The sequence below is a fragment of the Fundulus heteroclitus genome, chromosome 8 (genome assembly GCF_011125445.2).
Source record: "Fundulus heteroclitus isolate FHET01 chromosome 8, MU-UCD_Fhet_4.1, whole genome shotgun sequence".
NCBI classification, from domain to species: Eukaryota; Metazoa; Chordata; class Actinopteri; order Cyprinodontiformes; family Fundulidae; genus Fundulus; species Fundulus heteroclitus.
In genome coordinates, this window is record NC_046368.1 from 3162177 (window position 1) to 3234265 (window position 72089).

General features: G+C 44.7%; 1 protein-coding gene across 1 annotated transcript; it reads right to left on the minus strand.

The window, feature by feature from the left end:
* Positions 1 to 20958: 20958 nt before the first annotated feature.
* On the minus strand, positions 20959 to 55196 carry LOC105925670. Its single transcript, XM_036140693.1, has 6 exons — positions 55138 to 55196; positions 54556 to 54622; positions 47322 to 47434; positions 41046 to 41074; positions 33700 to 35250; positions 20959 to 22561 (listed from the first exon to the last, which is right to left on the minus strand). The coding sequence occupies exons 4-6, from the start codon at positions 41051 to 41053 to the stop codon at positions 20959 to 20961; spliced, it is 3162 nt and encodes a 1053-aa protein (XP_035996586.1). The 5' UTR covers positions 41054 to 41074; positions 47322 to 47434; positions 54556 to 54622; positions 55138 to 55196.
* Between the last annotated feature and the right edge of the window lie 16893 nt (positions 55197 to 72089).

The following is a 72089-nucleotide window of genomic DNA, read 5'->3' on the forward strand; positions in this document are numbered from 1 at the left end:
AGACAAAAACAGAACCCACAGTATCCATTTTTGAATAAAATAATCCAATTTACCAACTTACAAAACTAGTCAGAAAATACCAAACACTGTAACCAAACATTGTCAGGAAGTGCATGAGTGGTACAAACAAATGGCAAGTCTCCATTTTCCTGCAGCTAACTGAGTGATTTGGGGTCTGTTCTTCGTACGTTGCTTAAAACATCCAAGATCAAATGACACATCCAAGATGATTTCATCCGGCTAATCATGATCCGGCTAATTGGGTTCTTCCAACACACCTGTTGTTTATGATTAGTATGGCTGGATTGAGTTATCTGAGACAACTGCGCGTTCATGCGTTTGTTTAAAAGGGGAAATGTATCGACAGTAGAAACATTGATCAGCAGCGCTGCTATTGGCTGTTCAGCATGGACAAAGAACGCCCACAGTTTTTCTCCCAAGCAGAACAAGAGCTTGGAAGGTTATGCCGAATTTGAGTCATTAATTAAAACGACAGGGAACACCTCAAAGTCTGTTAAAGCCAGGAGAGAGGGCTGGCAAAAAGAAGCAGACAAATTAATGCGTAAATACTGTCCATGGTAGATGATTCTATCACTTTCTACAGTATAAATTTTTGCATTTTAATAATTTCATATTTACTTTGTTCTTTTATATCAGAGCCTCCACGGGAGCCACTAGAACATGTGGACAAGTAAAAGTGAAATACAAGAATATTCTACAAAATGGTAGCCTTTAATTATTATACTTAATTTTATAATTAATTTTTTGTCAAGAGATCCAAATTTCAGTGTCATTCCTTAGACACGGGAAGTAAAGGACGCATGCAAACTGGGAATTGAACTGGGAAACAAACAAAAAAAAAATCTTTATCCATAAAAAATGAAAATTTTCCTTTTCCAAGTCATCCACAGTTTACACGGTAAAACTGTATTGCTCCGTGTCTAGATAATCCATCCATAGTTTTTTCTAATACAATGTACGGCTCGACAGGAAGCAAGCCTTTCAAAGTAAACTAAACTTCACAATAAAATGGCCTGAACAAATCTTCTTACTGAATATGATAAAAATAAAAAGCAAACTATCATACAAATAACTTAAATATTTTAGATTTATGGCTCTAACACCACTTTTTCCTCTTTAAAGCCAATGTTAAATGATGTTTGTCTGTTTATAACAGCCACAAAGAAAAATCTCTCTACAATCACACTGTCGCGCTGCGCTAAAGGATCCTGTCTATTGCGCAATACGCGATTAATTCGAAAAACTCTGCAAATTATTCTTGCACCTTCCGCAACAGGTTGCAGTCGTAAAAATGGACATGGCTACGGCAGACTTCCCATCTCCTCCGTTTATAAAGCTGCGATCTAATCCTGTTTACATGAAATAAGCCTGCTCTGGAGCAGGTTTAAACTGGCGCAAATGTTGCTATGACAACAAGTGCAGGATGTCTTTCGAAGAACCAAACGATCCAAGATCATGCCAAATCGTCAACAATGAAATCCTGCTAACTGAGTTAGCAACGTACGAAGAACGGACCCCAGAACCCTGCCTAACCTTAGCCTAGTCTTCAGGCCTTCCACCAAGAGCCAAGGCACTTGAAGCACCAAGATACCGCTGGCAGCAAATCCTTCCAGGTCAAAAACCTCTCAGGCAGCAAACCACGGCGGTGCCCTCAGCCCAGAGTCCAGCCCAAAAATAACAAACTAAAATAATAAACAGGGTCGTCTAAAATGGAGTTGCCAAAACAACCAACACCACACAGCACTTACTTAACAAAACAAAGAGACTTCTCTCTCCCCCCTCCAAAAAAGTGACAGAATCCTCATGGACCTCCAACCACATACAAATGGAACAATGAAAATGTCCAAACTGTAGTAAGGTTCCAAACACCTTAAACTAGCCCAAATATCTACCAGCAACCTGTAAACAGGACAAACAGAGTCAGGGCATGTAACTGCAACCTGAACACAAAGATTAGCCCAATTAAGCCTTATTAGTCCACATAAATTTGGACGAGCCCCCACAAATGTTACGTCCACCAGGCTCGTTTGGTGGGACAACATTAAGGGAGACCACACAAGGATTTTCTGGTAACAATTAAAATTGAATTGGTTAAATTATACTAAAGAAATAAAACCTGAAGAGGGAATACCTGAAATAAGAAACCAAAATGGATTAATGCAAAACCCATAACTAACCAAAAATAAGCAAATGCAAAACAAACCTAACAAAACCTAACCATAAGATAAACTACAAACCAAACCAAATGGGGTTCTGAGGAGGGAGAGCAGGAAGAGAGCCTCCCCTCTGCTGCATGCATAGCAGCTTTAAAGCAACAGAGCACCAATCAGGGAAATGCATACCACCTGCAGAAGGCCTGTCTCTCGAACCGACAAGGAAAATAAGGTAGAGACCCACTGCAGCCATAACAGCCGCACTTTGGACATGCCTGCTGTAGCGACTATTAAACACCTTTTTGTCACTTCTGGGTGCGGGGAATCTGGAATTTAACGCGCTTACAGAATGATGTTGAAACCAGGATATAAGGTATGGGCGTTCCCATTTATTGAAGTAAGTTTGTATATGAACAAAACTTTCCAAACAATCCAAGTGGCGGTCTTTACAACAAGTGAGATGGACAGGTAATTATGGAGAGTGTGGCTATAACAGAATTTAACCAGTGGAAGCAGGCTATTATGTGCCAAAGAAAGCGATAAAACCCGTATGACCTCCCATCACCCAAAACCAGGGCTTTGAACCGCTTCAAGGAACGAAAACGAAAACCGGGAACTTTTTGTATTTTACAGGGAACAGAAACAAAACCGGAAACGTTATTTTTTATGTTCTGGAACTGGAACACATTTAAAAATAATGGTTACCGGTTAATACCGGTTTTATTTCGTTCCTCAAAGTTTTCGTTGCCTAATTAACTAAAAAAAAAAAAAAAAAAAAAAAGTCATTGTTTTCCTGCGCATGTTTAACCTGACTCCGCCAGCTGTATGTCGCTCCGCTTAGCTTCACTCACATCTGGGACATCGCCCATAGAGAGTGATTTCTCCAACCAATTTTATTGTCTGGCCAATCAGGACGCAGGGCTGGAACTTCATAGATGTGACGTAGTGGAGAAGCGACCGTGACGTGAGACTGTTTTGATAGCAATGGCGGCTCGTCGAGGAAGCAAGCGTTAACATTGATGCTGCTATTTCTTCCGTGTTGTCCAATCTACCTAATATTTTTTCATCAAAAGAACATCAGAGAACGCCTCTGAAGGCTTTTGTTGGTGGAAACCATGTTTTCACCCTTCTCCCGACCGGATTTGGCAAGTTTTGTTTTCCGGGGCGCTTCCGCAGCAGACATCTTGTCGGTTAGCGGTTAGCACGAACCATATTAGGAGGCCTTTAGTCCTCAACGCGGTCGGCCCGGGATCGACTCCGACCTGCGGCGCTTTGCTGCCTGTCTCCCCCCCCCCCCTTCCTGTCAGCTCACTGTCAATAAAACGCCACTACAGCCGCAAACACATAAAAAAAAGTTTTTTTCCCTGCGTCGCTCTCATCAGCGTCACGGGTTAGCTTCGGTGTGAGTGGTTGAAATAGCACGTCGATAAAGATGACAGACAAGTGGCTTATCCAATCATATGCAAGGAGTTTTGATAAGGCCCAGCCTTCAATAAAGGCAATTCCTATGGAGACGTCCCAGATGTATGTGAGTGGAGCTAGGCGGAGCGAAATACAGCTGGCGGAGTCAGGTTAGCGCACGTTACCATGACGGCTGAGGTTCACTTCCTGTGTGACATCACATCACACATTCGCTGACTGAATGGAGAGAGAGCGGTGTCTCCACTGGAGCTACACATCTTAAATAAGAGGTAATTCAATCTGAAAAACTCACACAGAAAGAAAAGGCAATTAGAAGAATTTTATTGATACAATATTCCCCCGCCTCCCACGTCCCGAGGGAGGCTGGGGACATTGAGTCTGAATGGACCATGTTCCACGCCTCTATTGCTGAGGCTGCTAGTCGGAGCTGTGGCCGCAAGGTTGTCGGTGCATGTCGCAGCGCCAACCCTCGAACCCGCTGGTGGACACCAGCAGTGAGGGAAGCCGTCAAGCTGAAGAAGGAGTCCTATCGGGCTTTATTGGCCTGTGGGACTCCGGAAGCAGCTGATGTGTACCGGCAGTCGAAGCGGCAGGCGGCTCGGCTGGTCGCCGAGGCAAAAACTCGGGCGTGGGAAGAGTTCGGAGAGGCCATGGAGAAAGACTTCCGTACGGCTTCGAAGCGATTCTGGTCCACTATCCGGCGTCTCAGGAGGGGGAAGCAGTGCAATACCAACACTGTTTACAGTGGGGGTGGTGTGCTGCTGACCTCGACTTGGGACGTTGTGTTTCGGTGGGCGGAATACTTCGAAGACCTCCTTAATCCCACCAACACGTCTTCCATTGAGGAAGCAGAGCCTGATGACGCTGGGTCGGGTTCTCCCATCTCTGGTGCTGAGGTCACCGAGGTTGTTAAAAAGCTCCTCGGTGGCAAGGCTCCGGGGGTGGATGAGATTCGCCCGGAGTACCTTAAGGCTCTGGATGTTGTGGGGCTGTGTTGGTTAACGCGGCTCTGCAACATTGCGTGGACATCGGGGGCAGTTCCCCTGGACTGGCAGACTGGGGTGGTGGTCCCCCTATTTAAAAAGGGGGACCGGAGGGTGTGTTCCAACTACAGAGGAATCACACTCTTAAGCCTCCCTGGTAAGGTCTATTCAGGGGTTCTGGAAAGGAGGGTCTGTCGGATAGTCGAATCTGGGATTCAGGAAGAGCAGTGTGGTTTTGGTCCTGGCCGTGGAACACTGGACCAGCTCTATACCCTCAGCAGGATTCTGGAGGGGGCATGGGAGTTTGCCCAACCAGTCTACATGTGTTTTGTGGATCTGGAGAAGGCATTCGACCGTGTCCCCCGAGGGATCCTGTGGGGTGTACTCCGGGAGTATGGAGTACCGGGCCCTTTAATAAGGGCTGTCAGGTCTCTGTACGACCGGTGTCAGAGTCTGGTCCGCATTGCCGGCAGTAAGTCGGACTCGTTTCCGGTGAGAGTTGGACTCCGCCAAGGCTGCCCTTTGTCACCGATTCTGTTCATAACTTTTATGGACAGAATTTCTAGGCGCAGCCAAGGTGTTGAGGGGATCCGTTTTGGTGGCCTTAGGATTGCGTCTCTGCTATTCGCGGATGACGTGGTCCTATTGGCTTCATCAGGGCGTGATCTACAGCTCTCACTGGAGCGGTTCGCAGCCGAGTGCGAAGCGGCCGGGATGAGAATCAGTGCCTCCAAATCCGAGACCATGGTCTTGAACCGGAAAAGGGTAGAGTGCCTTCTCCGGGTTGGGGAGGATGTCCTGCCCCTAGTGGAGGAGTTCAAGTATCTTGGGGTCTTGTTCATGAATGAGGGGAAGATGGAGCGGGAGATCGACAGGCGGATTGGTGCAGCGTCTGCTGTGAAGCGGGCGCTGTACCGATCCGTTGTGGTGAAGAGAGAGCTGAGCCAAAAGGCCAAGCTCTCGATTTACCGGTCGAGGGGAAGACCCAGGACACGCTGGAGGGACTATGTCTCTCTGCTGGGAACGCCTTGGGATTCCTCCTGAGGAGCTGGCCCAAGTGGCTGGGGAGAGGGACGTCTGGGCCTCCCTACTGAAGCTGCTACCCCCGCGACCCGACCCCGGATAAGCGGAAGAAGACGGACGGACAATATTTCAATAGTTTGGCGCTCAGACCTCGGCACGAAAAATTCACGCTGAATTATACTTCAATATGCATAAGCAGGCGTATGAGAATATGGAAATTTCTCCCCAGGCCTGAAACTGGTGGTGGAGTGGAGATACATAAAGTTTGTTCAGTCCATATGATGATCTGTTTGAGCTAGATGTCCAACTTGATAAACACAGGTTTGCATGAACTGTCCATGATGAGCAAGCATGAAGCGACTGTGGAGAGGAAAAACTCCCCTTTGGGAAGAAACCTCTGGCAGAACCAGGCTCAGCATGGCGGTCTTCTGCCGGACCGTTTTAAGGAGTGACTGGGAATTCCATGAGAGTCCAGGAGGAATTACACTCTGATAGGGACGAGGTTGAAGGAGGACCGTAGGAAAGCCAGGCGAAGCTTGGTACGATGGTGGAGAAGGGGATGGAGGTGGAGAAGGGATGGAGGTGGAGAAGGGATGGAGGTGGAGAAGGGATGGAGGTGGAGAAGGGGATGGAGGTGGGTTGAAACCGGTCAACAGAGTCCAAACCGGACACGGCGCAGCCACTGCTTGCTCGCTGAGGAGAAGGCCGAGACGAGGATGTGGAGTTCTTTTTAAGATGAACCCAGGATGCTGATTGGCTTCGAGGAGGAGCAGTTCAAAGCTGATTGGCTTGCGTCGGAGGCGGATGAGTCTCTGATTGATGGAGGTAGGCAATACAGTGTCTTCAGTCTGAATTTTCGCTTAAGCTGCATTTCAATCTGAAAAACTCACACAGAAAGAAAAGGCAATTAGAAGAATTTTATTGATACAATATTTTAAGAGTTTGGCGCTCAGACCTCGGCAGGAAAAATTCACGCTGAATTATACTTCAATATGCATAAGCAGGCGTATGAGAATAGGGATATTTCCCCCCAAAAATTACCGAGGTCGAGGCCGGTGCGTCAAACAGGGCCGGTTGCCGTGAAGGCCTACCAAAGTTGAGTGAGATGAATGGGGAGATGAGGTGAGTTGTATGGTAAGGTGCATGAATAGAGATGGTCGGTCTCAGGATGATACTTGGAACTGAAAGGCTTGCAAAGGGGAATGTCTGAAGCGAAATACGACATTAGTGCAATGGTTCTTGCGCTTGCCAAAAAGCAGGCCGAGAGATGATTTGGAGTTGCTGTTTAAGGTGAACACTGGATGATGATTGGGCTTCGAGGAGGTGTGGCTTTTAGCGATTGCTCCATCGGAGGCAGACAAGCCTCTGATTGAATGGAAGTAAGCAAGAGTTCTTCGGTTGTATTTCCGCCTTTAGCATTATTCAAACTAAAGACTCACAAAGAGAAAAGCGATTAGACAAATGTATTGATACAATAGTTTAAACTTTGGCGCTCGGACCTCGGCAGGAACATAAACAGTGATTTTTACTTTAACGTAGATAAGCAGATGTATGAGAATAGGGAAATTACCCCCCAAAAATGCCGAGGTCCAGGCCAGAGCGTCAGCAAGTTCAGAAGGCAGAGAGAGGGAGAAGGATGAGCAATGAAGGAGAAAAGATGTGAAAGCTCAGCAAAGAGGGCCATTGCCGCAAAGGCTTACCAAAATTTAAACAAGATGAATGGAAAGATGAGGTGAGGTTGATAGAGAGGTGTAAGGTGAGGTGAAAGGTCAGTTTCGGGCTGATGCACGTGATGAATGAATGATCATGGCAGGGAGCAAGGCGGGCAGCATGCAGGGGACATGGCAGGGAACCACAGGGAGCATGGCAGAGAACGCAGGGAACCACAGGGAGCATGGCAGAGAACGCAGGGAACCACAGGGAGCATGGCAGAGAACGCAGGGAGCATGGCAAGGAGCATAGAAGGAAACACATGGCAGGGCAGGCCGCATGGCAGGGAGGAGGGCGTTGCAGGGAGCGTAGAAGGAAACACGGCAAGGAGCATAGAAGGAAACATGGCAAGGAGTATGGCAGGGAAGGCCGCATGGCAGGGAGCATGGCAGGGAACACACTGGGAGCATGCAGGAAGCATGCAAGGAGTATGCAGGGAACGTAGTGGGGAACATGGCAGGGAACATGAATAAATGAATGACCATGAAAGAATGAACAGAATAACAGGACAACTGCATGGCGGGACGCCTGGATGACAGGATAAATAACAGAGGATGCTTAGGGATGATGCACATAAATGAATGAGTGACCAAGAGGGAATGAACAGGACAGGACGCGGGCTTAATGAAACTTGAATGAGATTTGAATCCACCAACAGTATTCGTAGTTAGATTACCTTTAAGATGAGCATTAGGCGGCTAAGATGAATGAAAAGTAAGAGCAGATATGTGAGGCATGCTGATGATAGCCATCGCCCAGCGATTGGGCTCCACGAGCATCTGCTGTTGCGCAGCTCACATCCTGAATGCTGAAATAACTCTAGATGAAAGGCCACAAGATTAACGATTTCTTTGACAATTTCACGAATCTGCAAACCAACTGTTTTTAGAATCCTGCAAAACTTACGGATGCACATCCGTAAAATTGAACGCATCTACAGACAAAAAGACATTATAGAAAGTGTATTTCAAATCCGGGCGAGAAGCAAGCCAGACCAGAAGGAAAGTTCAGAACGGCAACTCTTAACCAGAGTATCCTGTTCAAGGAGGGAAGGAAACGAAATTAGTGAGCTCAAGCTGCCTGGAAATAAAAACGTGACTCTTAAAATGATGCACCTGCGAGATTGAGATGACCGAGCGAGGAGAGCAGCTGACGCTCAGAAATAACTGATATGAAACTGATATCTCGAGAATTCGAGAGCTTGTCTGCAGGCAAAAGCCATCATGGAACTAGGTTAAGATCAATACGTAGAACTCAATTGCAGGCTGACAGGTTTAGTTTGAGAAAACAACTGGGAATAGAGAAAAGAATATCTATAAGAAAACATCCAGAAAATGAAGGACCATTAAACACGGGTAACACTTCTTAAGACATAATCAATAATGTTTGCTTAGCTCATAAATGCGTAGAATGCCAAACGCATACCAAATGCTGTTATGAATCGATTAGCTTATTTAGCTTATTCCATGTTGTTTGGATGAATTTAATAATTTAATTCAGATTCTGCACTGCATCCTGCTAACTGATGATCTCATTGCTTAGTAGCTTTAGTTAGCCTCACGCCTGCAGAGAGGATCCGTAATTGAAAATAGTATCAACCAGACAACAGCACCTTCAGTGATGCTCTCCGGATATTCATCTTGAATGAATTCTTGAACCTAAAAGAAGAAATAGACAATCCCTAAATACATGAGCAAGTTGCTGTTAAAGATCGCCCAATACTCAAACCATCCCCACAGCCATCCGTACGTAGGGTCCCAGCTGACATTCAGATAATACCTACTAACAAAACCTTAAATAACTTTAACATGTATAATTTCACACCTGAAGAATTGATTGGCAAAACATTGAAATGACAAGAGTGACAGAAGTGGCCTGGTCAGCATAAATGAGAAGTCTGAACCCAATACAGACCAGTCCAAGCGGATGCCAAATTGCACCAGAATTGCAGCGGTTCAATAACGATTGGTATCAATTGCTGAATTTAAAATGCACTTCATACTCCAACCAGTAGGTGGCAGCAATGCCACCACAAGCCCGGTGGCTACCGGCAACACCAGAAGAAGAAGAAAACGAAAACAAACATGGGTGAATACATATTACCTGAGCTGGCTCCGAACGCATTAGCGAGTGAATGAGAGAGTAGAACCGGCTGAAAAGATGCGGCCGGGACGAGCGGCAAGGTGGCGCCGCAAAGCCGATGAAAACCAGAGGAGGTCCCGGATGAGTCGGCGGATCCGCGAACCAAGAGCCTGCCCCACGGGATCAGTTTGAGAAAGACCCCGGCGCGCTATGAAGCGAAGCTGACCGGAACTTAGGCAGAGTTGGTACGCGTCTGATTCGCTTGCGAGTTCTTTTCGCCAGGAATCGGAGCTGACGAAAACAGAGGTCGGAAAGGAAGATGTGCGGCTAGACGGTATTCCTATGGCAGGAGGATTTCAGGATAAGTTATTATCTCTTGAATCCGGTCGAGCACAGCTGGAAAGCGACAGGCGGCGAGGGTGTGGAGCCTTTTAAACGGAAGCTTGATTGAAGATTGGAGAAAGCGGGTCGAGGTCCGGAGATGAAGATGACGCAGTAACAGGTAGGCGGAAGTCTTCCAGCTTGAATTTGCGCCTAGGCTTCATTTTTATTCGTTATCAATCGGGGGGTTTTAAACGAGTGTCCTTTCTGCAGTCTCTCTGAAAATGTTTTTCATGTTTTTATGGACTGCATTAGACTAAAGACCATTTTTAGCCTTTTAACAAATGTTTTTAGTCTTTTTGGCACAGTTTTACAACTTATTTATTTATTAGAGGAGTGTGCTAAAATAAAACTAATAAGGCCAGACTTTCAAACTTTTTAATAAGTGAGGCTAAAATGGCAATTTATTTGTCCCGTAGAGACAGACTGCAGGGGGGGGACCTCAGGTTGATGCTGTGGCTCTGTGGAAGTGCAACCTTAAAGCCAGAATTCAAACTGGATTTTCACTTCTACAAGAAAATAAATTACAGTTAAATTTAAAAGATATTTTGGGAAACATTTCTAATTCTGAATATTTTGGTTATTTGATAAGCTACCTTAAGAAAACAAAATTGATAGAAAGGATATAAGTATATTTATGTAATTATTATTATTATTATCATTATATTTATATTTATTTATTTATCTAGTTATTTATTTTTTGTGGGAGAATATATATACATAGCATCCCGATCCACACTCCACTCTAGTAGATGGCGGTAATGCACATCATTAAGTTGCTTGCCAACCGCCATAAAACAAGAAGAAGAAGAAGAAGAAGAAGAAGAAGAAGAAGATTTTCACTTCCACAAAGCCACACAGAACATGGAGGATTTTATGCAGTTGTGGGGTTTTAACATTATTTTATGAGGAGTGTCTGAGGGAGGACAACTTCAAGTTAACAAGCTCATTATTTAAGTATTTTTGGTAAATGACACTTGTTTTTTAACTATTGTTTTAACTGTTTGGTTCCATACCAAAACATACCAAATATTTGGTTGTTTTAATTGTTTGGTTCCATACTGTTTTTTTAAAAAGTTTGTAAAATGGAGAAATTGATGTATTTTCCACAAATATTGTTCAATTCCAATAAATTGATTTAAAATACAGTATAAGGTGCAGCAGTGATTTAAAAGTAAAACAATTGAAATGTAAACAATGCAGGAGAAAGTCACAGTGTACAGGTGAGTATTTAAAAAAAAACATTTGTATGTACAGAATTTGATTGTGCAAAGGGCATTTGTGCAAGAATGCATTTAAAAGCTAAGAGTTCGGCAGCATTTGTAATGCTAAATAGAGATGCAATGATGCAAAATGTGCACATATGCAAATGTTGTGCAGAGTTTATGGGTTATAGTTCAGCAGTTCAACAGTCTGATGGCAGCAGGGAAAAAGCTTTTGCAGAACCTGGTGGACCTGCAGCAGATGCTGTGGAGCCTCTTCCCAGAGGGCAGCAGGGAGAACAGTCCATGGTGGGGGTGGGGTGGGTGGGGGGGGGGGGGGGGGGGTCCCTGATGATGTTACGGGCTCGGGACACGCAGCGCTGAGATGAAATGTCTTTTATCGAGGGAAGAGGAGCCCCGATGATCCCTTCTGCTGTCCTCGCCACTCTCCTCACGTTCTTCCAGTGGGAGGCACTGCAGCCTCCACACCACACAGAGAGACAGCTGGTCAGAATGCTCTCTATGGTGCTTCTGTAGAAGGTCGTGAGGATGGGCGGGGGCAGGTGGGCTCTCCTCATCCTCCTCAGGAAGTACAAGCGCTTCTGTGCCCTCTTCACCAGTGATGTGGTGTTCATAGACCAGCTGAGGTTGTCCGTGATGTGCACCCCCAGGAACTTGGTGCTGCTGACCACCTCCACAGCTGAGCTGCTGATGAGCAGTGGAGCGTGGTGAGGCCGGTTCTTCCTTAAGTTGACGGTAATCTCCTTTGTCTTCTCCACGTTCAGGATCAGGCTGTATTCAGTGATCGCCCATATGCCTTTACACATGCTCCTGGTGTTGCTGGCGTCGTGGAAAAGCTCCTGGATTTTCTGACTGTGGTTCCGCTTTGCTAACTTGATGGCACGGTTCAAGTTGGCTCTCGCTGACCTCAGAGCCTCCTTGTCACCAGACTTGAAGGCTGAGTTCCGCTTTTAGCGCTTGACGGACCTCCTGAGAGATGCAGGGTCGTTGGTTGGCTCGGGTGATGATGGTCTTGGTGGTGCTGATGTCCTCAGTGCATTTGTTGATGTAGGCTGACACAGTCATGGCGTACTCATCAATGTTGATCTTGTCCTCATAAGTTGCAGCAGCTTTGAACATGTTCCAGTCAGAGCACTCAAAACAGTCCTGGAGCGCCTCCATTGCTCCCTCAGTCCACACCCTCACCTGCCTCGCTGTAGGTTTAGCTCTGATCAGCAAAAATGTCCTATATAAGGGAACCAGTTGATTGCATCAAAGTCCCGTCAAGCAGCATTCACTCCTGGGGAAGCGTAGAGCCACAGGGAGAGTCGTCTGCATTGTACATGGCTTTGCTGCAATCCCTCATACTGAGCAAGCATGAAGCGACAGTGGAGAGGAAAACTCCCCATTAACGGTAAGGAAAACCTCCAGCAGAACCGGGCTCAGTATGAACGGTCATCTGCCTCGACCGACTGGGGGTTCAAATAAAATTGAATTGAATTGAAATTTCACGAAAAGCGCTATACAATACTTTACAATACAAAAAATACAGATGGTTTGAAAGGGGTGTGAAGGAAGTCATCTACATTAAGAGAGAAAAAAACAACCTTAAACAGAGGAGGAGGCCTTAGGTTCCAACTCTCAAAAACCTATAACTCAGCTATAGGATTAATTCCGGCCAATCATCACCTCAATTCTCACCCTCAAACGGATGATCAAAACATCGTTCCTGCAAGTCAGGCCAATATCAACCCTAACGACTCCTCATTACAGAGGAGTGGACCAGTTTTGGTCCAATCTACTGGCTTAATGACTTTAACGACCGCCCATTATTAAGAGGGTGGACCTGTTTCTGTTGAATTTGCATGTTATCTAAGCCATTACAAGGCCTTTGTTGGGCAGTAGTATAAAGCTTGATGCTCCACATTACTCCAGACTTTTTGAATTGAGAAAACTTCCTGAATAGGAAGCGAAACGTCTTCAAGCTACGGAAAACAAGTCCAGTTGCTTTGTTTTTTACTCTTTTTAGAATGACCATGACCTGGATGGTGGGTCGTGGCCGAGTGGTTAGAGCAGTGCGCTTGCAGTCAGAGAAGGATGCAAGTACCCGGTTTGATCCCTGGTCCCGGTACTCTGGGGCCCGTGAGCAAGACCCTTAATCCCCGATTGCTCCCTGGGCGCTGCACATGACAGCATGGGGAAACATCGTTGTTTTAATTTGAGGTGTAGACAGCACCCCAACAGCTTAAGACTGAATTCTACCATAAATGGTCACAGGGCTGAAGAGATTTTTAGGAATGCGCAGAACAAACTGCTTAGTGAGAGGATAAGACAGACCCACTTCACTATTTAAACCCTCTCTCACAAAATAGATCAGACAAGGCAGAAATTGGCGAATTTTCTCCCTGAAACCTTGTTTGAGGAAGTTTCCAGTTTTGTTGATAAGATCGAGCTTTCACAGAACCATAAAACGAAAGAAAGACAAAAAGCTAAATTCAATAAATTGCAACAGAAAGCAGCCCCTACACTAGACACCAACATACCCCAGGAAGAGGCCATCAACATCAATGTCCAGGACAAGTGGGTTAAAAACCTCTCTAGCAGGTCGCTGACGAAGCCAGAGATGGAGGTCCTAAGTAGAGGCCTGAATTTTGCCATTTCTCCATAAGAAATACCCATTGTGGAACTGATAACTGCCACTGAATCTGCCATCAGGAACAACAATCTGTCTGAAACAGAGGCAGCAACTCAGGATGAAAATAACAGCTACCCTATCCAGTTCCAAACCACCTCCCTCTAATCTCACAACACAGGAAAGGAAAGCCATAACATCACTTAGCCAGGACCAAAGCATCACCATATTACCAGCAGACAAAGGAAGATGCACCGTGGTCCTCAACACTTCAGATTACCGGGACAAAATTCACACTCTACTGAGTGACACCAACACGTATGAGTCTCTAAAAAGGGATCCTACCAACACCTACAAAAGAAAATCACTGACTACCTCCAACAACTAGAAAAAGACAAGGTAATTAACCGCTCATCTTATCATAGATTATATCCAGGGGAAGACATTCCATGCATATAGGGACTCCCAAAAATTCACAAGGAAGGAACACCACTCAGACCCATTGTCAGCAGCATTAACTCAGAAACATATAACATTGCTAAACAACTTGCTAGTATTTTAGCCCCCCTGGTGGGGAACACACCACATCACATAGAAAACTCCAAGGACTTCGCAAACAAAGTCAAACATGTAAAAATGGCACCAGGAGAAACTCTGGTGTCTTTCAATGTCACTTCACTTTTCACTTGCATACCTACAGGGGTTGGACAATGAAAGTGAAACACCTGGTTTTAGACCACAATAATTTATTAGTATGGTGTAGGGCCTCCTTTTGCGGCCAATACAGCATCAATTCATCTTTGAAATGACATATTCAAGTCCTGCACAGTGCTCAGAGGGATTTTAAGCCATTCTTCTTGCAGGATAGTGGCCAGGTCACGATGTGATGCTGGTGGAGGAAAATGTTTCCTGACTCACTCCTCCAAAACACCCCAAAGTGGCTGAATAATATTTAGGTGACTGTGCAGGCCATGGGAGATGTTCAACTTCACTTTCATGTTCATCAAACCAATCTTTCACCAGTCTTGCTGTGTGTATTGGTGCATCGTCATCCTGATACACAGCACCTCCTTCAGGACACAATGTTTGAACCATTGGATGCACATGGTCCTCCAGAATGGTTCGGTAGTCCTTGGCAGTGACGCGCCCATCTAGCACAAGTATGGGGCCAAGGGAATGCCATGATATGGCAGCCCAAACCATCACTGATCCACCCCCATGCTTCACTCTGGGCATGCAACAGTCTAGGTGGTACGCTTCTTTGGGGCTTCTCCACACCGTAACTCTCCTGGATGTGGGGAAAACAGTAAAGGTGGACTCATCAGAGAACAAAACATGTTTCACATTGTCCACAGCCCAAGATTTGCGCTCCTTGCACCATTGAAACCGACGTTTGGCACGAGTGACCAAAGGTTTGGCTATAGCAGCCCGGCCGTGTATATTGACCCTGTGGAGCTCCAGACGGACAGTTTTGGTGGAAACAGGAGAGTTAAGGTGCACATTTAATTCTGCCGTGATTTGGGGAGCCGTGGTTTTATGTTTTTTGGATACAATCCGGGTTAGCACCCGAACATCCCTTTCAGACAGCTTCCTCTTGCGTCCACAGTTAATCCTGTTGGATGTGGTTGGTCCTTCTTGGTGGTATGCTGACATTACCCTGGATACCGTGGCTCTTGATACATCACAAAGACTTGCTGTCTTGGTCACAGATGCGCCAGCAAGACGTGCAACAACAATTTGTCCTCTTTTGAACTCAGGTATGTCACCCATAATGTTGTGTGCATTGCAATATTTTGAGCAAAACTGTGCTCTTACCCTGCTAATTGGACCTTCACACTCTGCTCTTATTGGTTCAATGTGCAATTAATGAAGATTGGCCACCAGGCTGGTCCAATCTAGCCATGAAACCTCCCACACTAAAATGAGAGGTGTTTCAGTTTCATTGTCCAACCACTGTACATCAGAGGCAGTAGAAACAGTCAGGAAACGTCTTCAAGAAGACAGTGACCTAAATAACAGAACTAATTTCACTTCGGACCAGAGCTGTACCCTACTGGACATTTTTCTTTCTACAACTTATTTCAAGTTCAGCGATCATTTTTACAGACAGAAGCATGGTTGTGCAGTGGGATCTCCAGTGTCACCAGTTGTAGCCAATCTTTACATGGAAGAAATGGAAAAGAGAGCTTTGGTAACCTTCAGAGGAACACCACCAAGCCACTGGTTTAGATATGTGGATGACACCTTTGTCAAAATCCAGGTTTCACAAGACACATCAACTCGGTGGACAACAACATCAGGTTTACTCGAGAGGATGCCAATGATAACAAGCTACCTTTTCTCGACTGTTTGGTGAACTTGGAAGGAGATGGAAACCTCAATATTGAAGTGTATAGGAAACCCACACACACAGACCAAAATCTTCTTTTTGACTCACACCACCCACTGGAGCACCAACTTTCTGTCATCAGATCCTTACAACACCGGGCCGAGCATGTCCCGACTAAAACAGAAGGGAAGCACAAGGAACAGATAAACATCAAAGATGCCCTCCAAACCTGTGGGTACCCTAACTGGGCTTTTTTCAAATCACCAAGAAAATCCAAAAGACCCGCTGCAGAACATAATGGTGAGAAGAATAAACGCAAAAACATTGTCATCCCTTATGTTTCTGGAGTTTCTGAAAAAAGATTTTCTCCAAACACAAAATCCCAGAACATTTCAAAGCAAACAGGACCCTCAGACAGAGGCTGGTGCATCCCAAGGACAAAACCCCCAAACCTAAGATGAGTGGAGTGGTGTCTGCAGTTCAGTCAGTGAGGAACGTTCTGGTCTTCATGGTGGAGAAACCAAACAACCTCTCCACAGACGCATGGCTCAACACAGGAGAGCTACCTCCTCAGGACAAGACTCTGCTGTCCACCTACACCTTAAGGACAAAGGACACTCTGTGAGGACCAACATGTCCACATTTTGGACAAAGAAGACAGATGGTCTGAAAGGGGTGTGAAGGAAGCCATCTACGTTAAGAGAGAAAAAACAACCTTAAACAGAGGAGGAGGCCTTAGGTTCCAACTCTCAAAACTTACAACACAGCTATAGGATTAATTCCAACCAATCATCACCTTAACTCTCACCCTCATTCAGGTGATCAAAACATTGTTCCTTTAAGCCAAGCCAATAACGACCCTAACGACTCCTCGTTACAGAGGAGTGGACCAGTTTCGGTCCATTCTGCGGGCTTAATGTCTTTAACGACCGCCCATTACTAAGGGGTGGTCCTGTTTCTGTTTAATCTGCATGTTATCTAAGCAATTACAGACCTTTGTTTGGCAGTAGTATAAAGCTTGTTACTCCACATTACTCCAGACTTTTTGAATTGAGAAAGCTTCCTGGAGAGGAAGCGAAATGTCTTTAACTACGGAAAACAAGTCCAGTTGTTTTGTTTTTTCCTTTTTTTTTTGGAATTTCCTTCCCATGAAAGGGGAGTTTTTCTTTCCGCTGTCGCTTCATGCATGCTCAGTATGAGGGATTGCTGCAAAGCCATGCACAATGCAGACGACTCTCCCTGTGGCTCTACGCTTCTCCAGGAGTGAATGCTGCTTGTCAAGACTTTGATGCAATCAACTGGTTCCCTTATATAGGAATTATTTTGACCAATCTGTATAATCTGATTGCTTTTGACTTTGTAAAGTACCTTGAGATGACAGTTTCATGAACTGACGCTATATAAATAAAATTTAATTGAATTCAATTGAACTAATAAATACAAAATACATAAGAAAGAGACATCAGTCATGTGAAAAACACTTTATTATCTGAATAAACTCAAACCTTAAAACCTTTTTAATAGTAATGGGTAAATACGTGATAAATGCAATGAACATAAATGAAACAAAACATATAAAGAATAGAAAAATTATTCTAACAAACATCACATTTCAAATTCTTGACACAAAACTATCACCAACACTATTTACATTTTCATTTAAAAGAATCTTTAAAATTACAAAATGACTCATCTGCAACATAATCTGATATTCACCAACTAGTCTTTTAACTCCAAATTCTGCTCCACATTGATTATGGAAAATAAAATGCTTATTAGTATAAAGAAAATATAAGAAAACTACAAAACAAATAACATTTTATTTGAATATTTCCCTTTCAACCCTGTCGTATCCTACTTTAAACACTTTAATATAATGCATTTAAGCATCACACAATGTAATGAACTTTAAAAAAATTAAGACAAAAAAATGGTCCATTTCCAGCTCCTAAATATATTAAATTCTGATTTCATGTGTGAAAAAATATGCAGAATCAACACCGTTCATCTGGTTAGCTGATTTTGTGTTTTAGGTTATGTGAAAACTTGTTTTAATTTAGCAGATTTAAACAATGTTTCTAAATGCAGCAAAAGCTAACAGACCATAAATCAATGTAAAGCAGGGGTGTCAAACATACGGCCTGCGGGCTGGTTCCGGCCCGCCGAACAATTTAGTCCGGCATGGTGGCTAAATGCATTATCATTATTAAAAATAATAATAATAATTTTTCAGTGTCCTGTCTGGCAATGTGGCAATAAGAATTGTTGTCTTAATGCCAAAAAGAGCTCATCACATTTGAATTTCACAAGGGGGGCAGTACTGCCTTTGCCATAGTGCTCTGCTTGATTTATGAATGTGAATAGTTTTATTATGATTCATGCGGGGAATATCTCAAATGATATGGACACTACAATGGGAAAGTAGGAGAGGAAAGGAAGAACAAGAAGAACAAAAGAAAAGGTAAAAGGAGATAAAAGGAAGAGAATGATAAAACAATTATTGAAAAAAACATGTACTTTGTTTTATTGAAAATGTGCAGTTCCTATATTGTCCACGAGGGGCGCTGTGTTTTAATCAGCAGATGGTAGCACTGAGCTTCAGATGTGGAAAATTGATTTAAAATAATTTCTTAATTTTTATCTGTTTGATGTATTTTGTCATGCAGGACAGTGTTTTTAAGTTCCAAAAAATTTGAATAAATGTTTTTCAACATTGTACAATCACTGTGATCAGTTCTTATGCATAATGCACAAGTAAATGTTTAACTGAATAAAAGTATTGTTGATATTGCACATACTTTTCTTAAAAACGCTGAGGTTATTCATAATATATTGTGTAAAAGTGAAATTCATTTAATAGAAAGTCCACTTTTATTTGTTCTATTTAATCTTGCAATGAGTTTACTCGTGTGGCCCTCTTGAGATCAGATTAAGCTGAATGCGGCCCCTAAACCAAAATGAGTTTGACACCCCTGATGTAAAGGATCCACTGGAAATATACTGTATTTAAAATTCTAAAATACAATAAGAAAAACAAGTATTTCCCTGTGTATGAAGTTAAAAGTTAATTAAAAAGTTCCCATTAAAAATTACAAGTAACAAAATTAAACATTATATAGTTTTCTAAATTTTATAATGTCCAGTTTTCGGAGAAAAAGAACAGAAATAATACAAATCTACTAAATGAACATTTATCACCATGTTTTATCTAATTAGGCAGAAAGCTTCTTGTATGAAAATTGTTAAAACATGAAAACAAGAACAAAAACCTTTTACTTTCTGTCTTTTGATTTTTTAATTACTTAATAATTTAGAATGACAAAATGAATTACTTAAAGGAGCAATAAGCAATATTTCACCAATAGGTGGTGCTTGTAGACCAAAACAAGATGTGTAACAAGCTGCACCTCTAGCTCCAAGGGAGACCCAGCCCCTCCTTTCCTTCTCGTCACAGCAGCACAGCACCACCTTTCAGACGAACATTTAAAGTGAAGAAGAAAGTAACTCCAGCTTTCTGTTTTCAACAGAACATTTTGATCTGCAGGGGGGCTCTCTTCCATATTGCTCTAACTCTGACAGTGATATTTTAGGGCAAGGAGGGGCTGAGCCCTCAGTGGCAGCTGTTTACATGCATGTACACAAACTGTCCAGCCTGGCTAGGTAAACGAGAGACTGGAGAACAATACAGAGTGGTGCAGTGTGACGTCATAAAATAGTGTATCTGAAATATTACCGTTAGTTCTTCACTTCACTGTTTTTTGTTCTGTCATGATTTAGGTTTTTGTTTGTTTTGGACCTTTCTGGACTTTCTAGAACCAGTCCTGTCATCTCTTAGCCACCATCCTATCAGCTCTGTCCACTTCTCATGCTCCAGTTATCCTCCAATCAGCCACTATAGGAGATTAGAATGTTCCAGACCTAGTAGGTGTATGAAGAAGACAGCAGGACTCGGTCTGACCTAATTACTGCCAAAGTTTGAACACTAACACTGAACGTCCTACTAACAATGTCAAGAGTGATTAATGCTTAGACATTTTCTGGTATACACAGTAAAACAGTTATATGAGCCTTCCATCTAGAGATCACAGGAAACATCTTTAGGTTTAGGTTTAGTGGTCCACGTGGACAGTAAGATATTATGTTCCATTTATGTAACTGTTACCCTATGAAAGGCACTGTAAGGACCATGTTTTTGGGATTTTGCTGCATGGAAATGTGAATGTGAAACTCTTTCTTTGTACAATAAAAAGTTCCCCCTGCTGGCTGAAGAAGGAGAAGCAGCTTTGTCTCGTCTCGACTTTTTTGGTCCATTTCTCTCCTACACCACCACTATGTTCTTGATCAGCTCCACCTGCTGCCACTCTGTTTACCTGCCCACATTTACCTGCCTCTTTCATCCACTCTCTGCCAGAACGTCTCGTCTTGCTTTGCCTCATGTGCACTGCTGCTTTGTCCTCCTTAGTTTCTGTGTGCTCAGCCAGTTGGACTCTGAATCTTTGCCTGTCTTCAGTCCTCACTGACGTAAGTTCCAGTGTCTGCATGCTGTTCAGTTTCTGCAGTTTTCTGTGAGGTCCAGCTGCTTGTTCTGGTGGGTCACCGGTCTGGACCTTCTGTTTTAGTCAGCTCCTGCCTTCATCATTCTGCTCAAGTCTGTCATTACCTGCAACTCCTATTCACTAATTGTTCTGCGATTCACCTGCATCCTCTGGTCTTCTGCCCACTACTGCCTGCCTGCCTCATCTGCCACTATTCACGTTCTGCTACAAACTTTAAAAAAATGAAGCTCTGTGTCTGGCTGAATATCAGGTTCTCCAGCAGCATTCTTAACAATTTTTTTTCTAAAGTATTCTCAATGATATCATCTCACATCTGGTATTCTGGTTTATGGTTCTAAACATTTACAATATTTTATTTTGTAATATATTCTCTGCATGCTAATTGGTAATGAAACAAACATTATGTTTTAGCTCAGATGAAGGATTCAAATAAAACACCTTATTCCTTTTATTTTCTGAACTTCCTAAACCATTTTCATAATCTTCTGCCATTGTGGACGACCCTCATTTATTTTATTCATCCTGACCTTCAGCTCCTCCAGGACTTGGACCTTTCTTTGGTCGCCTTTTTCCTTCATCTTCTCAATCAGGAAGCCCAGCTGGTTAAAGATGAACACTGAGTCAACATTCAGGGCGATGTGCTCCAGGGTGACAACATGACCGAAGGCCTCATCCAGCAGAGATGACCACTCTGTTGTCAGTTTGATGGTTTCCTTTTTAAGGTTTTCCAGAAGACCCGACTTGGTCTCACATTCAGCTTTGCTGTCATCGTATTTCACCTTCACATCTTCCAGGGTCTTCTTAACCTTTCTGGTCTTTATCACATATCTCCACTTTTCTTTGACGTGAGCTGATGCGAGGCACTTGTTGGTGCAGACGGTGCAGCGGCCCCACTGCATGACCTTGCAGTGTCTGGGTTTCCAGGCCATCGTGCATCCAGGATGGTGGCAGTTCTCCTGGCAGACAGAACAGGTGACGGCTCCCTCATAAAACATCAACAACCACTTTCCACCCCTGATTGGTTCTTTGTCTTTGTAGCCCTCGTCAATCTCTATGGTGAAATTCTCGTTCTTCTTCATCTCTTCTTCATGTTTCTTATAAGCCCCTTCGGTCTGTCTGAGTTCGTTCTGTTTCAGCTCAGTCAGCTCGATTCTCTCCTGCAGGTTCTGGATGCAGGCGGTCAGTCGGATCCGTTCATTTAGAACCTCCACGGTGGTTTTCAGTGACTGCGTCTCAGTCTTTTCCAGGAAGTCTCTCAAACGACCCATGTTTTTATTTGTAAAGTCCCAGAAGAACTTCAAACCGAGCTGATCTCTCTCTGATGTGTTTCTCTGCTGGTTCTGTTGGTTATTAAACACAAAGTGAACTGGCTGATTATTCTCATCTTTGTAACATTTAATGTTTGCTGCAATAAGAGCCTGAAGAACGTTTTCAGGTGTTCCTCCATCAGAGTATGTGACCAGAGCGACAATGTTTCTCTCCAGGTCTTTTCCAAACAGAGACATCACTGAATTGAAGACGTACATCAGTCGGTGGCTCAGTCGGTTCTCACTCGCCTTCATCACCAGACCTACAGCGTTGATCTCATGAACTCCATCCTCCGATCGGAACAAGTCAAACAATCTCCTGCTGACGGAGTCATCTTCTTCTTTGCCTCTGGTGCTTCCAAATCCAGGAGTGTCGATGATTGTCAGAGAGAACGGCAGAGTTTGACCTTCAAAACCAAAGATCTCGTACACGATCACGTCTGATGTCTGACTTTCTGTCTGACAACATCCCTCCTCCTCCTCCTCTTCTACGATCTGAAACCAGACTTCATCCTCAAACTTCACTCCCACAGCGTAGTTGACCAGAGCGTTGATCAGAGTGGACTTTCCTGCCCCTGTTTCACCAACCAGTAAGATGGTTTTATTTAGCTTTGTTTCATCTTTTTCACCAACCGTCACTCTGGTCAGAGTTCCTATCATCTTTTTCTTTGAGACCAGCTGGTAGACAGCAGGAGGTCCTCCATGGATCTGAACACTTTCTGAGATTAAAGCTTCCCAATGAGACGTATTGACTGGCATCCTGCAGAAAAATAGGACAAACATTTATTCAAGTGTCAAGCAATATACCTTCAAACTAAAATATTAATGTGACAACAATGTGATAAATAATTATCCATCCATGTGAAATGTTAAGGCACTCTATGGACAAAATTGGGAATCAGATCCTGTGTGCTCAGCCAGCTGGACTCCTATTTTATATCTACATGCTCCTCTAGCTCAGATAATAAAAAACATCATCAGCTACCATCACTATGCAGACGACACACAGCTCTACATCACCATGTCACCAGGTGACTATGAACCAGTTCAGGCTCTGAGGAAATAGAAGAAATCAATGCAGGATGAGACAAAATGTTCTTTAACTGAATAAAAACAAGACTAAGAACGTAGACAACATGGACCCGGTTCTGAAGTCCTCACTAAGACTAAGAATGTAGAGAACATGGACCCGGTTCTGAAGTCCTCACTAAGACTAGGCAAGGCAAGGCAAATTTATTTATATAGCACAATTCAGTACAAGACAATACAAAGTGCTTTACATGATTAAGATATAGCAAAATAATAAAATGTAGATAGAAAATAGAATAAAAGCAAGTAGGGATAGAATGTAGTAACAAAAAAGAACATTAAAAACAGTAAAACTGTTTAACTAGAACAGTCAAAGGCAATTTTAAACAAATGTGTTTTTAATCTTGATTTAAAGGAACTCAGGCTTTCAGCACTTTTACAGTTTTCTGGAAGTTTGTTCCAGATAAGTGGAGCATAGGAACTAAATGCTGCTTCTCCATGTCTGGTTCTGGTTCTGGGTCTGCAGAGCAGGCTGGAGCCAGAAGACCTTAATGGCCTGGATGGTTGATACGCTGATAACAAATCTGTGATGTATTTAGGTGCTAAGCCATTTAGGGATTTATAGACTAACAGAAGTATTTTAAAGTCTATTCTCTGAGATACAGGGAGCCATGGAAGGACTTTAGAACTGGGGTGATGTGCTCTACTTTCTTAGTCTTAGTGAGGACTTCAGAACCGGGTCCATGTTCTCTACGTTCTTAGTCTTAGTGAGGACGCCGGCAGCAGCGTTCTGGATCAGCTGCAGCGTTCTGATCCACTTTTTAGGCAGACCTGTGAAAACACCGTTGCAGTAATCAATTCTACTAAATATAAACGCATGGAATAGTTTTTCCAGATCCTTCTGAGACTTTAGTCCTTTAATCCTGGAAATGTTCCTCAGGTGATAGAAAGCCGACCTTGTAACTGTCTTTAGATGCTTTTGGAGGTTCAGGTCTGAGTCCATCACTACACCCAGATTTCGGGCCTGATCAGTGGTTCCTAGCTGAAGCAGCTGAAGCTGTATGCTAACCTTTGATCTCTCCTCTATTGGTCCAAATATTATTACTTCTGTTTTGTTTTTATTCAATTGTAGAAAATTTTGGCACATCCACGTATTGATTTCTTCAAGGCATTTACTCAGTGCCTGAACTGGTTCATAGTCACCTGGTGACATGGTGATGTAGAGCTGTGTGTCGTCTGCATAGTTATGGTAGCGGATGTTGTTGTTTTTTATTATCTGAGCTAGAGGGAGCATGTAGATATTGAAAAGGAGGGGACCCAGGATGGACCCTTGGGGAACCCCACATGTAATTTTTGTCGTCTGGGATGTAAAGTTACCTACTGATACAAAAAAGTCCCTGTTCTTTAAGTAGGATTTAAACCAGTTGAGAGCTGTACCAGAAAGGCCGACCCAGTTCTCCAGGCGTTCTAACAGGATGGAGTGATCGACAGTATCAAATGCTGCACTGAGGTCCAATAGAACCAGCACTGAGGTTCTGAGGTCCAACAGAACCAGCACGGTGGTTCTTCCACAGTCTGTATTTATATGGATGTCATTAAACACCTTGATAAGGGCGGTCTCTGTACTGTGGTGAGCATGGAAACCTGACTGGAAAACGTCAAATCGGCAGGTCGTTGTTAAGAAGGTGTTTAATTGTTGAAACACAGCTTTTTCAATAATCTTACTGATAAAGGAGGTTTGAGATGGGCCTGTAGTTCTGGAGTAGAAGTTTGTCTAAATTGTTCTTTTTTAACAGTGGTTTGATAATTGCTGTTTTCAGGGACTGGGGGAAAACACCTGACAGAATGGATGTGTTTATTATCTGAGTCAAATCAGACGCTATGACAGGCAGAACTTTTTTAAAGAAAGCTGTGGGGAGAACATCAAGGCAGCATGAAGAGGAACTTAACTGCTGAATGATCTGCTCTAAGCTTTTGTGGTTTATTTGGCTGAATTGGGACATTTGGTCAAAATCAATTCTGGTAGGAGACAACTTTGGTACTGAACTTAGTATGGATGTACAAACTGATCCTCTAATCTTTTGGATTTTTTCAGTAAAGAAGTTAGCAAATTCGTTGCAGGCCCTGGTGTAGTGGAGTTCGGAAGCCACTGACACAGGAGGATTTGTTAACCTGTCGACTGTGGAAAATAAGACACGAGCATTATTAATGTTTTTCTTGATGATCTCAGAGAAGAAAGATTCTCTTGCATTTTTCAGTTGTAAGTTATATCTGTAAAGTCTCTCTTTATAGATGTCATAGTGAACCTGAAGTCTGTTCTTTCTCCACCTGCGTTCAGCTTTCCTACATTCCCTTTTTTCACCTCTAACTGCTGGAGCATTTCTCCAAGGAGATTTTTTCTTCCCGGAAAAAAACCTTCACTTTGACTGGAGCAATGCAGTTAATGATGTCTGAGACTTTAGACTGAAAGTTATCTACTAGCTCATCTACTGAGTTGCAGCCCAAGGTTGAAGTAGCAGAGTAAGCTTGAATAAAATTTTCTGTGGCATTGTCCTTAAAGGTGCGTTTTCTTACGATGTCCCTTTGGCTAAATGAGTCACTGGTAATGATACATTCAAACGTAACGGAGAAGTGATCGGATAAGGCAACATCAGTTACATTGACCTGTGAAATGTTTAGACCTTTAGTGATGATCAAGTCTAAAATATGTCCCTGCTTGTGTGTTGGCTGTTTAACATGCTGAGTTAAACCAAAGTTTCTAAGTGTGTCACACAGTTCTTTTGCACTTCTGTCTTCAGGGTTGTCAACGTGAAAGTTGAAGTCTCCCACAATAATTAAACAGTCATAATCAACACATATCACAGACAGAAGGTCACTAAAATCATTAAAAAAGTTTGATGTGGACTTAGGAGGCCTGTAAACATTCAGAAACATGGTTCGTACCGGGCTCTTTACCTGGAGAGCCAAATGTTCAAAAGAGTCAAATTTTTCCCAAAAACACCTTTTTACACTTTAGTGAATCATTAAACAATGTTGCTACTCCTCCACCTTTCCTTTGCTGTCTGCTCTCACAAAGGAAATTGTAGTTTGGAGGTGTCGTCTCTAATAGAATAGCTGCTTCATTAGATTCATGTAACCATGTTTCTGTTAAAAACATTACATCAAGATTGTTGTCAATAATAAAGTCATTAATTAAAAGGGATTTTCCTGACAGAGATCTAATGTTTAATAAACCTAGTTTATATGACTTAGTGGTTGATGATGTCTCTGTGGCAGGTTGCATCTGACAGTTTATGACTTTCAAGTATTTGTTCCTGTTTATCCTTTTGTTTTTCTTTTTTCTGCCACGTATCATCACAGATATTCCATAATCCCCGGCAAAAGGCCCAGGCTGATTCTGGGAACTGTCATGTCTGATAAACGTGCGGTGAGGGCCCGCTGTGCATCACAGCGAAGTAATCTAAAGGTCTTGAGGACAGGCATGTCCCGTGATACGTAGAGGAGGATCTGGGGCTCTGCAGCCTTTGGAAGATGCTGGTTTAGTCACAGAGCTGTGGCTATATGGAGAGGATGTCATCTGTAGGCCAATCTTAAATACTTTGTTCATGTTGAGAGAAAATTCCAGAAAAGGAACCTCTGGGCTTTGTGGAGAAGAAGGGGAGGCGGGTGAAGTCTGGACTGGTGTTCATGGAGGTTCTTGGTCCTCTCTTTGTCCTGCTGAGATCTGGGATGGATCCTCCTGTAGCTCTGACGAAGCCTCTTTCTGTGTCATCTTTCTGGCCATCTTTATGTTGGCTTGTTCGGGCTGCACTGGGCTTATCATTTGTTTTGGCACTGGATGAACTGTGTTGTGGAACAAAGCTGATGACGCATGGTTCACAGAATAGAAGATGTTGGAAATCAGCCGTTTTGCACCTGACCTATTTAGAGAGAAACAATCTCTGTTGAACAGATGTCTTCTTTCCCAAAAGATGTTAAAGTTGTCTATGAAGGTTACAATTGTTTGTTTGCATGTTTTTTCCAGCCATTTGTTTAGCATCAGAATTCTGGAAAAAATCTCGTCTCCACAGTTAACGGGCGCGTGAGGCCCGCTAAGAAAAACCTTGACATTAAGGCCATGAACAAAGTTCAACAAACGAATGTAATCCTCTTTCAATACTTCTGATTTTCTTATCCGGGTGACGTCGCCCAGGGCTTCAGCTTGTATTATGAGTTTTTCCTTTTTTTTTTTTTTTTTTTTTCTTCCCAGTGTCCTGTCTGGCAATGTGGCAATAAAAATTGATATCTTAATGCCAAATAGAGCTTGACAGATTTTACTTTCACAAGTGGAGCAAACAGCTTTCGCCATAATGCTCCGCTTGATTTGTGCGTGTAAATAGCTTTATTGTGATTCCTGCAGAGAGAATTTCAAATTATATGGACACTACAATGGGAAAGTAGGAGAGTAAAAGAAAAACAAGAAGAGAAAAAAAAGAGAAAGAAGAGGTGAAAGAAAGAAGAGATAAAAGGAAGAGAATGATAAAACTTCCTTTGTCTGCTCCATCACCTGGAAAGAGACACAAAAAGAACAGCACAACCAACAGACATAAAGCAACAGATACAATCGTGTAACATCTTGATACCATTGCTAAATCATATGTATTATTATTTAAGCTGACATGTGTAATGTGATACCTAAAAAAAAAGTAAAAGAAAGCAAATAAATTATAGCCTTTCTGTATATAAGTGAACATTTAATACCTGGGACCCAGCACCTGTGGGAGATTGTGAGAGTGCACTAGTTTAGGTGAAAATTATCCAGAAGGAAATGGCTTGATAGTGATTGTGGAGAACCGAAGACCCACCTTCCCCGAGCACAGAGGCAGGGGTCAGGGAACCCATAACCCCGGACTCCCAAAGGGGCCCCCAAAGCAGTGCGCCCGAGAGGGGCCTTCACAGGAAATCTGCAACCCCCCCCTGAGGAAAGAGGAGAGACGACCCCGAGGAAATCCCCCAGCCACCGCAATGCCGACGCCCTCAAGAGCCGCGGGGACGAGCCCGTGGGCTCCGCCGGCAGCCGGCCGCGCTGAAGTGGTCCTGGCCATGGGCCCTGAGGGCCAGAAGCCCCAGGGGCGCCCCGCCCCCGCGGCAGGGGCCCCGGCCGCCCCCCGGGGGGCCAGGCCCCGCGAAGCCACCGCCGGGAATGGGCCGGCGCCCACCCGGGAACCCGCCCCAAACCCGAGGACCGTCAACGCGCCAGAGGGTCAAGGCGCCCGCCCACGCAGCGGAGGAGGGCAGGACGTGGGGGGATGGGCTCCGCACCTAGCGGAGACTTGAGATGATCTTGGGAGAGGGAGCGGACCGAACCCAAACCTGGAAAAAAAAAAAAAAAAAAAAAAAAAAAAACACTCATTCACACCATCCCTCCCTTGTGCCCCACTCGCCACACACAGACACCAAAAAAAATAAATAAATAAATAAAATAAAAAAAATAAAAAATAAATTAAAAAAAGGACGCTTTACACACATTCCCACATAGCATTCACATCCAAAAATCCCAAGTGGGGGGGGGGGTCACCACAATTCAACAATACGTCTGCCTGTGCCCGACCCCCGGCCCCGCCCCCGGACCAGGCCCCCCAAAGAGGGGGGGCCGACACGACCCGTACGGGCCATCCGACCAGAGCCCCCCATCACCCACTATATACCTAAGAAACCCCCTCCCACCCCGACCTTACCCTAGCCACCCCTGCCCACCATCCCTTCCTGGGGAGAGCAGAGGCGTCAGCCCCAGATCCGGTAAGCCGGCGGCCAGCCGCAACAGCCCCCCGCCAAGACCCCGTACCCAGTGGCCCGCACCTCCTCCAGGCCCCAGACTCCGTGCCGCGATCGGAGATCGGGGGTGTGCAAAAGACCCCCGATCCTCCCTACGCCCGCTCAGATGTTGTGTTGTTGCATGTTGTTCTCAGGTGTGTTTAAAACTGGGAGCACCGAAGGGGGTGCACGGCACAGCCCACCCCCCCTCCGGAAGGGAGCTGGTGCCAGCGCCCCCCCTCCAAGCAACTACCCAGAAGAACCCTCAATGTCTAAATGCGAGAGGGGGTGAAGGGAGCCGCCCGGGGCGAGGCTCACACAACATAAGCCCCCCCCCAGACGTCTTCCCCCCACCCCCCCCCCATATCGTGGCCTACATGGATGTGCGTTGTGAAAATGTTTGGAGTGAAAGTGTCTAAAATGCATGATAAAATTGGGGAGAGGGACGTCACCAAAAGGTGGCAACCTCCAGTAACGCCCTCTCCCCAAGGACCTACATGTGTGGCGGCGTGATGGAGCAGGCAGAGGGAGAAGTCCGGGGATGGGGAGCAAAGGACTGGGGAGCCAACCCAGGGAGCCAGCTCCCCTACTGACTCCAATAGGCACCCCCGCTCCCCGAAAGCCCCACCCGGAGAAAGGGGCCCCTCCAGCGGCACCACCATAGCCCGGGGGCTGGGGAGAGGCCGCAGGGCCCGCCAGCCAACCACCCACCAGGACCAACACCTCTACCTCCCCCAGCCCACCCCCCATGCCAACTGTATTTAACCCCCCCCAAAAAAAAAAAAAAAAAAAAAAAAAAAATTATTAATAATAATAACAATAATAATAATAATAATATATAATTAAATTAATTAATTAATAAGATGGGGGACCCTGGCCAGCCAGCCCGCAAGAGCCATCCCAAACCCCACCCCCCAGGTGAGACCCGCACCGGGAGACTACACGGACCAGGACCGGGACAGGGGGCCGGACACAAGCCCACCAGAACGTCCACCAAACCCCACCCCCACCCCCCCACACCACCCGTAGATTTAAACCCTCCCCAACACTCACTACAGGAGGGACAGGAGGGGAAGCAGGCCATAACAGCCAGGTTTGGTGGGAGGAGAGACTAAGTAACCACCAAGTATAAGTATAAGCAGACTGATCGGCACGACGTGGACCATCTCTGCAGCAGGAACAGAGTGCAGTGGAAAACAAAGCGTTGGATTGGCAGCGGGGCAGACGTGAAACTCTGCCCGCATCCGAGTCCAGTGGCGAGCGAGAGGCGCTTGGGGCGGACCACAGCAAGGACGCGGTGTGACTGGACCAATCCTGAGACGGCTGCGGGGTGAAACTAAGAACTGAGTTTCTTTGTGGACTCTGCTGCTGTGACAATTATCCTGGACTGGAAGCCTCCCGTTTTTAGTTGTTTTACTGATTTTAGATTATTTAAAGAAAACATTTTATTGTGTTTTTAGCTTTTTAAGAGACCGGTTTTATGAGAATAAAAACCCTCCATTTCATCCTGATCTGTTCTCTATTCCCTGGGTTCTGACTCACTAGCTCCCTCTAATTGTGAAAGGACCTACTGTAACACTGAGCTACCAACTTAGTGCTTACATATTTACAGGTCTGTTGGTCCTGGACGTGGAAGCACATGGCAGTTTGGTGGTCAGTGTGGCGTTGAGTATTGAACACAGGGTGTGATAGATGAGTGTTTGGAGCTGATATGGTGGACATGTTAAAAGCACCCATTGACATACAACTGTGATTGTCCTGGACATCGGACAACTGTGGGCTGTTTCACCCCACCAGCAGGTCAGCCTGGTATGAAGCAACCAAGTCCTGACATGACCTCACCTCAACAAGGTCAGTACCCCTGCAAGGGGATAACTCTTGTTATGTACAAATTTTACACACCCCTGAGGATGTCGAGCAGCATGACCACTGCAGACTCCGAGCTGTCAGGGGAAAAGACTGCATGAACTTTTAGTGGACACTGGAGCCACATATGGGCCTCTGGGTTGTGGACTAAGACTGTCACTGAATATGATACTGAGAGAAGAAGCAGTGTCTGCCATTGTGATCTGAGGGGGAGAAAGCATTGCTAGCATCTATGGAGGACTGAGAACAGAGCCTGCTACAACTGGTGTTCTCTCCAACTATGGAAGATGCAATGTCTGGGTTCCTGCTCTTCCTCCCACCTGACCCGCCACACATCGCTCTGTTCTACGACAGGAACCACACAGACTGGTATCATGATTCTTTAAGGTAAAACACAGTCACTTCTAGGAATATGTATGTGGCACCTAAGCGTTTGGCAGCTGCTACTGCTGAACAATTTATAATGATATATGATGTCGGATGAAACAATTTCTCATATTTCTCTTTCTCTCCATGTTGAGCACCAGGTAAAAGAATTAGGGGCATGGTTAAACGTTCCCTTCAGGCAACTGGTTGGGCTCCTACCAGCGTGCAGGTTTGCTATTTTGAAAATATACTAATATATACTAACTTTTAAATTGTCTGTGATGTAACTGATAAGTTTATTTTAAACATGAGTGTGATACGTTACCATGGCCGGGACCGTACTGATCATCATTAAGCAGCAGAAAGTCCACGAAGGAACAACCAATGTGTCCTCCAGCAACAAGCAAAGCATTTTAACAAACCCAAACTACAGCGCGTGAATGACACGTTATCGTTTTGGGACTTACTGGACTGCTGTCACAACTACATTGTGGGTAAGTTGATCTCACGCAACCTTTGAGAGACCTCGTGAAGATACTAGGTATGATAAAATTCAATAATATCTAGATTTGGACTCAGGAAGCTGAACAACAATTTGTTCAACTTTAAGAAAGATTAGCATTAAAACATGGCTCGTGTACACACTATATATATATATATATATATATATATATATATATATATATATATATATATATATATATATATGGCAGATAGCATGATGTTAAAAGGTGAGTGGAGGATTTTTGACATGATGAATGTGCCTATGGAAGAGGAGCATCAGAGCAGGAGGGGTGCTGTAAAAGGACCTGATGGAAGATGGTGTTCCCTCCATGATTAAAACAGGAACCTTTTCTGAAGCACATGGAGTAGGACATGTGAGTTTAAGCAGATGCTGGAAAACTTGAAGGAGCGATGGCATCTAATTATATTGGATATGGTGAAATATTTTGTGCAAAGTGATACAATGTGTGGTTACTTTAATCCAAACAACTCTCTGACATTGTTACAGGAAAAATGTACTTTGATTGCAAACAAGAATTAAATAATTCTGGATTCTACAGACATGGAGATTCTTTTCAGAGGTTTTTAAGTATTTGTTTGCTTGTGTGTGTGGATGCTTTTACAGGGTGACCAGAAGCCTGAGGAAAGAGAGGAAAACATAATTGTGATAAAATGTCTCACTAACTATTACATTTTTAGGCGTAGGTTCCCTGAAAAGATGAAGACAAACAATGGAACCTACTTTAGGAACCTGCACTGTAATGTCAGTTGGAGTTTCAGTTAATTCCACTGTAGGTTGGAGACTGGAAGGAGTTTTTCAGGACCACCGGAATCAACGCCACACAGTGCAAAGGGTTAAAGGGAACACCACCTGAGCAGCATCCAGGTCAGAATCCCTTGCCTAGAGGAGCTTCCAATGACCGCCCACTTGTACCAGGCTGGTAACAGGGCGGCATGAAGCGCAGAGCCACTCTGGAGAGGCAGCAGGATTTTTTTTTTCGTTTCTTGTTTTTTAAAATAAATATAATTAAAAAGAAAAATGACTGAGTACCAGAAGAAAGGACAATCCACTTCGCAGCCAAAATCAACATGCAGCTTTTAGGAAGATCACGGCTGCACCAAGTGACTCTATTAATAAGCTGTTACTTTTTAAGAGAAAGAAGTGATATGAGAAAAGAGTATATTAAATGATAACAGGGTGGAATGATAGAATTATTCTTACTAATTTCTATATATTTTATGTTATTTACTATGTTCATTGCATTTATCATATATATTTACTCTTTACTACTAAGAAGTTTGAAGGTTTTAGATATTAAAGTGTATTTCATGTGGCTTATCTCTCATCTTTGCAGAAGGCCTGCAGAAAGCAGAGAAATATGTTGTGTCTATAATTAGTGTTTTTATGAATTCTATTCAGCCATCTGGAGTGCTTACGCATAACTGTACTGTGTGAACTGCTTGGTATTATCTCGAAGGTCACAGTTGTTTTGCTTCTCCCTACCCCTTAGCTTCACAATGCCTAATAAAAGAAAGGAGTGGGCGCAGTGCTTTCAGACCGAGTTTTGGAGATCTGTATTAAGCATCTCAGCTCTTCTCCTTGCAAGATTATTTGAAAACCAAACCTCATTGTTGTCTCTCCTTCTTGTTTTGTTAATGAATGTTTTAGGTGTTTGAACCTGACATTTGGTCAGATGAGGCCAGTGAGAGACTGAGGGACTGTTTCAGAACCACAGACTGGAGCATGTTTGAAAGCTCTCATGGTGATGACATCAACAGTCTGACTGAATGCATCACTGGCTACATGACCTTCTGTGTGGAGAGCATTGTGCCTACACAACGGCTACGATGCTTTGCAAACAACCCCCCCTGGGTGACCCCTGAGCTAACAGTCCTCCTGAACCAGAAGAAAAAAGGCTTTCTACTCAGGGGACAGAGACGAGTAGCGTAGAGTCCAGTGGAGGATCAGGGCGGCAAAGAAGATGGTAAAGTCTGGTAGCAGCAGGGATGAATGACCTGCGGTAGCGCTCCTTTTTACAGACAGGGTGTCTAAGTCTGGCACTAAAGGAGCTGCTCAGCTCCTCTACAGTCTGGTGCAGGGGGTGGAAGGTGTTGTCCATGATGGATGTGAACTTGGACAACACCCTCCTCTCAGCTACTTCCTCCACAGAGTCCAGAGTGAATCCTTACTACCAGTTAGACGTGGTCACAAGCCTGCTAAAATGTTAAATAAACTGGGTCCTTCTGTTCAGTTCATAACAGTTTTGTAAACTATAAAAATATTTAACTGTTTCTCTGACATAAGTGCATGATTAAGAAGAGTTTAAAGAGTAACCGTACCTGTACTGTTGTGCTGTTCTGGTTCTCTCATCCATTCGGCCATAGGTTTCCTGCAGTTTGTGCAACTGTTCTTCATCTTCCTGTCCCTTCATCTTCTTGATGAGGAGGTCCAACATGACATAAGTGGACGCCGAGGCATCACTCGATTCCTCATTCTTAACAAACTTATACAGTTTCATAAAAAACATACATGCTTCATTTATTAAGTGGCTCTTCTCTACTTTCAGTTTAATTTTCTCTGTTTCAAGTATTTCTGAGAGCTTCAGCTTCTTCTTTCCTCCCTGTTTCTGTTTATATTGTTGTTTTAAAGCTTCTTTGCTTTTCTCAACTTTCTCAGTCCTGATCACAAATCTCCAGTTTTGCTTCTTATGTTTTGACGCGGGACACTTGTTGGTACATGAAGTGCAGTCCCCCCCCCCCATCACCTCACACTGCTGAGCATCTGAAGCCTCTGTGCATCCAGGGTAGTGGCAGTTCTCCTGACAGACAAGGCAGCAGACGGCCGTCTCAAAACCACACCTTGAATCTGTGAGAGGTTCTGTTCCCTTGTAGGTCTCAGGAATGCTGACAGTAAACCTCTGATCACTTTTCATCTGGTCTCTGTTGTTACAAAGAGCCCATTGAGTTGTTTCTACATCTCTGAACTTTAACTCAGTGAACCTGATTCTCTCCAGCAGGTTTTGGATGCAGGCCGTCAGTCTGAGCCGTTCTTTCTGCTCTGCTGTCAGGACCTTCAGCTGCTGAGGGGAAGATCTACCCAGAAAGGCTGTGAACTGTCTCATTCCTCTCTCTGTTATTCTCCAAGCATTCTCTATAGATAATTCTGAATCTTCAGTTCGCTCCTCATCCTGGCAGTTATCAAACTGGAAGCAGGCAGCTTGATTCTTCTCATTTTTGGCACATTTAATGTTTGAAGCTTCTAGAGCTTCAAGAACTTTTTTAGGTGGTTTTCCAGTTGAGTTTGTCATCAGAGCTACAATGTTTTTCTCCACATCTTTTCCAAACTGAGACAAAATGACATCATAGATGTACTTCAGCTGGTCGTTTACTGAACTCTCCTCCTCCTTCATGACCAGACCTACTGCATGAACTTCCTGGATGCCACCATCTGACTGGAATAACTCCACTAACTGCTGGTTGATCCTGGTATTATCGGGCGATTGTGGGTCTCCATATCCAGGAGTATCGATGACGGTCAGAGAGAACGGCAAAGTCTGGTCCTGAAAACCAAAGATCTGATAAACGATCACCTCTGACGTCTGACTTTTGTCCTCCTCATCAACGACCTGAAACCAGATTTTATCCTCAAACTTCACTCCCACGGTGTAGTTGAACAGAGCGTTGACTAGAGTGGATTTTCCAGCTTCTGTTTCTCCAACAAGCAGGATGGTTTTATGTGCTTTGCTTTTGTGTCTTTCACCAACAGCTACTGCAGTCAGACGACCAATCTTCTCTTTCTTAGTCTTCAGCTGGAAGACCTCAGGAGGTCCTGAATGAACCAGATCACTTTTGGAGATGATGTTTCCAAACCCAGATGAATCGTTTCTGTTCCTGCGAAAGCAGAGAAGATGTTTAATGAATGTTTTAAAGTCAAATTCATCATAAAAAATAAAATATATAACAGGAATAGATATATTGATTCCAGAAACACATTCCTGTATAAATCACAAACAAACCTCAAATTTTGCTTTTCGTTGTTTATATTTATGGCACAGTTTTGCTTTCAAATGCAGAACAATAAAGAACGATGGATTCACTTAATGATGAGAGAAAGCAGATGAAAAATACCTAGAAAAGTCTCATTCTGAGTCTCTGGACCAAAGAAAGAGTTTAATGACGTCACGTGGTATTATACATGCAGCAACCAGGGCTACGTATCAAAAGGAGCAGAAACTGCAGCTGCCAATGGGCGAGAGGCGGAGTACACCCTGGGCAGGTCACACAGAGACAAACAAACAGCCATTCACGCACACACTCACACCTAAGGAGACCAATGAACCTAACAGCCATGTTTTTGGACAGTGGGAGGAAGCTGGAGTACCTGCAGAGAACCCACACTGCACAGGGAGAACATGCAGACTCCATGCAGAAAGACCCAGGGCAAAGGTAGGACTCAAACCCAGGACCTTGTTGCTGCATGGCAACCCTACTACCCACTGCTCCACTGTGCAGCCCTAACTTTAAAATATCAAATCAATATATTGAGTGTGGTGCAATGATATGTTGGTTTGGCTTTCTTCATCTGTTAATAGGTGCCAAATGCAGTTATAATGGGTCTTTCCCAATTCAGGGGCTGCATCCTTTGAAGGACTCGGTCTATGGGAGCTGAGTCGCAGAAGCAGAAGGGTCCATGGCTGACGCTAAAACATCTGAGGTGCAAAGTTTTGTGTTAAAGGAGGATGACTCCTTTGACTGTTGACTGTTTGGCTGTGAGCAGGAGAGAAGAATGTCCAGCTTGTTTGTCAGCTGAACCTGTTAAAGAATCTGTTGAGCTCATTGGATTTGTCCAGACTTCCATCTTTGCAATCCTCCTTCTGCTTGGAGCCTGTGATCTTCTTCATCCCTGATCACACATCTCATACCGTTCTGCCAGATATTACTCTCCAGCTTCTTGCTGTTCACCTCCTTGCTGTCTCTTGTCTTGATGTTAAGTTTCTTCTGCATACTCCTCAGTAATTCCCTGTCTCCCTTCTTTTTTTCACATTCAGCAGTTCCTTTAGGTCACTAGTGATCCAGGGTTTGTTGTTGGGAAATCATCTCACTGTTCTAGTGGAGATGGTGTTGTCCACAAAAAAGTTTATATAGTCAGTCATGGCACTGATGTCCTCACCATGTGGCTGGCACAGTGCATCCCAGTCGGTTCCCTCCAAACAGCCCTTAAGGGCTTCCTGCGACTAAGGGAACAGCAAAAAATATTTCCCTCACCCACATAAATAATGGAAATCAGATGTTCTAACCATTTGGATTTTAATGCTGGGACGAAGAGCCAGCCATGCTTCCTCAGGGAGGAAGTGAAAAGAAATGGTGAAGAAGGGGGGAAGCACGTCTGGCGGTCACAATGATCTCTCTGGAGAGTGAGGTCAGAGAAGCTCTCTTCTGATGGGGCAAAAGGATTTGCTGGAGTTTATAGTCGCCTGCCGCATCTACAACAATGCCAAAGCTTCCAAGAGGCCACCGACAGGATGTTGAGGCAATTCCCGGTTCCAACTTGGTGCTTGTCTCATATCTCCATAGACTTCGTCACTGGTCTTCCACCATCCACTGTAATGATTCTAGCTCAGTCTTTCGCCTGATCACCTCCTCCCCACTGATCACCGTCACCTGCAACTAATTCCCTGCTCTAATTACTCCTGTCAGCCCATCCCTATATAAGCACTCCTCTTTTAGTTTGTCTTTGCTGGTTTGTCTGATCTCCAAGACTCTGCACTCCCTCAATCACCAGATGTCCAGCGTCCCTTACGCTCTCCAGCCTGTGCACTCCTCGCCAGCCAGTCTGCTACCTCACGCCATCCCAGGTTAGTGGAACTTGCCTCCCACTCACCTCTTTACTTTGTGTTCCAGTCCTCCCTCCTGTCTCGATCCACCAGCACGTCCTGGCTTTCACCCTGATGCACCACAGCCACAGTCCTCCTTCACATCCTGGTCCCTGTTCCGACGCACCACCTGTCCCACTTCGTCAGCATGCTTTAGACCCAGCTCCGGAGCTAATCAGGCTCATTCTGTCGGTGCTCCTGCGTCCCGTCTGCGGTGGCCCTGAGGACCACCATACCCGTCTGCCTGCTCAATCTCCACCATTTCCAGTCTTCTTCAGCCCGGTCCTGATCCATCCAACCTTCTTTGTGGCAATAAAGCTCCTAAATATCCGGCTCTGTGTGTGGTTTGAATTCGGGCTCGGACCCGGTCATTACATCCACTGGTTTCACCGTTATTTTGACAATCATCAACCTGTTCTCCAAGAGGGCCCACCTGGTTCCCCTCACCAAGCTGTCATTGTTCAAAGAGTTGGGAGAAATCCTTATCATCTCTCAGTTCTGGAATGAGTTCTGTTTCTGCCTTGGGCATCTCAGTCAACCTGTCATCTGGATTCCACCTTCAAACAGATGGACAATCTGTGATTGTGTGATCAGGATCCACACGAGTGATCAGGATCCACACGAGTGGTCCAACCATGCAACCTGTCGTGGGTGGAGCAAGCCATGAACTTTGTCCCCTCTAGCACCACTGGTCTGTCTTCTCTCTAGCCAATGAAGGGAAGCTAAAATTGGAGAAATATGATCCCTCTTGTTGATTTTCATCAGAACTCTTGCTGCAGCATTTTGAATCAGCTGAAGGCTTTGAACTGCATTTTGTGGACTTCCTGATAGTAAAGATTTACAATAGTCCAGCCTTGAAGTAACAAATGCATGGACTAGTTTTTCAGCATCACTCCTGGACAGAATGTTTCTAATTTTGGCGATATTCCGGAGGTGCTTCTCTGATTCAAGGTTGTTGAATCAGAGAATTACTGTAACAGGGAATTGCCTTTGGTTCAATAAAACAACAACTGTGGAATAGTAATTGTTTGTTTTCATTCCAAGTCACAGTTGCATGGTTACTGAGAATTCAGAACTACTTCCTTTTCGGAGTTAACATCCGATATTAACACAGAGACATTTTCAGTGAATTGGTGTTATGTGCTTTGGGCACACAATTTTGTTTATTTGGGGTTTTTTTAGATTGTTTTGTATTGGACTTTAGTTGAGTGGTTTTGTTGAGAGATTTTAGTATTAGATAATTTTTATTTTGTTTGATAATTGGATTACATTAGTTGTGGTGCTATTGGTCCACCTATAAATAGGCTGGGTCTCAACATATTGAGCCCCGCCCTTCCACTTGTCACCACCACCAAGGATGTGTCCTGATTGCGGTGCTCGGACGTCGTCTGGAGCTGTGTGACACAGCTGATGGTGACAGCTGACTTACCTGACTCCGCCAGATGGATTTGCTCCGCATATCCATCTGGAAACCTTCCGTTGAAGTAATTTTGGGAAGGGGCGAAAATACTGGTTAGCTGATTGGCCTATGTTGGTGATAGACGGGCCAAAAAAACCAATCAGATTCGTCGTCGCTCGTAACAGAGCGACGACGAAAACACAACCACAAGCCAAGCTACTCTTGCTGCTGCAGGTAAAGGCTCGTTAGCTCAGCAAATAAATACTCTGTAATTCCGATAAAACTTGCTCGATAGCCACGCTAACGCTAGTTTTATCGGCTGAAGCCGCCATGTTCTTTAGACTGAACTGTCGTGCTTCCGGTTGCGTCACACCTCAACCCGCCTCAAAGCCAACGCTGATTGGACGTTCGTTTGGTGAACGGCTCCAAATTTTCTTTAACGGAGAGTAGCCAGACTGATCTGCGAGTGAAACCTTGAAAGCTCGCGAGATCAGGATGGTCTCACGAGGCTAACAGCTGACGACTCCAGGCGGCCATGTGGTATTTTTGTTAGCTTTTTGTTTGTTTGCTGTTTTGATGATTTTGGCCTGGTGGGACCGGTTGTTCTGTTTTCGGTTTTTACTTTGCAATAGTTTTTTTGTTTTGCTTTAGTCTGCTTATAGTAGAGGCTTCGACGGCCCTGTATAGGGTTGGCCCTCTACTATAGCATTTTGTTCTTTTGATCGGCTCACCAGGTCCAACATTCTGTTAATACTTTGGAGAGATATGTTTTTTTTCCCCATTTTCACTCTCCCTTTTTTTTGGACACAGAGAAACTGAGGGTATTTAAACTCACTCTTTTTTTTCCCTCTCCCTCCACAGAGAAGGAAAGAACCTGAAAAAGAAGTCCAAGAGAGGTTTTTGAAAATAAACTATTGTTGTTAACCCTCATTTCTGTCTACGTGTCCTTAAATATGTTGGTCCCTTTCTGGGACGTAACAATTGGTGATAAAAATGTGTAACGGTTTAAACTCTAATTGCAGTTATAAGTTGAGTTATCAGCTTTACTGGATAAATCTGATCGGTCAGAATCCGATCAGATAATTTGTTCCAGCACAACCGGGTTCATAACAGCTAATTAATAAATGCATTAGTAGTATAAATCATTACAAGCTTATGGCTCTAGCATCACCACTATTTGAATCATATTTGTTATAGCTAAATATTTGAGTTCAATGACTTATTATTAAAATTATAATACCAAATTATAATTAACAATAATAATCATATTCAATCAGCTTCTGGCATAATATTGTGCTGGGACTATTTCATCTTCAATGGACACTAAAACGAGAAGTTAGAAGAGGAATAAAGGAGAGAAATAGATGAGACAAAATTCTAAAAGGTAAAAAGGTGAAAGAGAAAGAGGAGAGGAAAGGGAGAGAGTGATATAACATCCTCTGAGTCTGCTTCTACACCTGCAGAGAGAGATATAAAGAACAGCAGAATCAGCAGATAAAGTATTACAGGAACAACCAACACCTTGATAGCATCACTGAAGAATATACAGGATTAATTCATAGGACATGTAGAAAGTGACAGCTGAAGATAATAACAGGGGTTTTCTGAATAGAAGGGAGTCTGTAGTGCCTGGACACCAAGGACCACCAACGCATCTGCAGGCCAAGGTGCCAACCAGTGGAGGAGATGCATAGTCCAGGATGCATATCCCCCTCCCCACCTCAGAACACTCAATGTCTAAATGTGAATGGGGGCAGAGGAAGCGACCAGGGGTGAGGCCTACACAATCAGCCCCACCAATGTCTTACTCCCACCCCTCCAATAAATGTCCTTCATATATGTCTGTTGTGAGAATGTTCTAAATGAAAGTGTCTAAGATGTATATTAAAATTGGGGTCAAGAACGTCCCCAGACAGCGGGGCTGGGAAATCCTCCCTGCTCCCCAGCGACACCCCCACTCCCAAGGTTCTACATATGTGGCAGCATGATGGAGCAGGAACAGGGAGGCATCTGGGGATAGGGAGGAATGACTGGGGAGCAACATGCCCTCCCAGGAAGCCAGCTCCCCCGCTGACTCCAATAGGCACCCCAGCTCTCCAAAAACCCACCCTGAAGATGTAGAACTTTTACATCTTCACTAGTTTAACATGAAGAATAGACTCTGGTTGGAACGTCTTCTGGAGTCCAACATGAGGAAGATCTATTTATGCAGAGACTGAATATGAAATTATGTTTGTGTGGTTTTCTTTTTATCACATCATTGACAAGCATGCAGCAATAATCATCAAGGCAATGTAACACATTATAAGTAGTCCATAATATTGTTTCTCTGACAGACACAGAATCACAGAACAACCAGAGCACTTTAGGATCACTTGGTTTAATTATGTGTTTTTTTATCCAGGTGTACTCACTGTGCCATGATGGTCCCAGAATCACAAACCTGTGAGGATCAGACAAATATAAAATATTAAACATACTGAAAAGCCAAGTAGTGTTTTACACATGAAGAATTTGCTTTGATGACAAGGTGCTACACATTGGCATGCAGTTGACATAGATATCTGTAGAAATACATAATATGGAATAAACCAACGCAAGTTGAAATAGAATCAGAATCAAGTTTAATCGCCAAGTAAGTTTGCACATACAAGGAATTTGACTTGGTGATGATGGTGCAGACAGCAATAAGAATACAATAAAATAAAGTCAAATTGAATAAAATCAATATATATACAGAAGTAATATACATTCAGTAGTCTGTGCGTTAACGCAGAATTATAAAATATTAGAGAAGTATAACACAAGTATATGAAGGGAAGGAACATAGTGGAATTGTTCATTCATAATGGTGTTGAGGAGTGCTGTGAAGGTGTTTCTGGAAGATATTTGCGCAAGCAATTCTGCCAAGTCCAAGAATGGCGAGAGTTAATGTGTAAAGGATGCTGTGAAAACTGTTTATGTAAGAATACATTCTGTCCAAATATGAAAGCCTAGATGAGCTGAAGATCAAACAGGATGCTGAGCAAGTTGCCTCATAAAGTACTGCATAAGGTTTATGTGGCTGAATGCTTCATGCTTAGAAAGCAACAGCAACGTAGATGGATTAGTATAAATACACCCTGAATAGTTATATGGTAATATCATCTTTATTGTCATTAAAACATACATTACAATGAAATGTGTTCTCTGCTTTTAACCCATCCCCTTGGGGAGCAGTGGGCTGCCATGTGCGGCGCCCGGGGAGCAATCTGGGGTTAAGGGTCTTGCTCAGGGACCCAGAGTGCAGGCAGTGGGGATCGAACTGGGTACTTGCATCCTTCTCTGAGTGTAAGCACGCTGCTCTACCCACTAGGCCACCACTCACCCTTGAGTGTCCAAGTCTTGATGCTACAAGATTTTGAGATGTAGATGTCTGACTGCTGCGATAGACTGTAACAAATAATCCCATCATATTAATTAAAAATATTGTTTGCTGTGTTTCTATCAAGATGTCGCCTAGTTTCTGAACAACTATGATGAGCTGGAATCTGAGTACACTATTGATGTTAATGGCTGATGATCTTCGATCCACTGAAGAACATGTAGTATTACCATTTCTCTGATATATACTCATAAGTTATTACTTATTTTCTTCTCTACGTTCACTCCAAACTGAGGAATAATGCTATACCAAACATATCCACTATAGTCTTTGATTCATCTGTATATATTTTAATATATCCATAATATCTATTAATATATTCTAGAACTGCATCTGAAGCTAAAATATATATTTTTTCTTTCTTTTGTTAATAATTCCAGATCTACTATTGGCTCTGTGAGTATCACTTGACTTATGATTGGAAAAGGTACTAATGGACGGGTTTAAAATTATTCATCCAAATTTTGCTGATGATTGAGCTTTTTTTGTTTTTTTGTGTGTGTTTTTGTTCACCACTTCAAGCTCTAATCCAATATAACAGAGAAAAGCTGTTGGAATTGCCAGTCAACTCAGGTGATGAGGATGGGGAACATCTGCTCCACTGATCCTCAGGAACACCACAGGACTGTGTCCTCAGTCCAGCTCTCTTCACCTTTTCACCCAGGAATGTTCTGGTCTCCACCCCACAGACACAGTGGAGAAGTTAGTGGACGGCACCACTAGTGGGTCTCATCTCCCACAATGATGGGTCCCACCACAGGGAGGAGGTCAGCAATCTGACACACTGGAGCTCCAGGAACAACCTGATCCTGAACACCACACCAAGGAGGTGATGATGGACTACAGGAGGTCCAGGAGGACTGAACACCTTCTCTCTACATACAGGGGGAGGTGGTGGAGGTGTGGACAGCATCAGGTTCTTGAACATTCACATCTCCTCTGACCTCCTGGACTGTGAACACCTCCCACCTGGTGAAGAAGAACCAACAACAACTCTTTTTCCTCAGGAAAATGAAAATGTCTGGACTTCCCACTAAGCTGCAAAATAACTTCTACAGAGCTTCTATAAAAATAGTTTTATGTCTCAGCATAACTGTGGGGTATGGGAGCTGCACAGTTCAGGAGAGGAAGGACCTAGCATGGGTGGTGAAAACAGAGCAGGGGATTTTGGGACACCATCGGCAGGATCTAGACTCAGTTTATGAACGAATCCAAAGAAGGACCAGACACATCTCCACTGACCCCCCCCAAGACAAAATGCTGTTTGCTCCTCTCTCATCAGGTAAACGCTTTAGAGCCTCAAAGCTAGAACAAATAAACTTAGAAAAAGCTTCTTCCTAAGAGCTGTGAGGGAAATCGCCTCCTGATGGAGACTGCAGTCCAATACTTTAAAATCACCCCACTGTTACTAACCCGTCATACATTATAATCACCTTAATGTTACTGCCTGCTGCACACTGTCATCTCTGAATATCTAAATGCACATTGCTGTAAACAAAGCCTCAATCATATTTGGTTAATAAGCACCTTATCACCTCATTATCTGTTATCTGCGACTTTCCTGAACGCTACAAAAAAAAAAAAAACCAACAACAACAATGGAACCCTTGTTCATTCCCTGTTTGTCAGTTTTTTGCTTTCATTATGTGAAATGTGAACCGAAGGAGCCAAAGAGAAATTTTGCCGCAGTAACATGTGGTGACAATTAAGCTGAATTTTAACCAACTTGTTCAAGGCTAATAAATATCTTCTAACAGAAAAGGTGGCCACTTAAGATTGTATCTGCTATTCTCTTTTCTGACTACTGACCATTATTAATACTTCTATACTCCTGACGTCCTGACGTCACTTCCTGTTTGCGGTAAGGCGTATTGTATCATTCCTGTTTTCACTGCGTGAGCAACGGTTTGTTGCTCCAGATTCTCTCGCTTTTGTCTTTAATCTCTTTGCTGTAACATCTGTTTCTAACACATAAGCACTTTTAAAACATTTTCTGTTGCTGCACATCACGCTTGGGAACTCCTCGTGTTTCACGGTTTGCTCTCTTGGCGTGGTAGAAGGGCGCTAGCCGAGCTCTAGCCTAGCCTAGCTTTAGCTCCACAATGGCTTCCTCTCCTACTATTACTTCAGCTTCTCTGTCTCTGACTAAGTCTCCCCTTATCTCCTGCTCTCTGTATCAGATGTTTAGCTATTCCTCTGCCTCCTTTAGTGATAATGGTACTTGTAATAAATGTAGTGTTTTTGTAGCTTTGGAGGCGAGTGTGTCAGAATTAGAGTCCCGGCTCCGTGCTATGGAAAGACCAGCTGATAGCCGCCCCTCTGCTAGCGCGGAGCCACATAGACCTAACGTTACTTCACTTAGTGGTCCTCCAGAAGCACCCGAGCAGCCGGGTAAGCAGGCCGGCTGGGTGACAGTTCGCAGGAAGCATAGCTCTAGATTTCAGCCCCCAGTTCACCACCAACCCGTCTGCGTTTCTAACAAATTTTCCCCACTCAGCGACACACCCGCTGAGAAGCCGATCCTGATTATTGGGAGCTCAATAGTCAGAAACGTGGCACTAGAGACACCAGGGACCATAGTTAAATGCCTGCCAGGGGCCAGAATGGGCGACATAGAATCTAACCTGAAACTGCTGGCTAAGGATAAGCGTAAATACAGTAAGATTGTTATTCACGCTGGCGGTAATGACACCCGGTCACGGCGATCGGAGGTCACCAAAGTTGGTGTTGCTTCGGTGTGTGAGTTTGCTAAAGCAATGTCGGACTCTGTAATTTTCTCTGGTCCCCTGCCTGATTTGACCAGTGATGACATGTTTAGCCGCATGTCATCATTCAACCGCTGGTTGTCTAGGTGGTGTCCAGAAAACGACGTGGGCTACATTGATAAATGGAGAACTTTCTGGGGAAAACCTGGTCTGATCCGGAGAGACGGCATCCATCCTACTTTGGATGGTGCTGGTCTTCTTTCTAGAAATCTGGCCGGATTTATTAGTTCTCCTAAATGCTGACAACCCAGGGTCCAGACCAGGTAGCAGAGCCGTAGTTTAACAAACCTCTCTGCAGCTTCTGTACTGTTACCCATCCATTATCCTATTGAGACGGTGTCTTTCCCACGGCCAAAACTTAACAGATCAAAAACTGATCTAAAAGGAACAAATCATAAAAACCTAATAAAAATCAATGCGGTATCAGACTTTATTATTGAACTAAGCAGGATTTAGACAGGATCAGAAAGGAAGGTGCATCTTCTTTCTGCCTTTCCCCAAACGATCAGGAATCTCCTGGTTGTGTCTGGTGCTGCAGTGTTCTTATTGGGTAAAACACCTTTAAATCTAGTGGCTGAGCACATAAAAGACAACCTCCTGATAATATAATATGCAAAAAACGCCACCAAACGTTATTAACAGCACCGCACGTATTTTATGCGATTGCACATTTTTTACATCACTACGCGTTCTGGCTGGAAACGTGCGGTGACGTAAAAAACGCGCGCTCGCGTAAAATACGGGTTGGAACTGCGCGTTATTGTATGGACAATAATTGGCCCTTTCGGCTTGCCATATTCTCATCCTTCTTTCCACGAGCTCAGTTCCATCTCTGCTCGAGCGCACCTGCTCATTCCACGCTCAACAACAGCTGTGCGCTCGCTCGGCTGTCTCTGCGCTGTGACTTCAAAAACTGTCCACTCCACCAGCCAATAACAGACATGTTTTTTTCTATCCAATCAGAGTATGGCTTGCAAATACTGCATTCAGATGGATTAAATCAAAATGCTGCAATATTAGAGTTACTAAGAGTTAATAAGTGAGGTGTGAAAAATATTTGTATCTCTTTTCTTTCCAGCTTCTGGGAGGTGATGCAAAAGTTTATTCTGATGATAATCATAATCATTGTTATCATTATAACAATTTCTTTTTTTTTTTTTTAAAGAGCACTTTAACACAAGGTAAAACAAAGTGCCAAACATCAGATAAGAGATAATAATGAAATGCTTGGTTGTTAAAATAGCAATAGGTTTAAATTGTGTATAATTAGCCTAAAAAGTAAATCAGAATATGGAATATGTTGACGTCTGTTAAATTCAGGTTATCTTTTTTATTATTATTTCAGTTGACGTCTCCTGTTGACGTGAGTTCAGTTTGACATTGGTGTCTGTTTAGGTCAGTTTGTCTGCTGTTGAAAACAATCGTTCATGAATTTGCTCTAATGACAGTTCAACTTTAAAAATAGGCCCTCTGTCCGTGATGTAAAAGTAGCATGTAAAATGGAAATATTTGGATGGATGGATTTTATGAATAGGCCTTTTTTATGGATGTACTTTGTTAAAATAAATACCATTAAAAACATGTATTTTTATTAATATCAGATGTTTGTGAAACACAGGATTCCAGGAACACAAAAGAAAGATGCATTTGCGGGGACCTGTGTGGGGTAGGTTTGTGTTTTTTTTTGGGGGGGGGGGGGGGGGGGGGGCGTGGTTATTTTTACCTATTCCAAGGGGAGGCTCACATTCAATTAATTTAAAAACCCCTGATTTAGGTAATCCCTTGCGACCCCAAAACTGTTAAAATAAAGTCCCCCACCTTGGCTATGAGAGACAATCCTTTGTCTGCTCTGTTTTTTTTTATCCTTGTTTTTCATTCCATAGGAAAAGTCTTTTTTATTCTACACCCTACAGTGGGTGAATGGTTGAAGTGATAATGACATCCTTTCAAAAATAAATAGATAAATAAAATAAAGTGATATGAAGCCTATGGGCTAAAAATCATAGATACTGTTCATGTATAAGTTGAGCAATGAATTATGTTTTTCACATTTCCAGATAAGGGCACTAAAATCTCAAATTTTGCCCATTTTCACTACCAGCTGATAAAAAGAAGACATTGCAGAAGCTACATTTATTAGAAATCTTGAAATAAGTAACCACACACATATAAGATGCACAAAGTTATGATGACATTTAAATTTACCACACCTGTAGCAGCAATCATTAAAACACCAACATGAAGCAGCCTTTATTAGATGAAAATACAAAGTTAGAGTAATAGTTCACTAATTAATTCTTGCAAACCTTTCTTTTAAAGGTCGTCTTAAACATTTGATTTCCATATTAAGGGTAAATTCAGTTTCTGTTACAGAAATGAATCATGTTTCTTCTCAGAGCTCAGCAGCTTCTGATAACAGACACTTTTTTGCATGTACTTCAATTCAAAACTTCAAATATAATGATCATGATGTTGTGTATCTGTGAGTTTCAACCAGTTACCTCCTGTCTCGACTCCAGTGAACCCTTCAGGTCTGAGATTTATCCCTGGTTGTAGCCGTCTCACCCACCACTGGGAACTGGATGCTAAAACTGGCAGGTCTTCCTTGGTTCGACTGAAAAAGTAAAAATATTCCTTCTACATTATTGACATAGGTACAAAATCAAGTCATCTGATCATATGTGTTTTCGTGCACCAGGCTTTATTCAGAGTAGAAGCACTCTGACATGCACACTGGTCAAATTTCCCTAAAAAAACCTCAGAAGAGGTTTTACTTCCGTCATTGCTGGAAAAAAAAAACATAAAGTGTTTTGGTTCTGTGTCTTCTGAGCCCACAGAATGGACCAGCACCAGGCTCTAAGAACAGTTTAGATGTTACTGCAGCCCCTAATTAAGCTACAGGTTCAACATTACATGCTGTTGGTCTTCCTGTGTTACAGGATGAGAGACATTGTGTTCACATGCGCAGTCAGGGCAGTTTGCCATAATCCAAATTACATAATAGGAACAAGTGTTTAGATGAACGTTGTTCAGTTATGGATCGGCATAAACCACTCGTCTGATTGGGAATACAATATTATTCCAATTGAGTTTGATCCGACCACAATAAGTTGATTGCTGTGTTCATCTGATTCATTTTCATTCCGATCACTTATGCCCATGTAAACATACAGTAAAAAACAAAGTGTCACTTAAACACCTACAGAGTTGACTATAACTCCGTTTCAGATAACATTTGGTCCCTGTCCAGATAAGTGTAAAATTTACTAGATAGCCAGTGTCAACTTTTCAGAGTTAATTTTACTCATTTTATGTCATGAATCAGAATTGGACCCAAGATTCTACCACGACAGGTCAGTGACGTTTTAACAAACTTTATTAAAAGACCGTGAGCAGGCGTCGGCTCTCTGGGCGCGCAGCTCACGCTAATGGGCTGGAACTCCCTGACTGAGAGGAGAACCAGGACGTTGAACGGCCGAGAGTCGGGCAGGCTGAGCGGGGCTTTCCAGAGGCGTTTGTCCAGGGGCAGTCCGGGTCCGGTAACGGGGAATCCAATATTCCAGCGGAGGTACAGAGGGGGTAGTCCAGAGAGATTATCCAGGTCCAGATCCAGGTCCAATTTCCACAGGCACAGACAGTTTAAGGGGACAGGCAGGCTCGGTGACGGAGGACAGAATCGGGTCAGACATAGACAGGCAGAATAAGTAACGCTGGAATGCTCTAACAGGTGGCTTGAGTCAATCTGGCACTGGAGACTGACTAGGACGGAGCTTATATGCAGCTGGAGACAGGTGGAGCCAAAAGAGGTTGATTGCAAAGGGGTGGATAGTTAACAGGTGTGTTAATTGTCTGTAGGATCAGCTCCAGTGCCAGAATCATTACAGAGCCCCCCCCTCAAGGGCGGATTCCAGACGCCCTAGGCTGGTCAGGATGGGCTCTGTGGAAATCCCTGATGAGAGACTTGTCTAGGATATGACGAGAGGGGACCCACTGGCGCTCCTCCGGTCCATAGCCTTCCCAGTCAATAAGGTACTGGGTACCCCTGCCCCACTTTCGGGACTTCAGGATACGCTTAACAGTGTAAGCAGGGGAACCCTCAACTAACCGGGTGGGAGGAGGGGAGGTGGAGGCGGGAGCAAGGCTTGATGTCTTGACAGGTTTGACACGGGACACATGGAATGTGGGGTGGACCCTCATTGATGGGGGAAGGCGGAGACGGACCGCCACCGGGTTCACCACTTTGGAGATGGAGAACGGCCCGATAAACCGAGGTGCCAACTTCTTGTTCTCCACCTTTAGGGGAAGGTCTCTCGTGGAGAGCCAAACCCTATCTCCCACCTGGTATTGTGGGGCTGGTACCCGCCGACGGTTGGCGGCCCGGGCCTGGACCTGGGAGGAAGCAATGATGGCTCTCCTAGCCCTTCTCCAGGCCCGCTGGCACCTCAGGGCAGACAAACGGGCAGACGGAACCCGGGACTCCACCTCCTCAGTGGAGAACACCGGCGGTTGGAAACCGTACACCACAAAAAATGGGGAGAGACCGGTGGAGCTGGAGGGTGACACGTTAATGGCGTGCTCCACCCAAGGCAGGTTCTGAGCCCATTTAGTGGGGTCAGAATGGCAAAAGAGACGGAGCTTGGTCTCGACCTCTTGGTTTACTCTCTCCGTTTGGCCGTCCGTTTGGGGGTGGAATCCAGAGGAGAGGCTCACGGAAATGCCCAGCATGGCACAAAACTCCCGCCAATATCTGGCTACAAACTGAGGACCTCTGTCTGATACGATGTCAGCCGGCAGACCATGCAATCTAAAGACCTCCTTTGCCAGGATTAACCCCATTTCCTTGGCGGAGGGAAGCTTAGGTAATGGGACCAGATGGACCATCTTAGAGAACCGGTCCACAATTGTGAGGATTACTGTGTTGCCATCAGAGGGTGGAAGGCCAGTGACAAAGTCCATGGAAAGGCAGGACCACGGCCGGGAAGGGACAGGTAGAGAACGGAGCAGACCGGCTGGGGGGCGACGGGGAACTTTAGCCTGGTTACAGAGGGAGCAGGCAGAGACGAACTCTCTGACATCCTTGGTCAAGGAAGACCACCAGAACTGGGACCGGACTAGGCGAAGGGTCTTAGTGATGCCAGGATGGCCATACAAGCGGGAACAATGACAAAAGTCGAGAACCCTTTGTCTAAGATGGTCTGGGACAAAGAGTCTGTCCTTAGGGCAGGCTTCGGGGATCTGAGTGGATTCTATGGCCTCCTTGATCTCCCTCTCGAGGCCGAGGCGGGTGACGGCACATCTCACAGAGTCTGGCAGAATGAACCCTTGTTCCTGGTTGTGATCCTCCTCCTTGGCCTCGAACATCCTGGATAAGCTATCAGGTTTCACATTCTTGGAGCCTGGCCTGTAGGAGAGGGAGAAGTTAAACCGGCCGAAGAACAGGGCCCACCTAGCTTGCCTGGGGTTGAGCCTCTTAGGCGTCTTCAGGTACTCCAAGTTCCGGTGGTCCGTCCAAACCAGGAACGGGAGTTTGGAGCCCTCGAGCCAGTGCCTCCATTCCTCGAGCGCCAGTTTAACTGCCAGAAGTTCCCGGTTGCCCACATCGTAATTGCGCTCGGAAATTGATAGCTTTCTAGAAAAAAAAGCACAGGGGTGAATGCGGTTATCACTGGACTCCTGGCTGAGAACGGCCCCAACCCCAGAACTAGAGGCATCAACCTCCACAATAAATTGTCTCTCTGGGTCAGGGGTAACGAGGACCGGGGCAGTGGTGAACAGTTCCTTCAGATATTTGAAAGCCTTGTCTGCCTTTTCGTTCCAAGCAAACTTGGTTTTGCTAGAGGTGAGGACGTGGAGAAGAGAAGCGACTTTACTGTAATTGCGGATGAATCTTCTGTAAAAATTAGCGAACCCCAGAAACCTCTGGAGCTGCTTACGGTCAACCGGGGTGGGCCACTCTGTGACGGCTCGGACCTTGGCTGGGTCCATGGACATCTGACCAGGGGACAATATGTAACCGAGGAAAGAGGTGGAGGTTGTATGAAACTCGCACTTCTCAGCTTTGACATAAAGCTGGTTTTGCAGAAGGCGAAGAAGAACGGAGCGGACATGTTGTTTATGGAGGGTGAGGTTCTCGGAGTAGATGAGGATGTCGTCCAAATATACAAACACGAAACGGCCAATCATATCCCGAAGAACCTCGTTGACCAGATTCTGAAATACAGCTGGGGCGTTGGTGAGACCGAACGGCATGACCAGATATTCATAATGGCCGGTTGGGGTATTGAAAGCGGTCTTCCATTCATCGCCCTCTTTAATACGCACCAAATGGTATGCGTTACGCAGGTCCAACTTGGTGAAAACTTTGGCCTTTTGGACCTGGTCGAATGCTGTATTCATTAGGGGAATAGGATAACGGTTCTTAACCGAGATGTCATTGAGTCCCCTATAATCAATGCAAGGACGGAGTGAGCCATCCTTTTTCCCCACAAAAAAAAAACCTGCGCCTGCTGGTGAAGAAGAGGGACGAATAATGCCCGCCCTTAGAGACTCCGAAATATAATCGTTCATGGCTTGGGACTCAGGTGCAGACAGTGAGTAGAGGCGACCCCTGGGAGGAGTAGTACCAGGCAACAGGTCGATAGCGCAGTCAAAAGGTCGGTGAGGAGGAAGGCTCGTAGCCTTGGCCTTATTAAAAACCTCCCTAAGGTCACGGTATTCGTGAGGCACCTTGGTGAGGTCTGGGTAAGCCTCCTCTCCCTTACCCGCCGATACCAGGAGGGGTTGCGCAGAGAACAAGCAGGATTCAGAGCAGGAGGGGGCCCATCCTGTTACTTCGCCCCGTCTCCAGTCGATTTGGGGGTTGTGCTTTCTGAGCCAGGTGGCACCCAAAATGACTGGCACCTGAGGGGAATCAATAATCATAAAGGTCAGCCTCTCGATATGATTACCTCCCACCAGCAGTTCCACTGGCTCAGTAATGAGACGGGAATGATTGAGGGTGTGACCGTCCAGGGCGTAGACACTATGTGGGGATGGACCGGGGAAAAGAGCAATCTTCAGTTTACGGGCAAACGTCTCATCCATGAACTCCGTGTCTGCACCAGAATCAACAAAAACGGATATCTTATGAGACTCAGAGGTAGTAAGAGTAGCGGACAGGAGGAGGTCTGAGGAGGCGGAGACCCTGGTGCGGCTCAGTAGGGACCTCTCCTGCCCCACTGAGTGCCTCCCTTTGACTGGGCATGAACGGACATGGTGCCCCTCACCTCCGCAGTAAAGACAGAGACCATGTAGCTGCCTGTGTTGTCGATCCCCCCTTGACAGAGCAGTCCTCCCCTGTTGCATGGGCTCCGGTTCAGCCTGAGGTGAGTGAGAGACTGGGGAACAAAAAGGCAAAGTGGGGAGCGCCGGGGGTACTGAGCGGCGGTCCCTTCGCCGTTCCATCAAATGGAGGTCAATCCGAGAAGCCAAGTCCTCTAGCTGCTTTAGGGACTTAGGAAAATCACGGGTGGCGAGCTCATCTTTAATACGATCATTCAGACCCGTTAAAAACACATCAATGAGTGCATGCTCGTTCCATAAACTTTCAGCCGCTAACAAATGGAAATCAATTATGTAATCTGAGACAGTTCTTTGACCCTGCCTTAATGCCAAGAGCCCCCTTGTGGACTCTCTGCAAGGCAGAATTGGGCTGAATACCCTTGTGAGCTCACAGGCAAAATCCTGATATGAGTGGCAAATGTGGGAATCATTTTGCCACTCAGAGGTACCCCAAAGCTTAGCCCTACCAGCTAGTAGGGAAATAACATAAGCAACTTTAGCTCTATCTGTTGGGAAAGAGGACTGTTGTAACTCAAAAACAATCTCACATTGAGTGAGAAACGCCCGGCATTGACTGGCATCGCCACAAAAAGGCTCAGGCGAAGAAAGACGCTGTTCGGGGGGGCGTGACGTCAGGCGTGACGTGGCAGCAGGAGGTGATGTTTGCGGAAGCGCACTGGAGACTGACTAGGACGGAGCTTATATGCAGCTGGAGACAGGTGGAGCCAGAAGAGGTTGATTGCAAAGGGGTGGATAGTTAACAGGTGTGTTAATTGTCTGTAGGATCAGCTCCAGTGCCAGAATCATTACATTTTAGTTTAAAAATCAATAGTAAAATTAATTAAATTATTTAACTCAGTTTTGTTAACACTGTTAATAGTAATATTGTTATTGTTAATGGAGTTCATTTTACACCACATTTACTTAATAAAGTACACTATATTGTGTAAAATGATTTAACTTTTCTTTCTCTACAGTGTAACTACTGCAAGCCTTCAGCTCTAACAGAAATCCTCCAGACAGCGCCTGTGTCAAGTTTGTTGCAGGACCAAAGCACAGACAAGAGCATATTGCAGTGAAAGTGATTTATTTACAAGTAAAAATTAAGGCCTAAAAGCAGGCAGGTAAAAACAAGTGACAGGAAAAACAGGAAACAGATCAGAACCAGGGTATCATGGCAGGGAAGAAAACGGAGGATCTGACAGACTGCTATGGCTGGACTGACACAATATGTAGGAGGGGAGACGGGAGAAACAACAACTGGAGTGGATGAGTTAGACCCAATTAACAGAGTGAAAGCAGGGCAAAGAAGTGGCAGGTACAGGTGGAGGACTGATTCAAACAGGGAATAAGATAATGATCAGATAAGGGGAAATATCTAACTAAGGAAAAGCAGAACCAACAAGACTAAATTAAGAACAGGAAATGAAACTAATAATCGGAATGCATAACACCATAAATGCTGAACAAACGAAAGAAAGGCAAGCATAAAATAAAGATCCAACATAACTACTAAAATAACAACGAACACAGCAAACCAAACAGAAACTAAACTAAAGTCTATAATTAACATAAATACTGAACAGAAAACTAAACAGAAGACGAATACTAGGATCTAAAGATGAGCATAAACAGAGTGTAACAAAGAGACCGCAGGATCCCCAGGGAGCTAACATAAGTAGTCAAACCCATGGGGATTCGTATCCTACCTTCTCTTCGTGGTTTCTAGAAGCTGTAGAGCTGAGCAGGGAGATAGTTATCTCATCTATACATGGTGGAATTAGCTACCACACCCAGTTAATCCTGCTGAGTGTTTGCCCAATGATGTGGTCATGTGGTCACATGATTTCACATGTCAGTTTTTTGCTTTCATTATGTGAAATATGAACCGAAGGAGCCAAAGAGAAATTTTGCCGCAGTAACATGTGGTGACAAATAAGCTGAATTTTAACCAACTTGTTCAAGGCTAATAAATATATTCTAACAGAAAAGGTGGTCACTTAAGATTGTATCTGCTATACTCTTTTCTGCCTACTGGCCATTATTAATACTTCTGTCCTGCTTTCTCATAATTTCTTTGCAAAGAAATCTGGTCAATATAGTTAGAACATGCTAACAGGGGATTTAGTCTCTTTCAAACATTGAATTTTTTTTGGATTATACGAAACTACACTACAGATGAGAAAGATCGACAATGTTTAAATTGGACAATGTGACATCTAAAGGACTTGATTTTGGCAAAGATTCTTGGCTACTTCTCTGCCTCCACAGAGAACGTGTTAGCAAAGCAGCAGTCCACTACAGAGACGAAGGAGCAGTGACTTGTTTTCACACAACTGCCCTTCACTAGATGGACACTGAAATGGACAGAAACAGCCAAGGCTAAAACTGGGCGATAAATGACCTTTAACTGACCTTGGAAACTGACTGGTCTGCAACAGAAGATGAGTTCTGAACACACTTCAGTGGTCACTCCAGATTTCTTGAACACAGTTAAAAAAAACATTGATAAATTAAAAACTTCTAAACAGGAGTGATTAAAATATAATAAGCATCACTACACTAGCATGAAAACATAGCAGGGAACAGCTAAGATAAAACTCAGTACAAAATTAATAAATAAGATGCACACATATCCAAGTGTTGCACAATGAATATCAATTATTAAGTAAGCAAAATGTATTTTATAGCACCCTTCACAGACATTAAAATCACAAAGTGCTTTCCAATAAAAATAACATAAACATTATTTTATTACCCACTGCAATATTCATTTAGGTGAAGGAAGAATAGACCAACTTAAGAAAGAATATCCCAAATTTGATAATGTTTAAATATCAGTAATTATAGCATCAAGATAGGGACAAATACATCTAAACAATTTGAGCACAGATCATTACATCTTAGAACATTGTAATACAATATCCACAAGGGGGCAGTATACACCAATAATTAAAAGACTAGAAATGAAATCTTACTTTATTGGCTTGTTCTTACCTGGGTGGATCTGATTGAAACTACATGTATACCGCCATTTTTATGTACGCACAGCTCTTGCAAGATTTCATCCACTCATCTCCCTCCAGTCCGATTCCTCCCTTTTTAATCCACAAAACCATCTTCTGTTCTTCCACATTCTCATATTTCCTGCAATTCCTTCTCTAGTTAGGCGCCCGCCTATGCATTGAAAATGCATGGCGGAGGCCTTATGTTATGCACCTAATAAGGATTTCTTTATTATTATTGTTTATTAATATTCCGTCACCGTTAATACAGCCCGAACCGTAGGGTCTACCCCCACATACTATATATCGAAACGTTCGTCTCGATGCCGCGATCAGGGCTTTTTGTACTTGACGCCATTTCGACTTACGGTTGGAACAAAATTCACAAAAAACCACCGAAAAATGGTCATTTTCAACCCTCTACTGTGTCGTCATGCTTTCACCTACGAACATCGTTTAACTTCCAGTTTGTAGATATATCTTTGAACTATTCAGAAGTGAAAACGGAATGTGCGTATCTTTTATCGTTTTCTCATCACGCCATTTTCAGTTACCATGGTGACAAAATTCTCCAAAAAACACCAAACTACTCGCTCAATTTTCACTCTACGTGCACAAATTATACATCAACACGTAGCTATTTCTGTCTGGATTCAGGAAATGTAACCCTCATTGGTGTAGGTCTTTTAGATTTCTTGCAAATCACCTCAGACCGGCAACAACCCCAAAGTGAAACTTATGCGAAAAAGACCGAACAACTTCAGCCTACTCGCTCAATTTTCACTCTACGTAGACAAATTATACATCAAAACGTAGGTCTTTTTGTCTGGATTCAGAAAATGTAAACCTCATTGGTGTAGGACTTATAGATTTTTTTCATCACGCCATTTTCACCTACCGTGGTGACAAAATTGTCTAAAAAACAACAAACAACTTTAGCATACTCGCTCAATTTTCGATCTACGTGCACAAATTATACATCAAAACGTAGGTATTTCTGTCTGGTGTACGATTTATAGATTTTTCGCAAATCACCTCAGACCGGCAACAACCCCAAAGTCAAAGTTATGTAAAAAAGACCGAACAACTTCAGCCTACTCGCTCAATTTTCACTCTACGTAGACAAATTATACATCAAAATGTAGGTCTTTTTGTCTGGATTCAGGAAATGTAGCCCTCATTGGTGTACGATTTATAGATTTTTTGCAAATCACCTCAGACCGGCAACAACCCCAAACCCTCCCCATATTGAGCTGTAGTTGTTGGGATTTTTCCATGCAGCAGAGAGCCAGCCAGGGCCGGTCAAAGCCATAGGCGTACTAAGGGGCCGCTTGGGCCCTCTGGTGTAATGGGGGGCCTCAAATTTTTAGTAGCAATTAAATAACTTGAACAATTGATATAAATGAATGATGATAAATTAATTTGTTTAATTTATTTAATTTATTTTGTATTCAGAAGTTTTAAGAAAACATTAAATTATTTATTTATTTCTGTATTTATTTTTAAATATGGAAGACTTGGTCCTCCATACTCCAGGGCTCAACAAGAGTTCATCTAAAGATGTTTTAGAACTGATTGGTGACCTTTAGTTTATATTTCAGAAAGTTAGTTATAAGTAGAGTTATGTGGTTTTATGTTTTTTGGATACAATCCGGGTTAGCACCCGAACATCCCTTTCAGACAGCTTCCTCGTGCGTCCACAGTTAATCCTGTTGGATGTGGTTCATCCTTCTTGGTGATATGCTGACATTACCCTGGACACCGTGGCTCTTGATACATCACAAACACTTGCTGTCTTGGTCACAGATGCAAGGCAAGGGAAATTTATTTATACAGCACAATTCAGTACAGATACAATGCAAAGTGCTTTACATGATTAAAATATAGCAAAATAAATGCGTTGGGGACCTTGGCGTTCCGATCCTCGGCTGCAGAAGCTGGCTCTTGGGACGTGGAATGTCACCTCTCTGGTGGGGAAGGAGCCTGAGCTTGTGCGCGAGGTTGAGAGGTTCCGACTAGAGATAGTCGGACTCACCTCGACGCACCGCTCTGGCTCCGGAACCAGTCTCCTTGAGAGGGGCTGGACATTCTTCCACTCTGGAGTTGCCCATGGTGAGAGGCGCCGAGCTGGGGTTGGCATACTTGTTGCCCCCCATCTCGGTGCCTGCACGTTGGGGTTTTCCCGGGTGAACGAGAGGGTGGCCTCCCTCCGCATTCGTGTGGGGGGACGGGTTCTGACTGTTGTTTGCGCTTATGCGCCGAACAGCAGTTCAGATTACCCACCCTTTTTGGAGTCCTTGGAAGGGGTACTGGAGAGTGCCCCTCCTGGGGACTCCCTCGTTTTGCTGGGGGACTTCAACGCTCACGTGGGCAATGACAGTGGGACCTGGAGGGGCGTGGTTGGGAGGAATGGCCCACCTGATCTGAACTCGAGTGGTGTTTTGTTGTTGGACTTCTGTGCTCGTCATGGATTGTCCATCACAAACACCATGTTCAAGCATAAGGGTGTCCATATGTGCTCTTGGCACCAGGACACCCTAGGTCGCAGTTCAATGATCGACTTTGTTGTCGTTTCATCTGACCTGCGGCCGCATGTCTTGGACACTCGGGTGAAGAGAGGGGCGGAGCTCTCCACCGACCACTACCTGGTGGTGAGTTGGCTCTGATGGTGGGGGAGGAAGCCGGTCCGACCGGGCAGGCCCAAACGCACTGTGAGGGTTTGCTGGGAACGTCTGGCGGAGTCCCCTGTGAGGCGGAGCTTTAACTCCCACCTCCGGGAGAACTTTAAACACGTCCCGAGGGAGGCGGGGGACATTGAGTCTGAATGGACCATGTTCCACGCCTCTATTGCTGAGGCGGCTAGTCGGAGCTGTGGCCGCAAGGTTGTCGGTGCATGTCGCGGCGGCAACCCTCGAACCCGCTGGTGGACACCAGCGGTGAGGGAAGCCGTCAAGCTGAAGAAGAAGTCCTATCTGGCTTTTTTGGCCTGTGGGACTCCGGAAGCAGCTGATGTGTACCGGCAGTCGAAGCGGCAGGCGGCTCGGCTGGTCGGCGAGGCAAAAACTCGGGCATGGGAAGAGTTCGGAGAGGCCATGGAGAAAGACTTCGGTACGGCTTCGAAGCGATTCTGGTCCACCATCCGGCGTCTCAGGAGGGGGAAGCAGTGCAGTACCAACACTGTTTACAGTGGGGGTGGTGTGCTGCTGACCTCGACTCGGGACGTCGTGCGTCGGTGGGTGGAATACTTCGAAGACCTCCTTAATCCCACCAACACGTCTTCCATTGAGGAAGCAGAGCCTGAGGACTCTGGGTCGGGTTCTCCCATCTCTGGTGCTGAGGTTGCCGAGGTTGTTAAAAAGCTCCTCGGTGGCAAGGCTCCGGGGGTGGATGAGATTCGCCCTGAGTACCTTAAGGCTCTGGATGTTGTGGGGCTGTGTTGGTTAACGCGGCTCTGCAGCATTGCGTGGACATCGGGGGCAGTTCCCCTGGATTGGCAGACTGGGGTGGTGGTCCCCCTATTTAAAAAGGGGGACCGGAGGGTGTGTTCCAACTACAGAGGAATCACACTCTTAAGCCTCCCTGGTAAGGTCTATTCAGGGGTTCTGGAAAGGAGGGTCCGTCGGATAGTCGAATCTCGGATTCAGGAAGAGCAGTGTGGTTTTCATCCTGGCCGTGGAACACTGGACCAGCTCTATACCCTCAGCAGGATTCTTGAGGGGGCATGGGAGTTTGCCCAACCAGTCTACATGTGCTTTGTGGATCTGGAGAAGGCATTCGACCGTGTCCCCCGGGGGATCCTGTGGGGGGTACTCCGGGAGTATGGAGTACCGGACCCTTTAATAAGGGCTGTCAGGTCTCTGTACGACCGGTGTCAGAGTCTGGTCCGCATTGCCGGCAGTAAGTCGGACTCGTTTCCGGTGAGAGTTGGACTCCGCCAAGGCTGCCCTTTGTCACCGATTCTGTTCATAACTTTTATGGACAGAATTTCTAGGCGCAGCCAAGGTGTTGAGGGGATCCACTTTGGTGGCCTTAGGATTGCGTCTCTGCTATTCGCGGATGACGTGGTCCTATTGGCTTCATCAGGACGTGATCTACAGCTCTCACTGGAGCGGTTCGCAGCCGAGTGCGAAGCGGCCGGGATGAAAATCAGTGCCTCCAAATCCGAGACCATGGTCTTGAACCGGAAAAGGGTAGAGTGCCTTCTCCGGGTTGGGGAGGATGTCCTGCCCCTAGTGGAGGAGTTCAAGTATCTTGGGGTCTTGTTCACGAATGAGGGGAAGATGGAGCGGGAGATCGACAGGCGGATTGGTGCAGCGTCTGCTGTGAAGCGGGCGCTGTACCGATCCGTTGTGGTGAAGAGAGAGCTGAGCCAAAAGGCGAAGCTCTCGATTTACCGGTCGATCTACGATCCTACCCTCATCTATGGTCACGCGCTTTGGGTCGTGACCGAAAGAACGAGATCCCGGATACAAGCGGCTGAAATGAGTTTTCTCCGTAGTGTGTCTGGGCTCTCCCTTAGAGATAGGGTGAGAAGCTCAGTCATCCGGGGAGGACTCAGAGTAGAGCCGCTGCTCCTCCACGTCAAGAGGAGCCAGTTGAGGTGGCTCGGGCATCTGGTCAGGATGCCTCCTGGACGCCTCCCTGGAGAGGTGTTCCAGGCACGTCCCACCGGGAGGAGGCCCAGGGGAAGACCCAGGACACGCTGGAGGGACTATGTCTCCCGGCTGGCCTGGGAACGCCTTGGGGTTCCTCCTGAGGAGCTGGCCCAAGTGGCTGGGGAGAGGGACGTCTGGGCCTCCCTACTGAAGCTGCTACCCCCGCGACCCGACCCCGGATAAGCGGAAGACAACGGACGGACGGACGGACAAAATAAATGCAAGTAGGAATAAAATGTAGATAGAAAATAGAATAAAAGCAAGTAGAGATAGAATGTAGAAACAAAGAAGAACATTAAAAACAGTAAAACCGTTTAACTAGAACAGTCAAAGGCAATTTTAAACAAATGTGTTTGTAATCTTGATTTAAAATAACTCAGGATTTCAGCACTTTTACAGTTTTCTGGAAGTTTGTTCCAGATAAGCGGAGCATAGGAACTAAATGCTGCTTCTCCTTGTTTAGTTCTGGTTCTAGGTATGCAGAGTAGGCTGAAGCCAGAAGACCTTAGTGGTCTGGATGATTGATACACTGATAACAAGTCTGTGATGTATTTAGGTGCTAAGCCATTTAGGGATTTATAAACTAACAGAAGTATTTTAAAGTCTATTCTCTGAGATACAGGGAGCCAGTGTAAGGACTTTAGAACTGGGGTGATGTTCTCTACTTTCTTAGTCTTAGTGAGGACGCGTGCAGCAGCGTTCTGGATCAGCTGCAACTGTATGGTCCACTTTTTAGGCAGACCTGTGAAAACACCGTTGCAGTAATCAATTCTACTAAATATAAACGCATGGATTAGTTTTTCCAGATCCTTTTGAGACATTAGTCCTTTAATCCTGGAAAAGTTCCTCAGGTGATAGAAAGCCGACCTTGTAACTGTCTTTAGATGCTTTTGGAGGTTCAGGTCTGAGTCCATCACTACACCAAGGTTTCGGGCCTGATTGGTGGTTTTTAGCTGAAGTGACTGAAGCTGTGTGCTAACTTTTGATCTCTCCTCTATTGGTCCAAATATTATTACTTCAGTTTTCTTTTTATTCAATTGAAGAAAGCTTTGACACATCCAGCAAGATGTGCACCAACAATTTGTCCTCCTTTGAACTCACCCATGTCACCCATAATGTTGTGTGCATTGCAATCTTTTGAGCAAAACTGTGCTTTTACCCTGCTAATTGGACCTTCACACTCTGCTCTTATTGGTTCAATGTGCAATTAATGAAGAATAGCCACCAGGCTGGTCCAATTTAGCCATGAAACCTCCCACACTAAAATGAGAGGTGTTTCAGTTTCATTGTCAAACTCCTGTATATAGTGTATTTCACTTACTGAATTGAGTTACTAAAATAATTGTCTATACTTTTATTTATTAAGATTTAATTCTAGTTTTTATGTAAGGCAGAGGTAACAAATGTAAACGTTACGACCTTTTGTTTGGACCGTTTTTGCCTTTTCTTCTTTCTATTAAAAACGGCTCTAAGAGAAGAGGTGGAAACAACGCCCCCAAAATGACACTTGTGGCCAAAAAGTGTATTATGTCAGTAGTGATTTAGGACTACCGTAGCAAATGAATGGGAATCGTTGACCGCCGGCTGTCGCCAATTAGCTCATTAGCTGCGTCTCAGATCGATATCACAGTTTGCAGCTCTGCAGACGCAAAGTTTTCCTGGTCGGCAGGTTTTGATGAAGACAAATCCTTTTCACTCAGAAGGTTTGATTTAAAATCCCCAAGCGCTGAGAGCCTACGACCAAGGAACTCGGAAGCTTTGCCTTTGACGGTCACGCCCACCACCAGGCGGGCGCCTTCTTCAACTTCTTCAGAAGTTGAACGATTCTAGTTTTTGATTGATACTCTGTTTATTCTCTAATTCTATGTACTGTAAAGTTCTTCCCCTAGTTGGTTGAATTGCAACAATTTGTTTTACATAGCGCCACCTACTCTACAAGAGTGACCTGGGATTGTGACATGTCAATTATCTACCCCTGTTCCTGAGCCAATCATATTAGAGTTCACAGGGTTCCCAAAACAGAGTGCAGTGTTTGGTATTTTATTTTGGCAAAGGAGCAGCAGCCTGGAAACATGGAAGCCAGGAAGAGAAACGGACCAGAACTAGACCAAAATACAACATCATAGACCTTTCCTGTGGAAGAAAGTTGAGTTTCACAGCAACAACTAACTAAATGAAGGGTGTCCGTGAAAGGCTGTGTGTATGTGTTATTCTGATTTAAACCACTAGGAGTCATTATTACTTATTGTTGCTGTTAAGTGAAAGAATGTTGTTATTTGATATATTTTATAATGAATAGGTAATTTCATTGCATATCAGGTATCATACATGGACTGGAGACTATGAGCTTGATTTGTGACACATGGAAGGTGGGATGGAATCGGGAGTGAGACGGGAGACGGAGGTGGACGGTCGTGAGGCTAATGATGGAAATGATCTCATAGGGGCCCGTGAAACGGGGTGACAGTTTTTGGGAGGCAGACCTGGAGGGCATGTCTCGGGTGGATAACCAGACTTGCTGACCGGAATGGTAACTGGGGGCTGGGACCCACCTCCGTTCAGCGAATCGGCGGTTCTGTTCAGCGGTGTGCCTGAGGGCTTGGATGGTTTGAGTCCAGAACTGTTTACATTGGTGTATGTGTTTGTTAACGGAGGGGACAGCGATCTGTTTGTTTTCCTCAGGCAGTAGTGGGGGTTGGTAACTAAGGGAAGCCTCAAAGGGTGAGATGCCAGTAGCAGAGAAGACGTGACTATTATGAGCGTATTCCACCCATGGAAGGTATATGCTCCAGTCCGAGGGGTTCTTGGATGTGAGACAACGGACGGCAGCTTCCAGCTCCTGGTTCAACCGTTCTGTCTGACCATTGGTCTGCGGGTGGTAACTGGAGGTAAGGGTGTACCTGGCCCCAAGGGCCGCGGCAAACTCCTTCCACACCCGCGAGATGAATTGAGGACCACGGTCAGACAGAACATCCTGCGGGATGCCGTGCAGGCGACACACATGTTTAACCAGGAGCTGGGCCGTCTGGAGGGCTGAGGGAAGTTTTCTGAGGGGAACAAGATGGCAAGCCTTGGAAAACCGATCTATTACAGTGAGAATGGTTGTCATTCCTTGAGAGGAGGGGAGACCGGTGACAAAATCTAGGGCGATGTGCGACCAGGGGTGTTCAGGGACTGGCAAGGGTTGGAGGAGACCAGCAGGGGGTCTGTTGGATGGTTTGCTCTGGGCACACACGGGACATGAGAGGACAAATTGCTTAGTATCCTGGGACATGGTGGGCCATCAGAAACGCCGGGAGAGGAACACAAGGGTACGATGAATGCCTGGGTGCGCTGAGAACTTCCTGGAATGGGCCCACTGGGTGACACGGGATCGGACAAAGAAGGGAACGTAGATGCGGTTTGCCGGGCCGGTACCTAGGTCAGGGTCTGAGCGCTGTGCGCGGGAAATCAGGTCTTGGATCTTCCACTGGAGGGCTCCAAAAACCCAAGAGGGAGGGAGGATCGATGCTGGTTCCTTATATGAATCAGGGGAAGCTTAAAGTCGGGACAGGGCATCGGGTTTCAGATTCTTTGAACCGGGGTGGTAGGAAATGGTTAAATTAAAACGGGACAAGAAAAGGGACCAGTGGGCTTGTCTGGGGTTTAACCGCTTGGCAGTCTGGAGATAAGCCAGGTTTTTGTGGTCGGTCCAGATCAGTACGGGCTGCTCGGACCCCTCGAGCCAATGCCGCCACTCCTCCAGGGCGAGCTTGATGGCCAGGAGCTCTCTGTCCCCGACATCGTAATTTTGCTCCCCTGGGATCAGACGCCGGGAGAAAAAAGCGCAGGGATGTAATCTTTGGTCTTGGTCCGAGCACTGGGACAGCACCGCACCAAGCGTCGATCTCGACGGTGAATTGTTTCGTTGGATCGGGGTGAATGAGAATGGGCGCCTGGGAGAATCTTTTCTTTAGGTTAGAGAAGGCTGTGTTAGCCTCTGGGTTCCACACGAAGGGGATCTTCACTGATGTGAGGGCATGGAGGGGGGCGGCGATCTGGCTTTATCCTCTGATGTAACATCTGTAAAAGTTTGCGAAACCAAGAAAGCGTTGCAGCTCCTTTCTGGTTTCGGAAAGTCGAGAACAGCTTTAATTTTCTCGGGGTCAGATCCGGTTCTGAAGTCCTCACTAAGACTAAGAACGTAGAGAACATGGACCCGGTTCTGAAGTCCTCACTAAAACTAAGAACGTAGAGAACATGGACCCGGTTCTGAAGTTCTTACACTAAGACTAAGAACGTAGAGAACATGGACCCGGTTCTGAAGTCCTTCCACTAAGACTAAGAACGTAGAGAACATGGACCCGGTTCTGAAGTCCTTCCACTAAGACTAAGAACGTAGAGAACATGTGTCTCGCTACTTGGGACCATACAAAATGGAGAAGGTCATCAACTCATCGGCTATTCGTCTGAAGTTGCCCGCAGCCCGCAGCCTGTCTCGAGTTCTCCCTTAAACCTCCCTTCTCCCTAACCCTAACCGGCCGACCCCCCCTACACCCCCTGGCTGAACCCCCTACATCCCCCCGGGTCGTGGTTTTCACTGTGAAGAAGATTATGGAGGTACGCCGGCGTGGATTCGGCTTCCAGTACTTTGTGGACTGGGAGGGTTATGGTCGTGGATACCCCGTTCCTTCATTCTGGACTTCTACCATCTCCATCCTGATCTCCGTGGCCTGACGCCAGAAGGCACCCTTTGAGGTGGGGGGTTTTGTTGTGGTCTAAAGCTGTGCTAGTGGGCGTGGCTGAGTTGTGGCTCCTTCCCGGTTTTGTGGCGCAGCTGCTGGCAATCCTGAAATCAACCTGGCAGTTTATAAACCACTGGAACCAGACAGCAGGCTCCAGTTTGTTCTCTCTCTTTCTCCTCGTTTTGGAGAAGTTGGACGCCGCTCAGTCCACTCAGCCTGCTTGCCAAAACCACAGCCGAAGATACATGTAAATTAACTGGAGAGTCTTGCACCACTTTGTTTTCCTTCCCTTTGGGAAGCGCCTTTTGTTTTATATAAATTATTATTTATTTTTCCATCCCGAGTCTGAACTTGAGTTCTGTACAAAACTAACCATAACAAATACAAGCTGAACTCTTAATGCTACAGGATTTTGAGATTTCAGTGGGTTCTCAGATAGACGTGTTAATGTTATATTGCTATGGATGTAGCCTTTTATGTCACAGACCTGTGCCACATCCCTGTACATAAATACAGGGATGTGTTAAAGTATGTGGTTTATGCCTCCCCTATCAATAATCACTCCCTGGTTGTTATGTCGAGAGAGCCCAGAACTCTCCCCTGCTCCCTCGTCCCCTGCTGACATCTGCGGATGCTTTCTGAACTGTTGGCCGGTTGATAACATCAAGGACAATGATCTCTGGAGAGCGGTCATGGAAATATAAGCACGTCACCCAAACAAACACACATAACTGATGCCCACAACAACTTATGAACTCACACGCGACCAGTCTCCCTTCTGCTTATATGTGTCTCGTCATATTTGTGCTTCTCGTGCCAGAGGTTTTTGATATCTCAAGCTGTATCCTGTTAGTAGGATAAAGTGTGAAATATGTGTTTTTCGTCTCCCTTCCTTTTGTGGCTTCTATCTTTTCACAGAGTAATGGCAGCGCCTTGTGGGCACCGTGTAAGGCGGTGTCCTTGGCAGCATGGCCTCAGTAAATCATCTCCCCCTGAAATGTTTGTGATGTATGTTATGTTATGGCGGTTGTACTGAACCAGTAATTTCCCTCTGGGATTATTAAAGTATATCTGATCTGATTCTGAGAAAAAACAACATTTAAGGAAAACAGCTGCAGTTACATGCATTTTGATGACATATCTAATAAAGTATGCATAATAGTTTTTTTCTTCTTTGTTCAGGGAAAGTAGACAATCTTTCCATAATTACTTTTGCCAAAGGTTTCAGTGTCACGTGTTCTACAATGTATGGGCTGGAGTCATAGCAGGGGTGCGTTCCATTTAGTCTGTGTTCATGGCCCGCTAAAGTATGTAAATATTATTGTATTATTCTTTCTTAACCTGAACCCCAGCCCTAATCTATTTGTTAAGGCTGTTTCAATGAAGGCTGCTATCTTTTTTCTTCTTCAAAACTTTTATTTAAAAGTATAAGAAATACAGAAGGCGGTGCATAACTCAGTATTTACAGGGGCTTTTTAAGGAGATGCATCTTCCTTCTTGAGTCATTATACACCCTGTTGCATATAAACCAGAGGTTCTGATAAACAAAATATAATGTACAGCATTAACTGGCTAGTGAGTATCTATATTACATAATTTATAAAGGAATTTTAAAGGAACAAAGGTCACATAATGTGACACATTTACAGCCACGGGGTGGCAAAGGGTTCTGTTCCATATATAATATTATCATGTCCTGTGAACTGCACATCAATACATCGCTCATACCGTCCTTGATGGGACAATCTTACCATTTCACTTTCCCTGACATAAAATAGTATAAAAGTCCAATGAGGTGTAGTGGACATCTTGAAGAAACTTATGTCTTTTAGTGTTTGTAGCAAGATGCTGCAGTTGTGTAGTGTGTTATCTCTTCTGCCATTATCTGTAGGGGCAGCATCAGATGCAACTGACTTGAAGCATCAGAGTAACTGACTTGAAGAAAGCTTGCTGAGCTTCTTCAATAAAGAAAACTTGCTCTGTTCTGGGGACTCATCTAGAACCTCTAGAGATGATTTTACAGGGAAGTATTCTTCATAAATAAATAACATTATGGATAATTCTGAGCATCCTCTTCATCAGATTGTCAAACAACAACAGAGAGTCTTCAGTGGGAAGCTTCTCCAGATCCACTGATAGACAGACCGCTGCAGGAGATCCTTCCTGCAAGCAGCCAAGCACAACTCACTGAAGAAACTCCAATAACAGGAGTTATATCAACATTTAATTTCCCTATGGGGTTAACTGTGTATTTTATAACTAAATATAATAACAAAGTTAAAAAGTAAAAACACATTACAGTGATAATGTTATAAAATGGTATTTTTGGCAAACAACTTAGTTAATTCATTTTATGTCTTGTAATGTGTAAAAGTTAGTATGTAACTGCTTTTTGATCCTGTCTGATGTTTTTAAGTGATTCAGAAATAGAACTTGATTGGATACTCAGTGTTTGCAAAAAACTACAATCTATTCGCTCAAAATCAGACATCAGGTGCAATCAGAAATATTATTATTCCACAATTTTTTTTGGGGGGGGGGGGGGGGGGGCGCTTTTCCGTGGCTCTGGTGGCTCATGCGGCAAAGGGCCACGGGTCGGACTTGAACCCAGGACCAAGGCCTCCATACATGGGTCGCACTACCCTCTGCACCACAAGTGCGCCCATTCTTCATCAGTTTTAGATGATGAAATTGGATTTAATAAAAAAAATTTTACTTCATAGTATTTTTTACACAACGATTAAATGTAAGTTGGTATTTCTCTCATCAAATTTCAAAACAGAGAAAAACAGAGGTTTTACTGAAGTTTGAACTGTGACTCATATCCAGGATTTTTTAATTCTAAAGGAAACAGTTTGCAGTTAGGCCGGAGCAGGTGAGGAATAACAGTCACAAAAAGAGAGAAATGAAGACATTAGTGAAACTTCCCATTTAAACAATCCAGCTTTAGATGTTTGCAAAGACAAAAGGTTGCAGAACACACATTATGTTGCTTATTTTTAGCCGCTTATGTAAGCTTTTAATCAAGATTTCCATTGTGGCTTTAGCAGCTTCCTTTTTAAACTGCTGCTGTGAATATATAGCTTGGGTGCCATTCCGAACTTAGTCCCGCCCACAACGTTTTAGGTCGGGAAGTTCGGTCTGGCATTGCTCAATAGTAGCGCGAGTATGCTCGCCCAATATCTGGCGGGCCAATCAAATCGTCAGGGCGGGCTTTATACGATGATGGACAGATGATCAACAGTAACGTAATCAACCACGTCACCAAAGCGCGCTTGGGTTGAATTCGTTTACAACAACAATGGCTGCCGCTGGAGAGTTGACAGGGTTTCCCGCAGCGCTATGTTGGCGAGGCGGCCGCCTCGCCAAAGTCACGCAACCACCTCAGCAACATTCCAAAACAAAAAAAAAAACCTAACTCGATATGCTTGCATGTTTATTTGACGTTAACATGCGTTTTTTTGTTGTTGCTTTCGCGCGTGCATATAGTGGATGGCAAGGAAAAAACACATGCATGACAAGTTTTCCAGGGAAGGAAAACTTGTCGTCTTCCTTCCCTGCCCCCCCCCCACCCCCCCCCCCCCCCCCCCCAACTCACCGCCTCGCCTAAACAAATTCCTGCGGGAAACACTGGTTGAGGTGTGTAGATTCTGCTATTAGGTCTGTTCTAGAAGATATCGACAGGTTAGTGTGTTGAAGGACTCCTTGGATCCTTACATTCTTTTTGCAACACCGGCAAAAATCGTTAACGCTCATCTTCTTATGCTAGGTTAACAGTTGAGTTCCATTGACAACAACTATGCGTCGCTTAACATACGTCATACACTCCATTGCTCTTATTAGTTGTAGGTCTATCCAATTCAGTGCAGAGGAATTTCTTTTCCTGGTTTGTTCGAAACACGCCCCATAATCACAGCTCTATGGAGCAGTATCAGACTCAAATTCTGACTAGAATCGAGTATGACCATGTCAGGCTAGTGAATATAGAAGTCGGGTCTAGATTTGCACATTTGTGACACGTAGAGGATATGGTGACAGATACGCTGAGATCCAGAACTGCGTTTTGGTGAATTTATTACAAATACATATATCAACTATCAAAGCATAAAAGGATTTAACTGCGGTCAACAAAAGTATGGCTACCGTGACCAAACTCTCATCTGGCCTTTTTACACACACACTTCCGTACACTCACCCACCTCTGCACCCACGTGAACCCCCATCTCTGCAACACATGCACTACCTCAAGTGTTTATGTCTCCTACAGTGGCTTTTAACCCTCTACTTTCTCAGGATTAGCTGATAAAAACAGGAATATTTGAATACAATAAAACCAATAACTCAGAAGAACCAACCATAGAGAACACTATTCTAAACTTAAAGGAGTAATAAGCAACATTTCACCACTAGGTGGGCTGTTGTCTGTAGACTAAAATCTACAGAGCTTCTGATAACAGCCACTTTTTTGCCTGTACTTCAGTTCAAAAATAATGATCATGTTGTTGTATCTATCTGTGAGTTTCAACCAGTTACCTCCAGTCTTGACTCTAGTGAACCCTTCAGGTCTGAGATTTATCCCTGGTTGTGGCCGCCTCACCCACGACTAAGAACTGGATGCTAAATGGTAAATGGCTTGTACTTGTATAGCGCTTTAACTAGTCTTGACGACCTCCAAAGCGCTTCACACTACAGTCAGTCACCCATTCACACACACATTCACACCCTAAAGCTAAGTCTTCCTTGGTTCGACTGAAAAAACAAAAAAATCTCCTTCTACATTATTGATAAAGGTACAAATTCAAGTCACCTGATCATATGTGTTTTCGTGCACCAGGCTTTTTTCAGAATAGAAGCACTCTTCAGGCGTGTTTGGATTGTATGGACTGGGACGCTTTCAGGGCTGCAACCAACAGTCTGGATGAGTTCACACAGGCTGTGACATCATATATCAGCTTCTGTGAGGACTGCTGTGTTCCATCACGAACCAGGGTGAGTTACAATAAAGACAAACCCTGGTTCACAGCCAAACTCAGAAGGCTAAGGTTGAACAAAGAAGATGCCTTCAGAACTGGAGACAAATACAGATTCAGAGATGTAAAATACAAGTTTAGAAGGGCGGTGAAAGAGGCTAAACGTGTGTACTCTGACAAGCTGCAAAACCAGTTCTCAGCCAACGACTCTGCTTCTGTCTGGAAAGGTCTCAGGCAGATAACAAATTACAAGCCTAAACCCCACCCTCCATGAACGATCAACAGTTAGCAAACGACCTGAAAAACTTCTAGTGTCGTTTCGACAAACAAAGGGACAGACCTGCAATCACCCCCACGACACCACCCAACAGATCACCTCCACCTCCTCCCCAGTGACAACTCTTTCCATTCATGATGTTAACAAACTCTTCAGAAGACAGAACCCCAGGAAAGCTGCTGGACCAGACTCTGTCTCTCCATCCACCTTGAAGCACTGTGCTGATCAGCTGTCTCCAGTGTTCACAGACATTTTTAACACCTGATTGGTACAGGTGTTAAAAATGACATGTACCTGTACAGGCTGTACATGACACACATGTCATGTACCAGCCTGCTTCAAATCCTCCACCATTATCCCCGTTCCCAAGAAGCCAAGGACCACAGGACTTAATGACTTTAGACCCGTCGCTCTGACCTCTGTGGTTATGAAGTCCTTTGAGCGCCTTGTGCTTTCACACCTTAAAGAAATCACTGATCTCCTCCTGGACCCCCTACAGTTTGCCTACAGAGCCAACAGGTCTGCAGACGACGCTGTCAACCTGGCCCTTCACCACATCCTCCAGCACCTGGACTCTGCAGGAACCTACGCCAGGATCCTGTTTGTGGATTTCAGCTCTGCCTTCAACACAATCATCCCAGCTCTGCTTCAGGAGAAGCTCTCCCAGCTGAATGTGCCCGACTCCACCTGCAGGTGGATCACAGACTTCCTGTCTGACAGGAAGCAGCAGGTGGATCACAGACTTCCTGTCTGACAGGAAGCAGCAGGTGAAGCTGGGAAAACTTGACTCTGACTCCCAGCTCATCAGCACTGGTTCCCCCCAGGGCTGTGTTCTGTCTCCTCTGCTCCTCTCCCTGTACACCAACAGCTGCACCTCCAGTCATCAGTCTGTCAAGCTCCTGAAGTTCCTGACGACACCACTCTCATGGGACTCATCTCTGATGGTGACGAGTCCGCCTACAGGTGGGAGGCTGACCATCTGGTGACCTGGTGCAGGGAGAACAACCTGGAGCTCAACGCTGTAAAAACAGTGGAGATGGTTGTGGACTTCAGGAAGAACTCAGCCCCAGCTACCCCCATCATCCTCTGTGACTCCACCATCGACACTGTGGAGTCTTTCTGCTTCCTGGGAACTATCATCTCCCAGGACCTAAAGTGGAAGCTGAACATCAACTCCCTCACCAAGAAAGCCCAGCAGAGGATGGACTTCCTGAAGGCAGCTGAAGAAATTCAACCTGCCAAGGACAATGATGGTGCAGTTCTACTCCTCCATCATGGAGTCCATCCTCACCTCCTCCATCACCATCTGGTACGCTGGTGCCACCGCTAAGGACCAGGGCAGACTGCAGCGTGTCATCAGGTCTGCAGAGAAGCTGATTGGCTGCAATCTTCCATCTCTCCAGGACCTGTACGCCTCCAGGACTCTGAGGCGTGCAGGAAGATTGTGGCTGATCCCTTCACCCCAGTCACAGACTATTTCAGTCACTTCCCTCTCGCAGGAGGCTGCGCTCCATCAGAACCAGAACCAGAACAGGCTGCGCTCCATCAGGACCACAACCTCACGCCACAACAACAGTTTTTTCCCATCTGCTACCAGCCTTATCAACAAGGCCAAGAGCTACCGTGACCTTTGACCCTGCCTCTCTCCCCCGTTCAGGACTTACAAGCTTCGGCGTTACATTAACGCTCAGTCTACTGAGTGGATATAGCTTCTGTATATATATCCTTTTACTTCTTATTTTACTGTACTCTTATTTTTTGTCTGCACCTTTAACACCAAGTCAAATTCCTTGTAAGTGCAAACCTACTTGGCGATTAAACTTGATTCTGATTCTGATTCTCTGATGTGCGCACTAGTCAAATTTCCCAAAAAAAACTCAAAAGAAGTTTTACTTCCGTCTTTGCTGAAAAAAAAAACCTTACACATAATGACCTTGTAAGGGGAAATATCTAAGGAAAAGCATAAACAACAAGGCTCTAAATACACAACAGGAACGAATAGGAAATGAAACTAATAATGTGAATGCATAATAAGAAATTACCTCTCAATTTATATCAAAAGTTAAGAGTGAGATTTTGTTCATTTCGGGGGGCGGGGCTTGGGGTGGAGCTGACTGGACCTTGGAAGAGCCGGTCCAGTCAACTCCGTTTCATTTTTATCCGACCAGACATGGAAGTAGACATGTATTACTTTTGTTAAAAAGTGAAAGACAAGTGTTAACACGCTATTGTTTAGTTAGGGGGGCAAAAAACACACAACTGTTCAAATAATACTGAATAAAATAATAAAGTAGTTTTGAGTTACTGACCGTATTATT

What these genes read in the sequence shown, in the direction of transcription:
- LOC105925670 (XM_036140693.1), bottom strand. An exon ending in AGAACAGCACAACAGTACAG is followed by an intron (nt 22,562 to 33,699) that starts GTACGGTTACTC and finishes ATTTTTCTGCAG; the next exon opens with GATGCCAGTCAATACGTCTC.